We start from the raw sequence: 70,737 nt of genomic DNA on the forward strand, positions 1-70,737 counted from the left end.
AGACTGGGCACACACACTAGGCATGCACACACACTGGACACACACACACACACACACACACACACACACTGGGCACATACATACACAGGCGAAGACATGAGCACACACACACACACACACACACTAGGCACGCACACACAAACTGAGCACACAAATACACTGGGGGAGACACTGGGCACATACATACACAGGCGGAGACAAATGAGCACTAGGGTGACCAGATGTCCCGATTTTATAGGGACAGTCCTGATTTTTGGGTCTTTTAGGCTCCTATTACCCCCTACCCCGTCTCCCGATTTTTCACATTTGCTGTCTGGTCACCCTAATGAGCACACACACACACACACACACACATTAGGCACGCACACAAACTGAGCACACACACACTGGGGGAGACACACGGGGCACACATAGACACACACGGGGAGATACGCTGGGCACGCACACACACTAGGCGCACACACACATGCACACACTGGACACGCACTGACGGTGACAGCTCTCTTTGTTTGGGGTCTGACTCCGGACTGGCCTTGGGCACCGCCTGCGCTGGACACGGCTCTCGCAGCCCTGCGGCAGGGGCCGGGTTAAGCCGGCCCAGGAGGAGGGGGCGGCGGGGCTGGAGCTGCCGCTGTCGGTCGGGTTCCCTGCGCCGCCGGGCCCGGAGCGGATCGCTCCGCCTGCCCGCCGCGGCCCGTGGCACCACCGGCCTCCTGGTGCTTCCAGGGGAGCGGGAGGAGGATGGGGAATGGGGGCCCCCGACCCGCCTGGCCCCTGCTGGCCGTGGTGCTCTTCAGCCTGACCGCTTCTCTGGGTAAGAGCCTGGGCTGGGCATGGGGGGTGAACTCAGAGCTGGGTATGGGGCGGCTGGGGCTGGCTATAGGGGGTGAATTCAGACCTGGCACTGGAGCATGGAGAGCGTGGGGCTGGGTGTGGGGCCGGGGGAGAGCGTGGGGATGGGAGAGGCAGCGTGGAGATGGAAGTGTGGGAGTGGGGCTGTGCAGGATGAAAACTACGGGGGGGGGGGGCAGCAGGAGGGGAGAGCATGGAGTTGGATACAGGTGAAGAATATAGGGGAGAGAGCTGGGGGGCTAGATGCAGGGCAGTAGGAGAGAGAGCTCTGGGCTGTGTGCAGGGAGCGTGGGGAGTGCTGAGGTAACTTGGGGGGCATGAAGCAGGGTGCAGGGGAGAGAGCACGTGGGGGATGCTGCGGTAGAGGGGAGTGTTGGGTTGGGTGCGGTGGGGAGTGTATGATGGGTGCTGAGGTAATGGGGGATCATGGGGATGGGTGTAGGGGGAGCGTGTGGGGAGTGCTGAGATAATGGGGGGAGTGCATGGGGGTGCTGAGATAACGAGGGAGCATGTGAGGGGTGCTGAGTTAACGTGGGAATGTGGGGTTGGTTGCGGGGAGGAGTGAGTAGCAGTGGTGGATTAGCCACTGGACTAACAGGGCCTATGCCCAGGGGTCCTGGCCAATTGGGGGGCCCTGGAAAAATGGGCACCCCTGTGCCCTGAACCAGCTCCCTGGCAGGAGTGCCGGGTGTGGGGGGGTGGGATGGGGCATGCCCCCGTGCCCCGATCCCATTTCCCCAGCAGGAGTGCGAGGGGGGGGAGGGACTGCAGACGGAAGGGGTGGGGAGGGCCTCCACTTGCTCTGGCCCAGGGCCTCACAAAACTGTAATCACCCTGTGGTGTGTGGGGGGTGCTGAGGTAACGGGGGAGCATGGGGCCGGGTGCAGGTGGAAGTATGTTTGGGGTGCTGAGGTAACTGGGGGGGAGAGTGTAGGGTTGGGTGCGGGGGGAGTGTATGGCAGGTAATGAGGTAACTGAGGGGAATGGGAGGAGTGTGTGTGGGTGCTGAGGTAATGGGGGAACATGGGGCTGGATGTGGGGGGGAGCGTGTGGGGGGTGCTGCGGTAATGGGGGAACGTGGGGCTGGATGCGGGGGGGAGTGTGTATGGGGTGCTGAGGTAATGGGGGAACATGGGGCTGGATGTGGGGGGAGCGTGTGGGGGGTGCTGCGGTAATGGGGGAACGTGGGGCTGGATGCGGGGGGGAGTGTGTATGGGGTGCTGAGGTAATGGGGGAACATGGGGCTGGGTGTCGGGGGGAAGCGTGTGTGGAGTGATGAGGTAATGGGGAAATGTGGGGATGGGTGTGTTTGGGAGCGAAGATGACCTGCGGGCAGGATTCAACCTGGGACCTCTGGAGCTAAATGCCTGAGCCTCTACTGCAGGGGTGGGCAAACTACGGCCCGGGGGCTACATCTAGCCCGTCAGACATTTTAATCCAGCCCTCGAGCTCCAGCTGGGGAGTGGGGTTGGGGGCTTGCCCTGCTCTGCGCGTGCCATGGCTCTGCGTGGCTCCCGGAAGCAGCGGCATGTCCCCCCTCTGGCTCCTATGTACAGGGGCAGCCAAGGGGCTCTGCACACTGCCCCCACCCCAAGCGCCATCCCCGCAGTTCCTATTGGCTGGGAACCGCGGCCTATGGGAGCTGCAGGAGCAGCACCTGCGGATGGGGCAGGGCACAGAGCTGCCTGATCTTGCCTCTGCTTAGGAGCCGGAGGGGGGACATGCCCCTGCTTCCGGGAGCACCTTGAGGTAAGCACCACCTGGAGCTTGCACCCCTGAGCCATCCCCCCACGCCCCTGCCCCAGCCCTGATCCCCCTCCCGCTCTCCGAACCCCTCGGTCCCAGCCCGGAGCACTCTCCTGCACCTCCAACCCCTCATCCCCAGCCCCACCCCAGAGCCTGCACCCCCCCACACACACCCCAACCCCCAATTTCGTGAGCATTCATGGCCCACCATCCAATTTTCATACCCAGATGTGGCCCTCGGGCCAAAAAGTTTGCCCACCTCTGCTCTGCTGCATGAGCTGAAAGCCACATGGCTCTTAGCTAAGGCTGTAGCAGACTCATCAATCTCTAAGTGGTCTCAGTTCCACTAGAGCAGTGGTTTTTAAACTGCGGGTCGTGACCCAGTACTGGGTCGCAGAATGTAAAGTACTGGGTCGCGGTGGCTCTGGTCAGCACCACTGACCGGGCTGTTAAAAGTCCCGTCGGCAGTGCTGCCCAGCTAAGGCAGGCTAGTCTCTACCTGTTCCGATACTGCGCTGCGCCCCGGAAGCGGCCAGCAGCAGATCTGGCTCCTAGGCGGGGGGCCATGGGGCTCTGCGCGCTGCCCACGCCACAAGCACCATTTCCACACTCCCATTGGCCGGGAGGTGTGTGGGTTACACTAGCAGTGTCATGCTGCTTACTCTTCGTGTCCGCGTGTATTGTCTAGCTTTAACACATCTCATATTTGTTATCGGTTTAAAGTTCTATTGCAAGACCCTAACTGATGCTTTATTTAGTTGCTCTGCTTTCCGTCTTCCTACCTCTCTCTTAGGGCTGGTCTACACTGGGGGGGGGGGGGGGGAAATCGATCTAAGATCTCGTAGCTGAAGTTGCGTATCTTAGATCGACTTATCTCCCATCCTCACGGCGCGGGATCGATGGCCGCGGCTCCCCCGTCGACTCCGCTTCCGCCTCTCGCCCTGATGGAGTTCCGGAGTCGACGGGGAGCGCATTCGGGGATCGATTTATCACGTCTAGATGAGACGTGATAAATCGATCCTCGATAGATTGATTGCTACCCGCCGATCTGGCGGGTAGTGAAGACATACACTTATTCTGCATTCTTCCAATCTCTTCCTCTTTTATTGGTTTCATTGCTAGAAGTTAGGAGAGACTTGTTTAATCTTCACACATGGTTTTAATATACAGGAATAGGAAAATCAGGTAAGTGAGAATATAGTAATGGATAAATGAACACCAGAAGATAGGCATATGGACAGCAAAAGGACTATGCCAAATCCTGCTAAGAAGTTGAGTGAGGTCAGAGAGAAAACAATTGAGATGTTTTTGTGCTAATGCGAGGAGCCTCGGCCATAGGCGCCAACTTTCCCCGGTGCCGTTGGGTGCTCGCGCCCCCCCGGCCCTGTCCCGACTCCACCCTTTCCCCGCCCTGCCCCACCCCCATTCCAACTCCTTCCCCAAAGTCCCTTCCCCAACTCCGCCCCCTCCCTGCCCCTATTGGACCCCTTCCCCAAATCCCCGCCCCCGCCTCTTCCCCGAGTGCGCCGCATTCCCCTCCTCCTCCCCCCTCCCAGCCACATGAAACAACTGTTTCACGGCGCAAGTGCTGGGAGCTAGGGGGGAAAAGCGGGCACACGGCGCGCTCAGGGGAGGAGGCGGAGCAGAGGCGGAGCTGCCGGTAGGTGCTGAGCACCCACCAATTTTTTCCCCATGGGTGCTCCAGCCCTGGAGCACCCATGGAGTCGGTGCCTATGGTCTTGGCGACAAAATGGAGGAATGAGAACTATTGGTGAAGGGCATTATAGGGATAACAGAAACATGGTGGACTAGCACTAATAGCTGGAAGACAAGTGTTGAAGGTATGTGTTGTTAAGGGGGAAAAAATGGGAAAGGTGGTGGTAGGGCCCACTTATTTCTGGATGTGATAGCTAATAGATTTCTTCACCAAGTAGTCACTGAACCAACCTGAGGGCATGCTATTTTAGACTTGGTTTTGGTGTAAGTAGTGAGGACAGTATAGAAGAGCTGGTTGTAGAAAATAACGCTGGATCAAGTGATCACAAGTTGATTCAGTTTAAATCAAATGGAAGGATAATCAAAAGGATAATCAAAATCAGGTCATAACTAAGGTTTTCAATTGCAAAAGGGAAGAATTTGATAAATTAAGGGAACTAGTTAGTGAAATCAACTGGACTGAAGAGCTCAGGGACTTCAATGTGGAGGAGACTTACTTTTTCTACCTTTGACTTAAAGAAATTCCATCTGGAATTTGCATCCCAAACAAGGGCATAAAATTTGTAGGGAAGGACTCCAGATCTAACTGAATGAATAAACACTTCAAAAAGGATATCAGGAGTAAGCAGAGGCCTACAAAGAATGGAAGGAGGGATTGATCAGCAAAGAAAGCTCTGTTTTGGATATCAGAGAGTGTAGGGATAAAGAGAGTTGCTGGAAGTGAAGCTGAATTAGAAGGAAAATAAAATAAATAGTAAAAGGTTCTTTAGGAAAAGAAGTGGGGCTGCTATGCAGTGAGGATGAGGTAGAGAGTAAGGATAATCTAGGTACAGCTCCAAAACTAAATGAATAATTTTCCTCAGTTGTCAATAATAACGGTGATGTAGAACATGGGTAGAGCCCTGTGCAGATAAACAATTTATATCCATGGATATAAAGTGGATATCCGTGGATTTGCAGGGCTCTAGTGACAATGAGCGAGACCAGCAGGGCCATGCCCGGCAACTGGGCCAGGAACTGCAGCGGCGAAAGCAGCAGCATGTTGGGCCGTTGCTCACAAGAGCCAATGCCCAGCCCAGGCAGCTCCTCCAACGTGGCTGTACCGCCCCAACCCTGCCCACTAGGGTGGGCACCAGTTCCCCGGCAGCTATCCCTCTTCACACTAGTGTGTGCAAGCAGCTTGCACGCTCCTGGACAGGAGTGTGTATCTGCGCAGGGCTCTAAACATGGGGGCAAAGGCAGACAGCTGATGGGAATGAGTATATAGAAATGGAAACTACCAAATCCATGGTGGAAGGAAAACAGAGTTTAATGCATTCAAGTTGGGGGGAATCTCCAGACCAGAATACAGAAAGAACTGACACATTAAAGTGCAAGTCCAGTGGCAAGGATTTGTAATTAATGATCAAATCGGGGTAGTACTATATGATTGGAAAATAGCAAATGTTGTACACCTATATTTAAGAAAGAGGAGAAAAAAGTAATCCAGAAAACTACAGGCCCATTAGTCTGACCCAAATAGCATGCAAGGCTTAGGAACAAATTCTGAAAGAAAAAAATAATTAGACACGGAGGTAAATGGAAAATGGAATAAAATACAACATGGGTTTACCAAAGGTAGATCATGCCATACTAACTTGCTATCTTTCTTTGATAAGATAACTAATTTCTTAGCCAAGGGAAATGCAGTGGATCTGATCTATCGGGATTTCAGTAAAACATTTGATATAGTACAATATGGGAAATTATTAGTTAAGATGGAGAATATGGGGCTTAGTACAAGCATTGTAAGGCGGGTAAGGAACTGGCTAAAGGGAAGAACTATCAGGGTACAGCAAAATTACTAGTGGAGGTCCTCAGGGAGTTAGGACAGATCTTATTTAATAGTTTAATTAATGACCCTGGCACAAAAAGAGGACATGAGCTAATGAAATTTGCTGGTGACACAAAGTTGGGAGACATCACCAATACAGAGGAGGATCGGAATATTGTAAAGGAAGAATTGGATGACTTAGAGGACTGGAGAAATAGAAATGGGATGAAAGTCAATAGTACAAAGTGCAAGGTTATGCACTTAGGGACTAATAACAAGAATTTCTGCTGTAAGCTGGGGCCTCATCAGTTGGATATGACAGAGGAGGAGAGACCTGGGTGTATTAATTGATCACAGGATGACTATGAGCCACAAATGTGATGCGGCCGTGAAAAAGGCAAATGCTATCCTAGGATGTATAAGGTGAGGCATTTCCAGAAGAGACAGAGAAGTATTAATGCCGTTGTAGAAAGCCCTGATAAGACCTCATTTGGAATACTCTGTGCAATTCTGATCACTCATGTTCAAGAAAGATGAATTTAAAGTGGAACAGGTGCAGAGAAGAGCTACGAGGATGATCAGGGGAATGGAAGGCCTATATTATGAGAGGAAGCTGGATGAGCTTGGCTTGTTTAGTTCTGAAACTGGGGGTTGGGACCCCTCAGGGGGTCACGAGGTTATTACATGGGGGGGGGGTCATGAGCTGTCAGCCTCCACCCCAAACCCCGCTTTGCCTCCAGCACTTATAATAGTGTTAACTATATAAAAAAGTGCTTTTAATTTATAAGGGGGGTGTAACGGGGTGACTCACCGGCGCAGCACCTCCTGTTGGTTGTCCAGGGAATTAGCTTTTCCAGCTCCGGAGCGCCCTCTACTGGCCGATGTCCTGCTTGCCGCTGGCCCCTGTGTCCCTCCCAGACCCCGGTTCCCCTTTACATTGGGTGCTGCCCCTTGGCAGTACCCCCACAGATCTCGGTCTCCCCTCCCCAGGGAACCCCCAACCCCCTATCCCCACCTTGCCTCAGTGGCTACTGCCAGTCACCATCTAGCCCCCGGTCACTGGGGCAGACTGCAGTCTGCAAAGGCCACTCATCATTGGCAAGGGATGTTTGGACCTGCTGCCTCTGCCTACCCTGGGCTGCACCTCTGCAACCCCAGTACCTTTCCTGGCCTTTCATCAAAGGCCTGCAGCCTGGGGGTTTTCCAGGCTGGAGCTCCCCCAGCTCCTCTAGCCTTCCCCCAGCCCTGCTCCATTCTAGATGCTCTGCTCCCAAGCAGCCAGGCCCATCTCTCTCTACTGCCAGAGAGAGACTCTGTGTGCTTCTGGCCCACTGCCCTCTTATAAGGGCCAGCTGGGCCCTGATTGGGGTGTGGCCGCATCTGTGGCTGGTTCCCCAATCAGCCGAGGCTTTCTTCACAGACGCATTTCTCTCCAGGGCTGCTTTCAACCCCTGTTCCTCAGGAGTGGGACAGCCGCTCCACTACAGGGGGTCACACTCAGAGGCTTTCTATGTGTAGGGTAACCAGATAGCAAGTGTAAACAATCGGGATGGGGATGGCGGGTAATAGGTGCCGATATAAGAAAAAGCCCCCAAAATCAGGACTGTCCCTATAAAATTGGGACATCTGGTCACCCTAGCTATGTGAGAGGGGTCACCAATACAAAAGTTGGAGAACCACTGGTCTAGCACAACACAGGCTGAGAGGGGATCTAGTTGTTCTCTATAAATACATCGGGGGGGCAAACACCAAGGTGGGTGAAGAGCTATTGAAGCTAAAAGACAATGTTGGCACAAGAAGAAATGGGGATAAACTGGCCATGAGTAAATGAAGACTGGAAATGAGAAGAAAGTTTCTAACCATCAGAGGAGGGATGGGATGGTCTGGAACTGCCTCCCACTAGGAGCAGTGTGGGGGGCAAACAACCTAACTCATTTTAAATTGGAGCCTGATAAATTCATGAAGGGGATTATGTGCTGGGTTTGCCAGCAAGAGCAGGGACTGGACTAGATGACCCAGGAGATCCCTTCCCATTCTATGTCCCTATAATCTGAGCGGACACCAGGACCTGGTTTGTTAAAGGGGAAGAATTCTGGATATGTGGTCACCCTAAACCAGGGGTTGGCAACGTTTCAGGAGTGGTGTGCCAAGTCTTCATTTATTCGCGGTAATTTAAGGTTTCACGTGCCAGTAATACATTTTACATTTACAGGGGCCGGTGGATGGAACCCCAGACTGGCAGCGGACTGAGCGGACCGGTGGCTGGGACCCCATACTGGCAGCTGGCTGAGCGGGGCCGGTGGCCGGGACCCCAGGCCGGCAGCAGGCTGATCCACTCAGCCTGCTGCTGGTCTGGGGTTCCATCCTCCAGACCCTGCCAGCCGAGGTCCCCGCTGCTGGCCCCGCTCAGCCCGCTGCCGGCCTGGGGTTCCGTCCATCCAGGCCAGCAGCGGGCTGAGTGGGGCCGGCGGCCGGGACCCCAGGCCAGCAACAGCATGCCACAGTAAATCAGCTTGCGTGCCACCTTTGGCACACGTCCCATAGGTTGCCGACCCCTGCCCTAAACATTAGTGCAGAACAAAAAATAAGGGAGTACAGTCCCTGGTTTCAGAACCCAGTTTTCTCTAGTACAGTGGTCACCAACCTGTTGATCGTGATTGACTGGTCGATCCTGGGGACTCTCCCAGTCAATCGCGATCTCCGGCTGCGGTGGTGCAGCAGGGCTGCCTGCCACTAAGGTAGGCTCCCTGCCTGCCAGGGCCCCACGCCAGTCTCAGAAGCGGCCAGCATGCCCCCACGGCCTGTGTTGGGGGCAGGAGTCTCCACACGCTGCTCCTGCCTGCAAGCACCGCCCCCACATCTCCCATTGGCCAGGAACGGGGAACTGTGGCCAATGGGGGCTTTGGGGCGGTGCCTGCAGAGAGGGGCAGTGCACAGCGCCACGTGACCCCCTCCACCTCCCCACCCGGGGCTGCAGGGGCACGTTGGCCCCCGGGAGCAGTGTGGGCCTGCGGCAGGCAGGGAGCCTGCCTTAGCCTCGCTGCGCCACTGACCGAGGTAAGTGCCGCCCGGTGGGAGCCAGCACCCCGTACCCCTTCCTGCACCCCTCACCCCCCTCCTGCACCCCAAGTGCCTGCCCCAGCCCTGAGCCTCCTCCCAGTGCCAGCACCCTGTACCCCCACCTGCACCCCAATACTCTGCCCAAGCCCTGCCCCCCTCTCAGAGCCAGCCAGCACCCCACACCCCCTCCTGCACCCCAACACTCTGCCCCAGCCTGGAGCCACCTCCTGCATCCAAACACCCTCCCAGAGCTTGCACCCCTCATCCCCTCCTGCAGCCCAAGCCCCTGCCCCAGCCCTGAGCCCTGTCCCAGAGCCAGCACCCCAAACCCCCTCTTGCACCCCAACCCCCTGCCCCAGCCCTTACCCCCTCTCAGAGCCAGTACCCTGTAACTCATCCTGCACCCCAACTCCCTGCCCCAGGCTCAGCCCAGAGCCCCCTCCCACACTGTGAACCCCTCGGCCCCAGCCCAGAGCCCGCACTCCCTCCCAAACCCCAAACCCCTGCTCCGGCCCAGTGCAAGTGAGTGAGCGTAGGGGTGAGCAAGTCACAGAGAGAGGGGAGGATGGAGTGGGCGGGGCTTTGGGGAAGGGGCAGGGTAGATCTTGGGTTTCCCTTAAATTCAAAAAGTGATCTTGGGCATAAAAAGGTTGGAGACCACTACTCTAGTATATGGTTGTAGTATTGAAACAACCAGAATATGTTCGAAAGTGCTATTCTATTCTACTTAATCTATGTGGCTGGTTTTTTTGTTTTTTCGCTTAAAAGTCTCATCCATTTCCTTTGAGGCTAGAATTTTCATACCAGATATGAATAATGTTGAGAAATTGCAATAAAATTAGTTTGTTCCTTTTTGAATTGTGTGAATAAAAACAACCTTTTTGTGCATTTAAAAATTTGTTCAGTTATGTTTCTGCATTTGGATAGCTAAAAACAGCTTTTTGGGGGGGTCCAAACTACTTCACTAAGTTTGAGAATCTATGCTTTCAAGAGAACAGAGTTCTGAATGTTTGAAAATCTTGGGTCCCAAACCCAACCTCTTTTGAGTGTGTACAAACCCCATGCACATGCAAATTTTGGAATCTAGACCATCACCAGTGTTTTAAACATGTGCACATAGGTGTGTGCATGGGCACCAAACTTTCTCAAAAGCGGGCCTTGATCTTCATATGTACACTATTATATTTTCCATAATAATGATACTCAACAGCTTGCAGCCAAGAAACTCAAAGCATTTCACAAATATTAGTTATGATTTACAACCTCCGGGAGGTAGTTAAGTTTCATTATCTCCATTTTACTGATCAGGAAACAGAAGCACAGAGGACACAAGATTTGCTCAAGTTAAGTGGCAGAGACTATAACCCTGGTCTCCTGACTCCCACAGCTGTGTTCTAGTTACTGAACCAGACTGCCTCTTTCCCAAGGCCTGAGGTCCAAATGATTGCACTGTGATACTGGATTTTTCTGTGGTTCCAGATTTGGGGGAAGTTTTGTCCCCGCAGATCTTTCTGGATAGCAGACAACAAGATTCTTTCTTCTAATGAATGAAGAACCTTGCTCAGTAGTCTTTTCCTGTAGCAAAAATATCACCCCACTTAACTGTTCTGCTTGTCACCTATGCTCAGTGTTATAAGATGTTAATGCTAGTGCTCTAAGAAACTCTCAGTTATTTTGCAAATGTGACAAAGCAATGTGTGTGGGATGAATAAATTATGGGAAGCACAAGACACTGCAATGGAAAAAGTTGTTGGGAAGAGCACACAGCATCTATCCCTTGGCTTCAGGTTGAAGGAACAGGGTTGTGTTGGCTTGAATGTGCAAGACCTCCCTGCTGTTAAAAACTAGGAAGTGCTGGTTGTGGTTAGTGATTGGCTAGGAGTCCTCCTCAGAGACAGACTCCGTGGAGCTGATGCAAGTCTGGGAACACATACTAGTAAGCAGAGACTGAGACTGGGGAAAGTGAGTGGGATGGGCCAAAGTAGTGCCCCGATAAGCGAAACTGCCCGCTGTTGTGCCAGATGTGCCATGTCAGGCGCATTATATAGTTATCTAACTAGCATTTTTCCACATTATTTTGCCTATCTTCCGCTTCAGTTTTAATAACAGTGTGGATATAGTGCTGGTAACTGCCCTCGGGACGAAGCCCTCTGTTTATCTACAGGACAGCAGCAGGGCGAGCTCCCAACCTCCCCACCCAGCCAGGCAGAGACCCGGGAGTCACCTTCACAGCAGGGCCTCCCAGCCTGACCCCACAGCAGCAGTAAGTAGTGCCATTTATGGAAGGAGAAAACCCCTATTAGGGACCCTCCCACCCAGACAGGCCAAGACTCATCTGTGGTGTTTGGGTGTTGAGCCTGTGCGGGGTTTACTTGGTCGTGGCTTGTTGCCTTTCAGCTGGTGCTTGGTGCTTTGCTTACCTGAGCACAAAGTGTTCTCCACACTGAGGTGGCTGAGAGACGTAGCAGGTGGGTGGGTACCTCTCTCTGTCCCGCTCCAGTGGGAGGATACTAGCTGCTGGATACAGTACTTGTGGATATAGTACTGCTGGATACAGTACTACCAGCAGAGCTAGATACAGTATTTGTGGGCCCTGCTCTTCCCTGGTGAGAGGCTGGGTTTTGAAGTGGTGGGTGATGGGGGAGTGTGGGGAGGAGGCTGTGTGGTATGTTTGGTGGGGTTCAGTGCACCTAGAAGGTGTGATAATATGGCATCCCTACTCCCATGCCTCTGTGAGAGGGAATTGGTGGTCACAGACCCTGCCTTGCCTCTCCTGGTGTGTAGGAGACAGGGCCGGTGCAAGGAAGTTTCACGCCCTAGGCGAAACTTCCACCTTGCGCCCCCCCGCAGCCCTGCGGCAGCTCCCCGCCCCCCCCCGCCCTGAGGCGCCCCCCTGCGGCAGCTCCCCCCCCGGGGAGCCGTGCGGCGCCCTCCCCCGTGGCAGCTCCCCCCCCGGGGAGCCGTGCAGCAGCTCCCCACCCCAGCTCACCTCTGCTCTGCCTCCTCCCCGAGCACACCGCCCCCACTCTAATTCTCCTCCCCTCCCAGGCTTGCGGCGCCAAACAGCTGATTGGCGCTGCAAGCCTGGGAGGCGGGAGAAGGGGAGCAGTGACGGCGTGCTCGGGGAGGGGGCGTAGCAGAGGTGAGCTGCGGCAGCTCCCCCCCCACCCTGAGGCACCCCCGCGGCAGCTCCCCATCCCCCTGGCCCGGGGAGCCGTGCGGCAGCTCCCCACCCCAGCTCACCTCTGCTCCGCCTCCTCCCCGAGCACGCCGCCCCCGCTCTAATTCTCCTCCCCTCCCAGGCTTGCAGCGCCAAACAGCTGATTGGTGCTGCAAGCCTGGGAGGCGGGAGAAGTGGAGCGGCAACCGCGCGCTCGGGGAGGGGGCGTAAGAACGCTGTAAAAAAAAATTGGGGGCACCGCTTTTTGGCGCCCCCAAATCTTGGCGCCCTAGGCAACCGCCTAGTTTGCCTAAATGGTAGCACCGGCCCTGGTAGGTAGGGGTTGACTGGCTATTCTGGGGGGAACATGTAGAATGGGGTCTTTTTGTGCCCTTGGGGGGGGGTAGAGTGGGCTCTGCAGAGGGATGTGTTTGTTTGAGAATGGACTTTATGGCTCCCGCTAGAGACTCCTGCTTGGGTGCCCAGCTGTTCACCTTCGATGACCACCTCAGAGTGGAGAAGTGGAGGCCTGTGGCGGGGGGTTTGGCTGAGAGGGAAGCAGGACCCTCAATCCCTGTGGTAGAGGGCAGTGGGAGACAAGGTCACAGGAAACATATGAGAAGGTCTAAGCCAGAGCCTAGATATCTGGTCTCAATTCCTGTGGCTTCTCTTGCAATCTCTCTGCAAGAGGAGGGGTCAGCGGATAGAGATCCAAAGTGGAACAATTATTCCAGAATAAAATCACTTTGGCCTGGTCCCCACTAAGCCCCCACTTCGGACTAAGGTACGTAAATTCAGCTACGTTAATAACGTAGCTGAATTCGAAGTACCTTAGTCCGAACTTACTGCGGGTCCAGACGCGGCAGGCAGGCTCCCCCATAGATGCCGCGTACTCCTCTCGCCGAGCTGGAGTACCGGCGTCGACGGCGAGCACTTCCGGGATCGATCCGGGATCGATTTATCGCGTCTAAACCAGACGCGATAAATCGATCCCAGAACATCGATTGCCTGCCGCCGGACCCTCCGGTAAGTGTAGACGTACCCTTTAATTCCAGAAGGAAGCAACCACACATGGAGTTATATCAGCATAGCTATAGGATATAATTATTCTGCTATAGTTATTGTGACCGGAGTCCCAGGGGGGCCACACTGAGATTGCTCAATCAGGGCAAACTGCGAAAAATGGGGCAGACGATCCCCAAAACTGGAGGTTATTTCTAATAATTAGATTCACCAATCCAGCAACAAAACAGCTTCTGCAATACCTTCCTGGTTACCCAGAAGCCAAAAGCCACAGTTCCCTTAAACTGTCCAGCCTTGGGCTCCCACCCAGACAGCCAAGTCAAATATGATGAGGATTATTGAAAATCTTGTTCATCATATAGAAAGTTCTACCAATCCCAAAGGGTCGGACACTAAACTGGGAGGAGTGGTAGATACGCTGGAGGGTAGGGACCTAGACAAATTAGAGGATTGGGCCAAAAGAAATCTGATGAGGTTTAACAAGGACAAGTGCAGAGTCATGCACCCAGGACAGAAGAATCCCATACACTGCTACAGACTAGGGATTGAGTGGCTAGGTAGCAGTTCTGCAGAAAAGGACCTAGGGGTTACAGTGGACGAGAAGCTGGATATGAGTCAACAGTGTACCCTTGTTGCCAAAAGCTAACGGCATTTTGGGCTGCATTAGTAGAAGCACTGCCAGCAGGTCGAGGGACGTGATCATTCCCCTCTATTCGGCATTGGTGAGGCCTCATCTGGAGTACAGTTTTGGGTCCCACACTACAAGAAGGATGTTGAAAAATTGGAAAGAGTCCAGCGGAGGGCAACAAAAATTATTAGGGGGCTGGAGCACATGATTTATGAGGAGAGGCTGAGGGAACTGGGATTATTTAGTCTGCAGAAAAGAAGAATGGGGGGGATTTGATAGCTGCTTTCAACTACCTGAAAGGGGGTTCTGAAGAGGATGGATCTAGACTGTTCTCAGTGGTACCAGATGACAGAACAAGGAGTAATGGTCTGAAGTTGCAGTGGGGGAGGTTTAGGTTGGATATTAGGAAAAACTTTTTTACTAGGAGGGTGGTGAAGCACTGGAATGGGTTACCTAGGGAGGTGATGGAATCTCCCTCCTTAGAGGTTTTTAAGGCCCAGCTTGACAAAGCCCTGGCTGGAATGATTTAGTTGGTGTTGGTCCTGCTTTGAGCAGGGGGTTGGACTAGATGACCTCCTGAGGTGCCTTCCAACCCTGATATTCTATGACACATTACCCACCAGGTCAGTGAATATTTCAGATCTTACCCAAAGATTCACTTATAGCATATTCTTATTAACTAAACTAAGTTTTATTTAAAAAGAAAAGAGCGAGAGAGTGTATTGATTCAAAGATCATTACACATACAAATATGAATAAAGTTCTTAGGTCAGTTTCATAGGAGAGAGATGGTGAGCTTTAGGGTTGCAAAAAAAAATTTTCAGAATAAATTCCATAGGTTATAGTCCAATGTCCAAAATCACGGTGACCCAGACTGAAGCTGGGGACCTCAGTCTTGCGACTCAGACTTCCCCTGATGAAGCTTAAGCAGATCTGAGATACAGGATCAGGGCCCAGGAGTTATTTTTATAGTTTTCTAGCAGCCTCTTGACAGGAGGTGAATAATAGGTGAATCATTGTGGCTTTGAAGTAGACCTATTTCCTAAACATCACCAGTAATTACACTACATGGATTCACCAAGGACAAGTCATGCCTGACCAACCTGATTGCCTTCTATGATGAGATAACTGGCTCTGTGGATATGGGGAAAGCAGTGGACATGATATATCTTGACTTTAGCAAAGCTTTTGATACGGTCTCCCACAGTATTCTTGTCAGCAAGTTAAAAAAGTATGGATTGGATGAATGGACTATAAAGTGGATAGAAAGCTGGCTAGATTGTTCGGTTCAACAAGTAGTGATCAATGGCTCGATGTCTAGTTGGCAGCCGGTATCCAGTGGAGTGCCCCAGGGGTCAGTCTTGGGGCTGTTTTTGTTCAACATCTTTATTAATGATCTGAGCCCCACCGGCCCGGGTCGGGCGGTCAAAGCCCAAGGGCTTCAGCCCCAGGCAGGGGGCATGTAATCTGAGCCCCGCTGCCCAGGACTGAAGCCCTCGGGTTTTGGTTTCAGCCCTGGGCAGTGGGACTTGGGCTTTGGCTTCAGTCCTGGGCCCCAGCAAGTCTAAGCCAACCCACTTTGGGGTCCTGACTCACAGTTTGAGAACCACTGCTCTAGTCTATCTAACATGGCTTTGCTAGCTATTTATAAGGAATAGCCCTAATTACCATTTACATACTTTCCTAATATGTCTTTGAAGGTAGAATTTGGGTCATTTAGCCTGTGAGTTGCTTAACCCTTTCTGGCTTAACATCCCAGCTGTACTGAACAATCCCCCCATGTAGACAAGCCTTTACAGAGATGTTTCCCTTCGAGTCTCACTGCTGTAGCTGTGGCCCACAGAGGCGCCTGGTCTAGGGTTGCCAACTTTCTACTCGCACAAAAAACTGAACACCCTTGCCTTGCCCATTCTCTGAGGCCCCGCCCCCCACTCACTCCATCTCCCCTCCTTCTGTTGCCTGCTCTCCCCACCCTCACTCACTCGCTCATTTTCACCGGGCTGGCTCAGGGGTTGGGGTATAGGAGGGGGTGAGGGCTCTGGCTGGGAGTGTGGACTCTGCAGTGGGGCCAGAAATGAGTTCAGGGTGCGGGAGGGGGCTTCAGGCTGAGGCAGTGGGTTGGGATGCGGGAGGGGGTGAGGGCTCCGGCTGGGGGCATGGGCTCTGGGGTGGGGCCAGGGATGAGGGGTTTTGGGTGCAGGATGGGGCTCTGGAGTGGGGCTGAGGGGTTCAGAGTGTGGGAGGGGGCTCCTGGCTGGTGCAGGGGGTTGGGGTGCAGGTGTGTGTGCAGGCTCCGGCTGGGGGTGCGGGGTCTGGGCTGGGGATAAGGGGTTTGGGATGCAGGAGGGTGTTCTGCGCTGCAACCGAGGGGTTCAGAGGGCGGGAGCGGGGCTGGGGTGCGGGGGGGAGGACTCTGGCTGGGGGAGAGGGCTCTGTGGTGGGGCTGGGGATGAAGGGTTTGGGGTGCAGGAGGGTGCTCTGGGTTGGAACTGAGGGGTTTGGAGGGCGGGAGAGGGATCAGGGCTGGGGCAGGGGGTTAGGGTGTGGGGGGGTCAGGGGTGCAGGCTCCGGGTGGCGCTTACCTCAGGCGGTTCTTGGAAGCAGCGGCATCTCCCCACTCCAGCTCCTACGTGGAGGTGCGGCCAGGCGGCTCTGCGCACTGCCCCATCAGCAGTAGCTGCGGAGCTGGCGCTTGGGGTGGGGGCAGCATGCGGAGCTCCCTGACTGACCCTATGCCTAGGAGCCGGAGGGAGGACATGCCGTTGGTTCTGGGAGCCGCGCAGACCGTTAGCCCCGCTGTGCCGCCAACTGGACTTTTAACGACCCGGTCAGCAATGTTGACCAGAGCCGCCAGGGTCCCTTTTTGACCGGGCGTTCTGGTTAAAAACCGGACACCTGGCAACCCTAGCCAGCTCTGAAGGCCCTTCAGTGTAAGAGAGAGGGGGCAATGGGCCCTGGGCCATTGTGACTCGCTCCCTTCTTCCCCCAGAAACCCATCACAGCCCAAGTTTATCAGCCTTCATGGAGCTCTGCAAAGCCCACGTTATCTTCAGGCTCATGAAGAAACGGGGGCTGGGTAAGGCTGGGGTGGGATTCTGGGGGTCGACTCACTCCAGTCACATTTCTCTTGCCACTGTGTGTCTGAACTTATCTAGAAAGGAAAGACAGGTCTGTTTATTTTAGTGTATTTTTAAAAAAATCAAGGACACCAAAGCCTGAGCAATAACTCTATTATTACACAGTATACATTTAAATGAATACACACTGCCCTGCCAGCAGGCTCAGCCCTGCTCTGGGGGGGTTCTTCTGTGAGGGGCAGGCAGTTTAGTCTTTATGAGCCATGAGTGAGTATGCCAACAAGGGTTTCTTGTCATGAGGAAAAAGCGTGTTTTGAAAAGGTGATCACTGGCACGTTTCGAAATCCAAGTGTAGGCTTCGCCCCTTGTAGTTTCAAACTAGCTAATACCTTAAAATGACAGTTTGCCCTGTCTGCAGTAGTATTGAAAATGTGTTAGCTATCACGTTCTCCAACAAACACATTTGTCAAGGGTGGACAAGCCCTTAGTGCAGAGTAAGATGGGGAGGTTGTGATATAGGAGCTGGAACTGATACCTCCTTAATCTCATCTCATATAGGGGCTACCATTAGGTGGGAATAATCTCTACTGAGTTGGGCTGGATTCATGCTGGCGACTTCTCGGCCAAGGCTCTGTAGTTCAATCCACTTCCTGTCCCCATCAGTGCTAGTGTGACACCTTCAGGAATGATGCTTGTTTGGGGGAAAGGGTGACTTGCCCTATATAGGTGTACAAGGCCTTAGTTAGTAAAAAGGATTGTGAAGTGCACAGGAATGTTACCACCAGTCAGTGGGAGACCTAGGGCTAGGATTCATGGTCTTCCAGCTTGCAACTCTGTATACTACAGGGCACCTCTGAGCACTCTTACCAAAACAGTGATGTTTTAAAAGTAGGCTTGGCAGAATTTGATTTTTTAAAATAATTTTGATGGATAATATCTGTTTTAAGCATTTTTTTATCTGTATAGAATTAAATTTTCACACTTGTGGGAAGTTATAAGTCAGATAATTAATGACAGCAGATGTTTAATGATGATAGACGTTGATATTCAAAAAAGTTAAAAGTTTTATAACTATTAAAACACAAATTGTCAACATTATATGTCAAAATATACAAAGTAAATATCCTTAAACCAAAAAATTATACCTGTTTTTACGATTCATTCATCAGTCCATATGTAACAATCTTAATTCACAGTCTAAATCACTGGATTTTGACTACTAAGATCTCAGGTGGCATTTTCATAGTTTGCCTATCTGTACATTTATTTTATTATCGTGGAAATATTTGTTCATAGGTTTGTGGGTGTATGGTGAAATTGACATTTACCAATAAACATCTAAGTCTATTTACAAGTTATGTGGGTAGGTGTGATGGCTATTCCAAATGCACAAGGACCATGCCATATGATTTGGCATGTCTGGAGGGGAAGCCCACCTACCCTCAGAGGCTGGAAGCCTTACCAGGGTGCTGCCTGTTGGTGCTGCTTGGGACTGCAACTTCCACATCTGCCTCTAGTGCCACATTGTCTAATAAACTGTAGGAACAGGAACCTTACCTGCATCCCAGAGCCTCCTGACTGATGGTGAGAGGGTCCAGCAGGGATTGACAGCTGGGGGAATCCAGCACAGTTGAGTGGAATTTTTTTGTTTGCAGCAGTCTCTGGCGTACAGGCTGTAATAGTAACTGCTGTATTCGCAGGAGTAACCTGACGCGGAATCAGGAAGTATGAGTTTCTTATCAACACTCAGCGCTTTATATATTAATTATTATTAAGAGCCCTTAAAACGACCTGCACAGGGGAAAAGCTAGGCCCTGGGCTCTTGTTTGCTTCTTTACACATCTGAAGAAGAAAGCCTGGAAGGATTCTTCACCAAAGAGTTTATGTACATTTCATTGGTTTTTTACATTTGAAATTCTGGTCTGGTACCCGGGCAGTCTCTTGTGTGACAAGAGAGCCAGTCAGATTATTACATCACTGCACTGAGAAAGTGAAATCTCTGTGACAGTGAGGTGGTCAGCCTGTTTAAAACTCCCATTTAGTGTCAATGTCCAAGAAACACATGACTAAATAATAGCCGTTAAGATTCAGCCTCTCTGGCCTTTCTGAGAAATCTCACAGCCCATGATTCTGACACCTCCCATAAATCTTCAGCATAACCAGAGAAGTCCAGACTTGATATTGATGATATTTGTAACCTAAAATTAATAATAAAAATCCAAGCAGAAAAAAGTGAAAATGTAAATGCCTTCTAGGTTATCTTTCTGTTGCAGAATGAAGCAAAATAACAAAACAGAATGAGCACAATCTTATCTTTCCATTGTAGGTCATCAGTAGAGACAGGAAAATCAGACTCTCCTTTAGCCTTCTGGGTAGCCCCAGCTACTTTTCAGATATTGCTGTTTTAGATGCTCTGGTTCAATAACTTGCTGCACTGAGTTGTGTACCAAAACAAGGACAATCAGTCAGTGCTGGCTCATTTGCAGCCCTTCAGGCTTTGCAATTATTTGTTGTTTGCTTGCTAGAGTGCAGTTATTCTTGTCATTATGGCTGAGCAGATATTTCAATTCCAACATCCTGTATGCAATGGTTTATAGTCTTCCACGCAAGTGCTTCTGGGGCTGTATTGTCTCGGGCTAGCTCTCCTCTCCGCGATGTGCTGTATGAGCCACGTGTAAGGGTAGTTGTTTGGAAAGTTCTGGGGGGAAAAACCCAAACAAATTCCACTGCTTATTGTGTTAAAATGTACGTGCTTTTTCCTGGCTGAATACGTATTAGATATATTGTGCTTATGTAACCCACACACCTCTGGGGTGTGGTGTTCTGTCCCATCTAGTGGCACCGAGACCACACTAGGCTTTTATGTCGAATTTAGCGCCGTTACATTGAATTAACCCTGCACCCGTCCACACCACGAAGCTATTTAGTTCGACATAGAGCTCTCTTAAATTCGACTTTTGTACTCCTCCAAAACGAGAGGAGTAGCGCTAAATTCGAAATGGCCATATCGAATTAGGCTAGGTGTGGATGGAAATCGACGGTAATAGCTCCGGGAGCTATCCCACAGTGCACCACTCTGTTGACGCTCTGGACAGCAGTCCGAGCTCGGATGCTCTGATCAGCCACACAGGAAAAGCCCCGGGAAAATTTGAATTCCTTTTCCTGTCTGGGCAGTTTGAATCTCATTCCCTGTTTGGACAGCGTGGCGAGCTCAGCAGCAGTGGCAACGATGCAGAGCTCTCCAGCAGAGATGGCCGTGCAATCTAATAGAAGGAGGGCCCCAGCATGGACTGATCGGGAAGTCTTGGATCTCATCGCTGTGTGGGGCGATGAGTCCGTGCTTTCAGAGCTGCGCTCCAAAAGACGGAATGCAAAGATCTACGAGAAGATCTCTAAAGCCATGGCAGAGAGAGGATACAGCCGGGATGCAACGCAGTGCCGCGTGAAAATCAAGGAGCTGAGACAAGGCTACCAAAAAACCAAAGAGGCAAACGGACGCTCCGGATCCCAGCCCCACACATCCCGTTTCTACGAGGCACTGCATTCCATCCTAGGTGCGGCCGCCACCACTACCCCACCACTGACCGTGGACTCTGAGGATGGGATATTGTCCGCGGCAGGTTCCTCGTCGGACATGTTAGCGGACGGGGAAGATGAAGAAGGAGATGAGGAGGACGAGGCAGTCGACAGCGCTGGCACCGCTGATTTCCCCGACAGCCAGGAGCTCTTCATCACCCTTACCGAGATCCCCTACCAACCGTCCCCATCCCTTACCCCGGACACCGAATCAGGGGAAGGATCAAGCAGTAAGTGCTTCAAATATCTAAACATTTATTTTTACAAGAACTGAAATATTTATAATATTAACAATGGCTTTTTCCTAAAGTGCTTAAACATGTAAACAATTATCTGCAAAAAAAGTGGAATATTTACAATAGTAACAAAGGGTTTTTCATGATTTGTCTGCCTTAGGCTCTTCACAATTTAGTCCCAAGTATTTAAAATTTTTTTTACAATGTCCGGTAAGTCATGATTATGCTGTCCAAGACGCTCCACTCTTTAGTCCCAGTGCACCTACGCGAAAATCCGGTCAATATGGCCGGGGATAGAGGCGAAATCCTCATAGGAGAACTCCTCGTAGGTCTCATGAAGGTACATTTCCAGCCTGTTCATCAGGTTCCTGGGTAGGGCGATCTTATTGGGCCCTCCGTGGTAGGACACGTTACCGCGCCACGACACCATCAGGTACTCTGGTATCATTGCCCTGCAGAGCATGGCGGCAAACGGCCCTGGTTTCTGAAGGCTTTCTCGAAGCATCCTTTCCCTCTGGGACTCCGAGATCCTCAGCAGGGTGATGTCGCTCATGACGCCCTGCTTTGAATTAGGGAGGGGAATGTTAGTATTGGGACTGCTTTACAGCCACGCAGTGGAGGGAGAGGGGCAGCATACAGGGATCTTTCCTTGGGACAGCCGCGAGGGGGTGGGACAGGGGCATAGTTCATGCTGTCCTGATTGCTGGCAGCAGAGACTGGCATTGCTTTCAATGTGAAAGGAGGCCAGTGCTACTAGTACAGTGTTAAGCAGCCAGAAGTCTATGGCTTACCATGATTGCACGCTACAGAAGTTCAGGTGTCCGGCCACGCTTCTCAGATAACTGCAAGACCACTGCAAGACCCCAGGCACTGAAGGCGAGGGCCGAAAATTCGACCTTATCCTGAGTGCGCATGTGAGAGGTGCAGTGCATGGTCTTGTTCACAGAGAAAGACTAGGTTCTTTGTACACAACTTCATTTATCTGTCTCCGGAATTCACTCCCTTTTTCCCATTCCCACAGACACATCTGCGACTGTTTCCCAACCCAGCCTGGCATCACACTCCCAGAGGCTAGCGCAGATTAGGAGGAGGAAGAAGAAGAAGCGTGAGGACATGTTCTATGAACTAATGGACTGCTCACGAGCCCAGGCAGCCCAGCAGACACAGTGGAGGGAGAACTTGTCAGAAATGCACCGAGCAGTCATGGAACGGGAGGAGAGGTGGCGTCAGGAAGACCAGCAGGCTACTCAAACCCTGCTTGGACTAATGAGGGAGCAAACGGACACGCTCCGGCGCCTTGTGGATGTTCTGCAAGACCGGAGGCAGGAGGACAGAGCCCCGCTGCAGTCTCTCTCTAACCGCCCTCCCCCGCCACAAAGTCCCACACCCCCCTCACCCAAAGTCCAAAGAAGGAGGGGCGGCAAGGGCCGTTAAAACTTTCAGTCAACCCCTGCAGACTGCTGTAGCACTAGAAGGCTCTCGTTCCCCAAAGTTTGAAAAGTCCTTTCCTGCCCATCTCACACAAGCCCCCGTCCAAGTTTCCCCCCCCCTTTTCATGTGCGGTTCATAATAAAATATTTGTTTCTGTTAAGTACTGTTTCCAAGATTTTCTTTTAGAGGAGATTCTGTCTGAAGGGGGGGAAGGGGTTTGGTAATTGGACAGGACAGTCACCTTTAGCAGGCTACAGAGGCGGGGGCAGGTCCAGCATCAGGACACATACACAGTGCAGTCACCAGTTACCCTGGTCAGTCTGGGAGGTGGTTTTCATGTTCTGGGGGGCGGGGGGGTTCATCTGTCACTTTGTGGCGGGGGAGGGCAGTTAGAGATCTTATGCCGCGGTCCTTATCCTGGATCACAGAGCCACGCAGCAGGGGGTCTGTAACCCTCCGCCCCCTGCCAGAAAGTCACTTGGCCGACACATACACGCAGTCCCGGCCAGGACTGCTGGCTGGCTCCGTTGAAACAACCAATCCACCACTGCGGAGCCTGTCATTCCCGGAGTTTAGAAGCATCATTTGCATCAGAACACTAAACCCGCCCCCTGCCAGTCTGCGTCCCCGGTTTAAAACATTCCCGCGAAAACAGTAATAAAGACAACGTTGTTCATTAACAAAACGGAACAGATTTTATTTGTTGGGAAGGTGGTGAAGGGGGTATGTAACTTGGAAGGATAGTCAACAGTAACTGGGTAAAGAAACGGGGGCAGGTTCAGCATCTGTGTCCACAAACTAAACAGTCACTGGATACCCTGCTCAGTCAGGAACCTAGCTTTCAAAGCCTCCCTGATGCACAGCGCGTCCCGCTGGGATCTTCTAATCGCCCGGCTGTCTGGCTGGGCGTAATCAGCAGCCAGGCTATTTGCCTCAACCTCCCACCCCGCCATAAAGGTCTCCCCCTTGCTCTCACACTGATTGTGGAGCACACAGCAAGCAGCTATCACAATGGGGATATTGGTTTCGCTGAGATCACAGCGAGTGAGTAAGCTTCTCCATCTCCCCTTGAGACGGCCAAAGGCACACTCCATCACCATTCTGCACCTGCTCAAACGGTAGTTGAAAAGTTCTTTTTCTGAGTCCAGGGCGCCAGTATAGGGCTTCATGAGCCAGGGCATTAGCGGGTATGCAGGGTCCCCGAGGATCACTGTAGGCATCTCCACATCCCCAAGACTTATTTTGTGCTCCGGGAAGTAAAGACCTTCCTGCAGCCGTCTAAACAGACCAGAGTTCCTGAAAACGCGAGCGTCATGAACCTTGCCCGGCCATCCGACGTTGATGTTTGTAAAACGTCCCCTGTGGTCCACCAGTGCTTGCAGCACCATTGAAAAGTAGCCCTTTCTGTTAATGTACTGGCTGGCCTGGTGGTCCGGTCCCAGGATAGGGATGTGAGTCCCATCTATAGCCCCACCGCAGTTTGGGAATCCCATCGCGGCAAAGCCATCTATGATGAGCTCCACGTTTCCCAGGGTCACTACCTTTGATAGCAGTACCTTGACGATTGCCTTGGCTACTTGCATGACAACAACCCCCACGGTAGACTTGCCCACACCAAAGTGGTTCGCGACTGACCGGTAGCTGTCTGGCGTTGCAAGCTTCCAGAGGGCTATGGCCACTCGCTTCTGGACAGTCAGGGCTGCTCGCATCCGGGTGTCCTGGCGCTTCAGGGCAGGGGACAGCAACTCACAAAGTTCGAGGAAAGTCCCCTTCCGCATGCGAAAGTTTCGCAGCCACTGGGATTCATCCCAGACCTGCAGCACTATGCGGTCCCACCAGTCCGTGCTTGTTTGCAGGGCCCAGAATCGCCGTTCCACAATATCCACAAGACCCATTGCCACCGTGATGTCCTGGGCGCAGGGTCTCGTGGTTTCTGAGAGCTCTGAGCTACTCTCCGACTTCAGGCCCTCACGGTGGTGCCGTAGCCTCCTCTCCTGATTTCTCTGCATCTGCCTCTGGTAAAGGTGGATGAGAAGCTGCGAGGCGTTGAGAACGGCCACAACTGCAGCGATGGTCGCAGCGGGATCCATGCTCGCACTGCTGATCAGAAAAGTGCGCGAACTGATTTCCCGCCGGCGCTTTCAGGGAGGGAGGGAGGGCGGGAGTGACGGACGGATGACGACAGGTACCCAAAAGCACCCTCGACACATTTTTTTACCCAGAAGGCATTTGGGGCTCGACCCAGAATTCCAATGGGCAGCGGGGACTGCAGGAACTGTGGGATAGCTGCCCACAGTGCACCGCTTCCAATGTCGACGCTTGCCCCGTTAGTGTGGACGCACAAAGTCTCACAAAGTCGAATTACTGTCCTTAGTGTGGACACACACGTTCGACTTTGTAATATCGATTCCACATATTCGATTTAAGTGAAATCGAACTACTCTTGTAGTGTAGACATACCCTTAGAGAGAGATTAATAAGTTCGCTCTACAGCCTTAGCTAACAGCCATGTGGCTTTTAGCTGATGCAGTAGAGGCTCATGCACTAAGCTCCAGAGTCCCAGGTTCGGTCCCGCCCGCTGATGACTGGGGTCTGTCGGTGTTACACTAAGGCTTGGTCTACACTTACCTCCCAAGTCGAAGTAAGGTACGCAAATTCAGCTACGTGAATAACGTAGCTGAATTCGACATACCTTACTTCGAACTTACCGCGGTTCAGACGCGGTCCACACGCGGCAGGCAGGCTCCCCGTCGACTCCGCGGTACTCCTCTCGTCTAGCTGGAGTACCGCAGTCGACGGCGAGCACTTCCTGGTTCGATTTATCGCGTCCACACCAGACGCGATAAATCGAACCCGGAACTTCGATCCCCAGCCGCCGAACTAGCGCGGCAGTGTAGACCAGCCCTTAGTCTGTAAAGCTGGATGTAGGCTCCTTAGCTAAGAACTTCCCAGCCTTTATGGTAACCCCTACCTGCACAGGAATAAGGTTTTATGCAGGGGGATGATGTCATGCTGAAATGCAGTAGGCATCTGTGTGTACAGCAACATGGTCCTTGCAGTGCTCCAGAAAGCTAGCAGGCCCTCCAGTGACTATTCAGAATGGGCTTCACTGTACATTGTATTAGGCAGTATGTGACACTGCTTGGTGTTCTGTCTCCCTGTGGTGCTCCTTCAAATTCCAAGGTCTAGCTGCCTCAGAAATACCTATGGGTTTGTCTCTGTTGCAGCATGAGGATAGATCAATCAATCTCAACCCAAGGCAGTGCAGCCACACTCAGTGCACAAATGTTCAGTGGTGTTCTGCTATGCCTCATGCCCATGTTGGTTTGCAGTTATTCATCTCAGTTGAATAGCCTGTCCAGCTCCTGTGGTCACTGAGCTGGCTGTCATAGAAGTTAAGCCCACAAGGAACCATTATGATCATATAGTCTGACTTCTTGCCAGCCAGAGCTGGATTTAGATTCTTTGTGCTCTGGGCACAAAGAACATTTGGGCCCGACCCCCCACACTCCCTGCCTGGGGCCTGCCCCCTGCTCCTCCCCTTCCCCCATGGTTCCGCCTTCTGGCCTGGACAAAAGCTGGTTGGTGGTAAGAGCTGCCCAGGGAGTCTGAGCCACTGTGGTGAGCCCTGGACCCTCCACCTGCCCTGGGTGGTGCACCCTGGGGGACAGGGATGCTGGCATCCCAGCACCTCACCCAGGGCAGGTGGAGAGCCTGGGGCTCCCCACAGCTGCCCGGGCTACCTGGGTACCTCTTACTACAGCCTAGGGTGACCATACATCCCGTTTTGTCTGGGACAGTCCCCTTTTTAACCCTGCCACAGATGTCCCGACTTTTTTGGCAAAACTGGGCATTTGTGCTGTGTGCTCTTACCAACTGATCATCAGTTGGCAAGAGCACACGGGACAAATGCCCAGTTTTGTGAAAAAGGGGCTGGGGGGTGAGTGGTGGGGTACAGGGGATCGAGCAGTGGGAGGAGGGTTTGGGCCAGGTCTGTGCAGGGCAGGGGCTCAGGAGAGGGGCTCAAGCCAGGTCCACACGGGAGGGGGGGGCAGGACTGGCCTTAAGGGTGGGCCACCCCGGCGACTTCCCAAGGGTGCCATAATCAAGCAGGTGCACTGCTGGTGTGGAGTCAGAAACTGTTCCCAGCTGGCAGAAGAGTGCTGCATCTGGGGGCGCCCAGATTTCTCTGGGCTTCCTCCCAGCAGAGGAATATGGGGGGAGTGAGCAGTGACACACACATACTGCTCGCCCCCAAAGTTTTCTGGCACCCCCCTAGGGGGTTGGGGGGAGTGAAGAGCAACACCAATTCATTCATTCAGGTCACTTTCCCCCACCTGGGCTGTGCTGGGAGGCGAGAATCAGGGGCTGCTGCTTTTTTCTCTCCTCTTACGCAGCCCAGGTCGGGTAAGTGACCTGGATGAAGGGAGCCCAGATGTTGCTCCTCGTTCCCCCCCTCACATCCCCCTAGGGGTCCATGAGGAGAAGCGGCATTTGAGCGGGGAGCAAGCAGCAATGCCAGCTGCTCCATGCATCCAGGTCAGCTTCCCCACGTGGGTGCAGGAGGGTGGTGCAGGGGTTAGGGATGTAAGAGGGGGCAGGGGTTAGGGGTACAGGGATTGGGGTGCAGGGATTAGGGACAAAGGGGGAACAGTGCAGGGGTTAGGGGCACAGAAGGGGGCAGGGTTGAGCTCACAGGGGCCAGGGGCAATGTGGGGGGGGGGGGTGCCCTGCCCACAGGGGCTAGGAGTGCTGTTTTCTTGAAGGCCAGCCCTGGGCGGGGGAGAAGGGCTCAGAACCAAGGGGACTGGGGAAGTGGCTTGGGACAGGGTGGGGAGGGGGAGAGGGGAGAGGGCCACATCCACATGGGGGGCATCGGGGAGAGAGGCTCGGACCAGGTCCATGCGCGGGGGAGAAGAGGGCCTGGGGAGCGGGCTTGGGTGAGCGGCTCATCCAGCTCCATGCGTGGGGAATATACTCACCCCACTACAGCCGGGCTCTGGCTTCTGGCCTGACCAGGAGGGAAGAGGAGAAGCAGGGCAGCGGGGCTCCGGGAGGCTGGGGGGAGAGAAGAAGCAGAGCAGGGGTGGGGGAGAGGAGGATCAGGGCGGAGGGGAGGGATGGAGTTCCAGCAATCCTGCTGGGGCTGCCAAATTGGCCGGGGCCCTTGGGCATGGGTCCCATTGGCCTGTGTGGTAATCCGCTGCTGTTGCCAGTTCTTTAGGAGATTCTCTTCCAAGCTCCATCACTGCTCCCTTCCCAGACCCTTGCTCTCAGCAAGGCTAATGAACCGTGACAGGGCATAGAGGCATCAGGGAGGGAAATCATCCATGTGGCTTCCTGCAGCACAGCACTGTGCTGGGACGTAGCCTCATGCTATAGCCTTCCCAAAGCCCAGCACCTGTCCAGCATAGCAGCAAACTTCCTGGCTCCATTTCCCAGGGAGTACTATTTCCAACCTCTGCTCCCAGATGGCTTCAGAAAGCACTGGTCAGCTGTGCCAGCTGCAGGCCGTAAATAGAGCAGGCTCAGCAGCAGCGGAGTTCCTGAAAGAGGAGCTGGTGCTGGCTCTGTGGGTGTCACTGGACACGCTGCAGCCTCAGCACGATGCAGGCTAAAGGGCACCTCCAGGAGCTCTGGGAAGGCCAAGGGCCGCAGAGTTGCCAGCCCCAAGTGTTCAGCCGTCAGCAGGCAGGCCCCCAAATCATCAGATTTCAGAACATACTAGATGCTGGGGTTCTTTGCCTTGGTTCCTGAGCATTTAGGGCTGCCATCCTCAGGCCCCCGCAACTAGGGGGCTAAAAACACACTTGGGAGATTGTAAGGCTTTAGGGTTGGGATAAAATCCCCTAGGTTAGCAGTGTTGCGTGGGCTTTTTAACAGGATCTGCACTGAGCCATCTCGCTGTGGCTGGGGTCCGTGCTGGCGGACGTGGTCCATCCTGACCAGACCTACACCGTCCCGGGCCGGAGCATCTTTAATAATCTGTACTTGGTTCGGGACCTTTTAGAGCTGGGGCGTAGGGATGGTCTGTCGTTCGCCCTCCTGTCCCTGGACCAGGAGAAGGCGTTCGACAGGATGGACCACGGGTATCTCATGGGCACTCTGCGGGCGTTCGGCTTCGGGCCCCAGTTTGTGGGTTTTCTCCAGGTGCTGTACGCTGAGGCGGAGTGTCTGGTCAGGCTCAACTGGACCCTGACCGAGCCGGTCAGCTTCGGGCGGGGAGTACGGCAGGGGTGCGCCCTCTCGGGTCAGCTGTACGCTCTGGCGATTGAGCCCTTCCTCTGCCTCCTCCGCCGGAGGCTGGCAGGGTTGGTGCTTCGGGAGCCGGAGCTGCGGCTGGTCCTGTCGGCGTACGCCGACGATGTGCTCCTCGTGGTCCAGGACCCGGGCGACCTGGTGCGGGTGGAGGCCTGCCAGGCCGTTTACTCGGCGGCCTCCTCCGCCCGGGTCAACTGGGTCAAGAGCTCTGGCCTGGTGGTCGGGGACGGGTGGCAGGCGAGCTCCCTCCCACCCGCGCTTCGAGCCATTCGGTGGAGCGCGGGTCCGCTGCTCTATCTCGGCGTTTACCTTTCTGCCACGCATCCTTCTCCGCCGGAGAACTGGCAGGATTTAGAGGTCAGGGTGGGTGAGCGGCTGCGGAGATGGACAGGACTGCTCCGGTGTCTCTCCCTGCGAGGGAGGGCGCTGGTGCTGAACCAGCTCGTCCTGTCCATGCTCTGGCACCGGCTCAACACCCTGAGCCCGGCCCCGGGGCTCCTGGCCAGGCTCCAGAGGACGGCCCTGGAGTTTTTCTGGCCGGGACTGCACTGGGTCTCTGCAGGGGTTCTGAGTCTTCCCCTGGAGGAGGGAGGACAGGGCCTGGTCTGCCTTCGTAGCCAGGTCCATGTCTTCCGCCTCCAGGCCCTGCAGAGGCTCCTTTATGGTGCAGGTAGTCCGGCGTGGAGCACGTTAGCGCACGCCTTCCGCCGCCGCCTCCGAGGGCTCCAATACGACCGGCAGCTCCTTTTCCTTCACCCGAGAGGTCTTCCGCGAGACCTCTCGGAGCTGCCGGTCTTCTACCAGGACCTCCTCCAGACCTGGAAGCTTTTTTCGGCGACCAGGTCCATTGTGGCCACCGAGGGCACGGACCTCCTCGCGGAGCCCCTGCTGCACAACCCCGATCTCCGTGTGCAGGTGGCGGAGTCTCCCTCGGTGGGCCGGAGGTTGGTCCTGGCAGAAACCACCAGGGTCGGAGACCTCCTGGACTACGCCAGGGGGGACTGGGTGGATCCCCACGCGCTCGGCCGGCGCATGGGGCTCTCCACCCTTTCGACCCCTCTGCATGTACTCCAGGAGGTGGGCGCTGCCTTGTCGCCCCCTTCTCTCAGCTTCCTGTGGCGGGCCCTGCGAGAGGGCGCTCCCCGCCCACCCCTCACCCCGGGCCCTCCGGATCTTTTTATCGGGCCCCTATTCCGCGAGCCCCCCCGGCTTCCCCGCTCCCATACTCCGAGCCGGCTGCACGCCCTGCAGCCGGTCCGGTTCCGAACCGCGCCCAGAGACCACCTGTACACGCTCGTGCTCCACACGTTGCATCTCCTCACCCTCGCGTCCCGCCCTGACACCAAATGGCGGGATTACTTAATGCCTGTGGAGGGTGAGGAGCCCCGGTGGGCCAGCCTTTATTCCACCTTAGTCCCACGGCCCGCCGGGGACATTGGTTGGCGGCTCCTTCACGGAGCCGTGAGCACGGGCGTGTACCTGGCGCGGTTCACCCCTATTCCCGAGGCCTGCCCATTCTGCAGCGTGAGGGAGACCCTGGCGCACGCCTACCTCGAGTGCGCCAGGTTGCAGCCCCTGTTCCGGCTCCTCCAGAACCTCTTGTTGAGGTTCTGGCTGCACTTTTCCCCACACCTGTTCATTTATGCACACCCTATCCGTGGCCCCACCAAGTCGCGAGACCTCCTCGTCAACCTCCTCCTGCCAGCTCACCATCTACAATACCAGGGAGAGGATGTTGGACGAGGGGGTGCTCTGCGACTGTGGGGCCTATTTCCGTACTTCCCTGGTCTCACGTCTCCGGGCAGAGTTCCACTGGGCAGCGTCCGCTGGCTCCCTTGACACCTTTGAGGAGCAGTGGGTGCTGTCCGGGGTTCTCTGCTCGGTGTCCCCATCCGGCACCCTGCTTTTGAACCTTTGACTGTCATTCCACTCCTGTTTTTTCATTCGTTGTCCCAAGGATTTAGTTGGTTCCTGGGTCCAGTGGTCCCTCCCGCTAGGCTGGGGGAGGGGCCTTTAGAAGTGGGCGGGCACGCCCTCCCACCTCCCAGTTGGTACCAATAAGGCCTCTGGCCAGAAAAGGGCTCATACTTGAAGTGCAATCACAGCCCCACCTTGCTCCACACCCGGTGTGTGGCACCCAGAGCCATAACCCCCAGCCCCCATAGAGTCATAGAAATGTAGGACTGTAAGGGACATTGGACCTTGAGAAGTCAAGTCCTGTCCCCTGTGCTGAGGTAGGACCAAGTAAACCTGGACCACCCCTGACAGATGAGTGTCTAACCTGTTCTTAAAAATCTGCAGTGGGGGGATGCCGTGACCTCCCTTGGGAGCCTGTTCCAGTGCTGCTATCTGTACAGTTCGAAATTTTTTCCTAATATCTAACCTAAATCTCCCTGGCTGCAGGTTAAGGCCATTACTTCTTGTCCTATTTCCAGTGGTCATGCAGAACAATTGATCACCATCCTCTTTATAACAGCCCTTAACATGTTAACTTCCCTCCCCTGCCTTAGTTTTCTTTTCTCAATCGCTGGGTTCAATATCTAGGGGTTTTCTTAACATTACAAAACAGAGGTCAGTGAAGTCTCAGTATTCGGGGGTGCGTGCCACTCACTGCCGTCTCTGCCTCTACCTGAAATACTGTATTCTGAGATTTCACCACTTAGCCCAGTGAGTTCTTAGTGGTTTCACTGGGTAATGGGGAACCTCACTGCTGCTGCAACCTCTCCACTGTCTTTCATTGTAACAGTGACCCCACCCCATGTCTAAGGTTCAGTCCCCTACCCGTGTCATCAGTGATTTCAGCTCTAGTAATCCCTGATCAGAAACAAAGACTCTTACATGAGTGCATAGGTGGTATGTAATGGAGGCCAGGGACTAAGCCTCCCCAAACCTTGCGCCAATGAGCGGAGGCAGTGGCGGATTTGGAGCCCCCTGAAAATCTCCCGGCACAGGCCCAGGGCTGGAGGAGCTCTCACTCCCTGCTGTGGCTCTAGAGCCACGGTGGGGCACAGAGCCTATCTGGTCTCGGGGGGGGAAGGGGAGAAGAGGCGAGCGGGGGCAGAACGGGGGCAGGGCCATGGGTGGAACAGTGTGGGGCTGCGGGAGAAGGGGTGGAACCGGGGAGAGGCTCCAGGCTCAGCGCTCCAGCCAGGACAGAGAGCTCTGCTGCAGTCCCAACCCTGGCCGGGGCTGAGCTCTCAGCACCCCCCTCTGGCTGGGACCACGAATAGGGGGGCCTGAGAGCAGCAAGTGGGGGCAGGTCCTTGGCCGGAAGAGGCAGGCAGGGAACTAGCCTCCTCAAGGGGAAGCTTCACCCGCCACCAGGGCCGGTGCAAGGAAGTTTCGCACCCTAGGCAAAACTTCCACCTTGCGCCCCCCCCCAGCCCTGCAGCAGCTCCCCGCCCCCCCTCCGCCCTGAGGCACCCCCCCGTGGCAGCTCCCCCCCCCCCGGGGAGCCGTGCGGCAGCTCCCCACCCCAGCTCACCTCTGCTCTGCCTCCTCCCCGAGCACGCCGCCACCGCTCTAATTCTCCTCCCCTCCCAGGCTTGCGGCGCCAAACAGCTGATTGGTGCTGCAAGCCTGGGAGGTGGGAGAAGGGGAGCAGCGACGGCGTGCTCGGGGAGGGGGCGTAGCAGAGGTGAGCTGGGGTGGGGAGCCCTGTGGCAGCTCCCCCCCCCCGCCCTGAGGCACCCCCGCGGCAGCTCCCTACCCCCCCGGCCCGGGGAGCCGTGCGGCAGCTCCCCACCCCAGCTCACCTCTGCTCCGCCTCCTCCCCGAGCACGCCGCCCCTGCTCTAATTCTCCTCCCCTCCCAGGCTTGCAGCGCCAAACAGCTGATTGGTGCTGCAAGCCTGGGAGGTGGGAGAAGTGGAGCAGCGACCGCGCGCTCGGGGAGGGGGCGTAAGAACGCTGTAAAAAAAATTGGGGGCACCGCTTTTTGGTGCCCCCAAATCCTGGCGCCCTAGGCAACCGCCTAGTTTGCCTAAATGGTAGCACCGGCCCTGCCCACCACCCATGCATAAGCGAGATCAGCTTTATCATTAACACTGTGGAAAGGAAAGTCAAACAGCTTCAAGGACTCCCCATCACCAGAGAAGAACACCTGTTAGCATCTGTCTGGTTTCTACTTTGATTTGGCAGCACTACCCCCTACTTAGGGAGTGAAGCTACACGTAGGGTGATCCCCTCAATTAGGGCATGGTCAATGAAGTTCTGCTGCCCTTTAGTCATACAATAAGGATAATGGCATTCAAGACTAAAGTGAATTTTAACCCAAAACACCCACACTTGATCACTTTGGCAAAGCAGGTCTGCTGATCACCTACAGAAAGTTGGGGTGCAAATATGGTCTGAAGTCCTGAAGTCTTTTCCTTCAGTGCATCAGTAGATGTCGGGGAGAGCTCATTCAGACCCTGCTCACATAAACAGGGAAATCCTGGAATCCTCATTCCTGTAAAGCCAGGGCCTCCCCATTTAGGAGGGAGGGCTGAGTGCCAATAGCCATGTCCCCAGCTCTCCTCAGTGAGTACCTTGCACTAGGAGCGAGGGTTAGGTTTGAGGTTTTTAACCCCTTCACATATTTTTCAAGGTGACACCACTTCCTTATGCCAGTAGAGTAATGTTGTTATAGTAACATGGTGGCATCACACAGCCACCTCCTAGGCTACCTCCCAGAGTGGGGATGTTTCTGGCACAGCTTGTGTATGGGGAGGTGTGTGTAAGGGAGCATCCTGGCATCAAAACACATTGGTTTGAAATGAACCTCACTGCCTCTCCATTCCACCCCCCTGGTTCAGCCACCAAACTGCAAAATCAGTTGTTCACTGAGTTGGAGTGGCTCTCTCCATGGTGAGTGGGTCGTGAGCACTCCCTGTCTAATGGATCTGTGCCCGTGAGGGGCCCAGTCCGCCCTCCTGATGAGCACGTACTCACAACCCTACTCTCTTTGGAAGGAGGAACCAGGCAGGCCTCTGCTTTTCTTTCCTGTCTGATGTCCTGATAAGTTTTTACCTTGTGCTGTTCTCTGGTATGAGTATGGGTGGGAGGGGGAAGGACGGAGCTTGCCTGGAGTCCCTGTTCCAATCCATATTCTATACACAAGGTGCCTGCTGCCATGTGAGTCTCAGTGGCCATGCTTGCCAGGTGCTTCACCTCAGGAACCCATCCAGGATGGATGCCCCAGCCTGACGCAAGGCAGTGAGAAAGGGACTGCTCCAGAGGCTCTAGTCTTCAGAGAGGGCAGTTCATCCCCTGCCAGGCCTCTGAGCTGTGCCCCAATAACCATGCCATTAGCTGTGAACGTCCTGCTCCTGCCACCTTGGACGGGCAGTGACTCTGCATGCACAGGCCCAGCTTGAGGGACTTGTCCTTGGAAAGCAGCGTGAATGCTTCCCCAGTGGGTAACACTCAGAAAAACCTGAGCAGAGGCCATGGCAGTCTGCTGCAGCAAGAGCCAGTATTGTTCTGGACACCTCTTTGCAACCATCACTGAACTGGGAAAGGGCAGCAGGAACACTGGACCTGGTCTAGAGCTCCCCAGACCCTGCCTGCATTCTAATTCCTGGACTGGAGGGTTGGAGAGGTGGGGCCCCTCCCCGGCTGGGGGCTCTGAAGGGTGCGGGGGGTCTGACAGCTGGCTTCTCTCTCCACAGGCTTGGCGGATGAAGACTGCCTGTGGTACCTGGACAAGAATGGCTCATGGCACCCTGGCTTTGACTGCAACTTCTTCACCTTTTGCTGCGGCAATTGTTATCAGCGCTACTGCTGCATCGACCCCCTGAAGCTCATCACGGAGAGGCAGCAGAAGCACTGCCTTGCTTTCAGGTGAGCGGGGCATGGAGCCTGGCCAGAGCTCCTGCCTGGGGACACTGGTCCCACTGGGAACGACTGTGTCCTGGCACAGGGAGGGAGTGTTGATAGGGTTATGGACAGGTGATTGGAGGTTGAGACTCCTGCCTCCAATTTCAGGAGTTGAAGACACATGCCATCCCCGCCTAGAGTTCGGGTATTGTGGCCTCTGACATCTCTCCTCTCACTGTGACCAACTCTCTGTCTAGCTGCTTGGCTGCTGGCCCCCAGCCCAGGATCTGGACACCTACCTCCCACAGGTTAAAAATAGCAAAAGCAGCAATGTCTCTTCCTCTCCCTTCCTCCAAGTAGGAGCAGGTGCGTGGCCGTGTGTTGATGCATGTGTGTATGAGGAGCTCTGAGAGAAAGGGGTGAGTGCTGCAGCTAGTTCTGGATGTGTTGTTCTGGGAGGTAGCTGCACAGTCTGGGTCGGGCTCCCATGGTAGTTCTGTCTCCTGCACTAATGAATCCCCACTGTTTGTTGACGGTGTTATGGCTGCAGGGGTGTAGCTGTCGTGAGAGGTGGTGATTGCACTGGGGAAGTGACTCTCAAGTGTTGAGGGCTGGTGCTCCGGGGCTTTGTCTCTTCTGACAAAGACCTTGCCCTCGGCTTTGTATTGGGTGGGGAGGCAGCACAGAGAGTGGAACCAGGGTACCGTGCTTACGGTGGTCTGTGCGCTGAACAGGTGGGTTGCTGCATTTTGGAGCTTTTCCAGGTTCTGCATTTTCATTCCCAGGTGCAGCAAGTTGTGATAATCAGGCCTGGGCATCACCTTGGCCAGCTCTGCCATGGGGATGTGGGGAGTGGGGTGCAGGTGGGTGCATTTGCTGCTGTGACTCTTTGGGCACCCAGTGTCTTTGAGGAGCCCAGAAGGACCCCCAGGCCACTGACAGATGTAACAACCTGCAGGAGATGCCTTCAATAGCAGGGGGTCAGAGGAGGTGAGTTGTTCAAAGTGCTTCCCACCAGCATCAGCTCTGCATGGGCTGGCCTCTGCTCCTCAGACAGGTGCTGAACTCAGACAGGTGCCGGAAGAGCCGGGGCTGGCTGTCTCTGATGTGGATGGGTGGGGCTGGCCATGTCTGTGACTGCTGCCCTTCAGCCCATCCTGTATCCCCAGCTCTCTCTGTGGCTCCGTACAGATGCTGAGTAAAGTGGGGGAAGATTGAGCCCCAGAACACTGCAAAGGTGAGGGCCCTGGGGATGGAAGGACTGTTGCCCATAATGACCCTGTGAGTGGATAGAAAAAGGAGGGCATAACAGTTCATCCCAGGGCTTTATGGAGGCAGGACCATGCTTGCTGATCGGGTAGCCAGTGCTACCAAAGGTGGCTGTTCCTCCCTCCAACTCTGGTGGATGGCCTCTTCCTGGCAGAGTGTAGGGTGGTCCCTGTCTCTGCCCTGGTGCCTGACAGACGGAAGCAGAGCACACCAATGCTCTGGCCATGCCCCCTTAGAGCTGTGAGGGGCGGTGCAGAGCCATTACACAGGCCTTGTCTTCTGCAGGGCTTCCCCCCATGCCAGGGGAATTCCACTGTGCCTGGTTCGCTGTGCTGCTGAAGCTGGGATAAATGGGCCACAGTGCAGTGCTGAGTCAGGGACTCTTTGCGGAGTGCCGTTGCCTTGAGTTCCTCCATGTGCAACACAGAGATGAGTATCCAGCGGCGAGTTTGTAACGTGAGCTGCTATTGCAGCGGGTCTCTAATGGGTGTGATTACTGAACGCTTGTGGCTAGTGGTCAGGGCACGACTGGAGCATCACCTGCCCAGCCCCGATGCTTAGACTCTACCCAGAGTAAGGGGGAAAGATGGCTGAAGGCATGGGGTGAGGGCACAAGCACACAGGATAAGCTGATGAGGGTGAGAAGGTTGGTGTGACCAGTAGTGTCGAGTCGACCAACTGGAGGGTGAGGCTGGAGGAGAGGCCACAGGGCTTCTGTCTGTCTCAATACTGTCTCCTCCTTAGCATTGTGCTCACAACATCTAAATCCCCCCGTGCCAGGCTCCTTGGGTTTGATTGTGGGAAGAAGTGGCTGAGATTGGTGCTTGTTCTGATCTCTCCCAGCAGCCAGCCTTGTAGCCAAGTCCTCCCCTCCTCCCCCTGCTCTTGTGAGCTTGGCATTTCTGTTGCTCCCATGCTGTGAGCTGTGGTGACAGTGTAGGATCTGGCAGTGGGAGGGAGCTCTTGGACAGTCCAGTGCAGGACTTTGAAGATAAGGAGTGAGCCTTGCATTTGGCCCCAGTGTTTATCCAGGAGCCTGTGCAGAGCGGAGCGCAGGTGTTGTCCCACAAACTTACACAGGATCGTTTTAGGGGTCAAGACAAAGATGCCACATTTATTATTAATCTGTAACTATTAGCAAATACCTTAATGCTTATACACATACACTCACACACACACACACACACCAAAATGTTCTGCAGCTGCTGGATAGTTACCGGTCCTGATTGTAGTTTGAGTTCGCAGCTTGGGATCGGAGCTCGTGGCAGCTAACTGGCCAGGAAAGCTGAGCACGAGGAGGAGCCGGGTCTCTGTCGGGCGCGCACCGATGCTCCTTGATGTTGATAGCAGAACGTTACCCAAAGTCTCTCATCTCACCCTTCCTTTATTATAGGCTTTTAGTTTGGATCCAAAGTCTCTAGGTCTTGCTGTGTCACGCCGCCTCTGGGTTTGGTGCTTGATCACCCGTCAATTGCAGGTGTGACTGTCAGCCTGGGACCTGGCTTTGATCTTCCTTCTGTTGTTTTTTTTCTTTTTAGGGTGGATGCTTCTTGCTTGAGTTAGGGCTGTTGTCTAGTTCTTCAGCCGTTGGTATTTGAACGTTATCTCATCAGGACGGGCTGGTGCTGGAGGTTGATTCTATCACCCATACATACCTCATTCACACATCTCAACTAGACTAATAAAATTACAGTATGGCTTGCAAAAATGGAGGCTGCAGCACAAGCCTTTTACAAAATGGAGTTAGCATTTTAAAATGGGTTTTGAATTACAATATTGCACAGAAGTTACAATGTTACAATGTAGGCAAAATGGCAAGTGTAATGAAAGTTACAATGTAGGCAAAATGGCAAGTGTAATGAAAGTTACAATGGTACAGTGAATAACTAAAAACAATTTCATTCACATTGGTTCTACACAGGTGTGTTGTGCTGTGCACACCTGTGCTGTCAAGTAGCTTGGCTGCTGTGTCTTCGTCACTCCTGCTGGGTGCATTGCCCTGTGGCCTGGTGGCCAGGAGTGCGTGGATGGCCACAGCCCTGGGGCTCAGGCTGGGGGTCAGGTTGCTCACCAGCCACGGCTGGAAGAGGGCATGGTTTGCAGCCCTCACTGGTTGGCTACCCAGCCATGGTGACAAGCCCAGAAGGTCCCTAAGGCAAGCAAGTGTGTGCGAATCACCACAGTGGACAGGCTAGAGGGGGAAGCGAGAGCAGTGGGAGGAGGCTGCCCATTTGGGGGTTGGGGTGGAGACTCAGGGGAGGATTTGTGTGAGGGGAGAGGCATGTTAAAGGCAGAGCGAAAGGGGAGGGATGACTGGGGATTCAGGTTGGAGATGGAGGGTGGGAAGGAGCTGAAGGAGGGGCTGAGGGAGGAGGGGAGGAGATGGAGGGAGGGAGAGGGGACTTGGCACCTGATAGCACCCAGGACTGAAGATCCCCTGCAGTCTGCTTGGTGTGTGTGTGTGTGTGTGTGTGTGTGTGTGTGTGTGTGCGTGCAGCCAGTGCAGGTGTGTGTGTAGCTGTGTACATGGGGGTGGGTGGGTTGCAGTGTATGGCCATATCGAGGGAAGGGTGGGGCTGTGTTTGGGGAGGCATCTTGGTTAGTGGCTGTAGTGTGGGGGGAGGGGGCAGCAGCATGTGGCCATTTAGGGAAAGGGAGCATTGGGGCAGGGCTCTGCATGGGAGGCCACCGGTGGTGCATGGCCATGTATGTGGAGGGGGCAGCAGTGCCTGGCTGTGTATGAGAGGGAATGTTCTGTGCATGGCCATTTATGTTGGGGGTTGGGGAGCTATGTATGTGTGGGGGGCGGCAGTGCATGGCCGTGTATATGGGGGATGCGGTGGTGCATGGCCATATATGTTTGGGGGTATCACAGTGCATGGCTGTATACATGGGGAGGCATGGCTGTGTATGGGGGGGCGGTGGTGTGTGGCCATGTACATGGTGTGGGGGGGGGGAATGGTCGTGCATGGCTGTGTATGTGGGGGGAGGCAGCGGTGCGTGGAGGGGGTGGCGGGGCATGGCATGCAGTGTGCTCCAGTGCACGGCCCATTCCCATGTGGGTTCCAAACTCCAGTGGCAGTGGGTCTCTCATCCCTGCAGTGGAGCCCTGAGTGGAATGAAGCCCACTGTGCTGAGGTGCAGGACAGAGACATTAGGGGAGCTCTGCAAAGCCTGCCTTTCTCTTCTCCGTTGTAATCTTTTGGGAGGATTTTGACTGCTGCTATGATCCAGGTCTCCAGTGACTCATGGCACAGGCAGCCTCTACTCGATCAAAGCACTGCCCAGAGCATCAGGTGGAGCATTCCCAGGGTTGGGGAAGGGGTCCCAAGTCCCAGCCACAGGGCTGCCCAGAGGTTTCAGGGGGCCTGGGGCAAAGCAGTTTCGGGGGCCCCTTCCATAAAAAAAAGTTGCAATACTATAGAATACTATATTCTCGTGGGGGCCCCTGTGGGGCCCGGGGCCTGGGGCAAATTGCCCCACTTGCCCCCCCCCTCTGGGCGGCCCTGCCCAGCCATGCACAAACCCCAAGACCACCCATTAATCCTTTCATCTCCACAGCCTTGGGGAGGGAGGGCAGGGTCCCAGGGTTCATCCCTTGCAGGGAGCTGGATCCATGCAATGCGCAGGGATCAGGCGCTGCCTGTGAACTGCACATCTCTCTTTGTGCAGCATGTAGCCAGCATGAGTCTGTGAAGGATCCACTTGGTCCAGGGAAGGGCAGCATTGGGCACTCGGGACAGTACTTGAGACTGCCCTGTAACCATGTCTGCTTGTGTCCCACAGCCCAAAGACCATCGCTGGCATTGCCTCAGCCGTCGTCCTCTTCGTGGCCATCGTTGCCACCATCATCTGCTGCTTCATGTGCTCCTGCTGCTACCTGTACCAGAGACGGCAGCACATGCGGACACCCTTCCAAGGTAGGGGCTGGCAGCACAACTACCCTCTGTGCTGCCACGGCCTGGGAAGAGCAGGGTGAGCCCAGGACAGGGGGCAGAGGGGGCACCAGAGGGGGCTCAGGCACAGGAAGTACTTGGTAAATGTTGGTTGGTTTAGTTCTCTTTGACTCTAGGCTGGGGAGAGAGGGGAGGGATGCAGTTAGGGTGACTGTAGTGTGTGTGTCCAGGAGGGAGGGAGGGGAGGAAAATATTGACTAGCTGCTCATTAACTGAGCACTGTCCTTCCTGTGCACTGAATGCGGCATGGGAAAAAATACAACATGATCATGTATCATCATGCATATGCAAAAGGGGGGGGCTGAATTAAGGTTGCACAGGCAACCTTATTTCTGGCATTTCCTAACTTCTGTGTTTTTGACTTTGCAACCTTACCATAGTTTTTTGTGTGTAATGTTCTAGGTTTTTAAAACAGCAAACTGAAAAATCAGAAATTACATAACGTGCCTCATATTGACATCCACATGGGTCATCATCGGGTTTGGAACCTTTTGATCCACTGCACAGATCTCTTATCACTTGAGCTAAGGAAGTAATTGATCACAGTAGGTTGTCATCCTCTATATGGACCAGCACTAGAGAGACATTTTGCTAATGGGTTTCACAGATATTTGCTGACATCAGAGGAATGGTGAAACCCAGGATTTGTGGGTTCCATTCCAGGCTCTGCAGGGGGGTATTCTCTAGTGGTCACAGACACTCTACCTGTCCCGTCCCCCCCAATACACACACATATTTCACCCCTTCTGCCCTGTCTCTTCCAACCTGTCCCTAACCCGTCCTGTCCCCACCTCCAGCTCCTGGTCCCTGTTAAGCTGTCTGCAGTGGCTCAGGAGCATGAGTACCAACCTCAGGGCAGACTGTCAAGAAACAGGGCACACACCCCAAATTGGCTATGAGTTCTATATTTGTATTTCACCAACCAATCAAGTGTGAACTCCTCAGACACTACACCAGCCTCAACATGGAACCACAGACAGTTCCCTTGGGTACTCCGATCCATCTCGTGGGGTTATAGTAAATGAGCCTTGCGGTCTCTTCTATCCCTATGATTCTATGATCTTGCCACCCAGAGAAGCTTGCCTTTGTGGTTGATGGTCCCTTACACCCAACATCACCATAATATTCAGGTTTCTCCAAGTCCCAAAGGACTTACCGCAGGTCACTTGCACCTCAGATCTCACACCAAAGACAACACTTGTAGCCAATACTATAATATATTAACTAAAGAGTTAATAACTAAGGCCTGGTCTACACTAGGAGGTTATGTTGAATTTAGCAGCGTTAACTCGAATTAACCCTGCACCCATCCACACAACGAAGCTATTTATTTTGACATAGAGGTCTCTTTAAATCGATTTCTGTACTCCTCCCCGACGAGGGGAGTAGCGCTAAATTCGACATGGCCATGTCGAATTAGGGTAGGTGTGGATGTAATTCGACGCTAATATCTCCGGGAGCTATCCCACAGTGCACCACTCTGTTGACGCTCTGGACAGCAGTCCGAGCTCGGATGCTCTGACCAGCCACACAGGAAAAGCCCCGGGAAAATTTGAATTCCTTTTCCTGTCTGGCCAGTTTGAATCTCATTTCCTGTTTGGACATCATGGCGAGCTCAGCAGCACTGGCAATGATGCAGAGCTCTCCAGCAGAGGTGACCATGCAATCGCAGAATAGAAAGAGGGCCCCAGCATGGACTGATCGGGAAGTCTTGGATCTGATCGCTGTGTGGGGCGATGAGTCCATGCTTTCGGAGCTGCGATCGAAAAAACGGAATGCGAAGATCTACGAGAAGATCTCCAAAGCCATGACGGAGAGAGGATACAGCCGGGATGCAACGCAGTGCCGCGTGAAAATTAAGGAGCTGAGACAAGGGTACCAGAAGACCAAAGAGTCAAACGGATGCTCCGGATCCCAGCCCCACACATGCCGTTTCTACGAGGCACTGCATTCCATTCTAGGTGCGGCCGCCACCACTACCCCACCACTGTCCGTGAACTCTGACGATGGGGTATTGTCGACGGCCACTTCCTCGGAGATGTTCGCGGACGGGGAAGATGAGGAAGGAGATGAGGAGGATGAGGCAATCGACAGCGCTTTCAACGCTGATTTCCCCGACAGCCAGGATCTCTTCATCACCCTCACGGAGATCCCCTACCAACCCTCCCAAGGCGGTAACCCAGACCGTGAATCAGGGGAAACATCAGTAGGTAAGTGTTTTAAACATTTATTTTGAACAGAATAGGAATGGTATCTTAATAATGGGTTTTTCATGATTAGTTTGCCCTAGGCGCTTTAGTTTCTAGTCCTTGCCAGTGCAGCTACTGGAAAAGTTTGTCAACATGTCCGGTTTTTCATGATTAGTTTGCCCTAGGCGCTTTAGTTTTTAGTCCTTGCCAGTGCAGCTACTGGAAAATTCTGTCAATATGTCCGGGGATAGAGCAGAAATCCTCCTGGGACATCTCCACGAAGGTCTCCTGGAGGTATTGTGAAAGCCTTTGCATCAGGTTCCTGGGGAGAGCGGCCTTATTGCGTCCTCCATGGTAGGAAACTTTTCCGCGCCAGGCTAGCAGCAAGTACTCCGGGATCATTGCCTCACAAAGCCTGGCAGCATACGGCCCTGGTGCTTGCTGGCATTCACGCAGCATGCGGTCTTTCTCTGTCTCCGAAATCCTCATCAGAGTGATATCACTCATGGTGACCTGCTTTGAATAAGGGGAACGTTAGTATTGGGACTGATTGCCTGTTCCTTTACATAACTGTAGCCAGCCGTTTACAGGCACGCGGTGGAGGCGTGACGGGGCAGCATGCAGGGATCTTTCCCGGGGACAGCCGCGAGGGGGTTGGGACAGGGGCAGAGTTCATGCTGGCTGGATTGCCGGCAGCAGGAACTGGCCAACGCTAGGAGCATTGCTTGGAACGTGAAAGGAGGGCACTGCTATAAATTAAGCTTTAAGCAGCCAAAAGTCTATTGCTTACCATGTCCGCCTGCTAGCCGAATTCCATTGTCCGGCCCTGCTTGTGTGATCTGTACAGCAAGACCCCAGGCACTCAATGGGAAGGCCGAAAATTCGACCTTGTACTGAGTGCACATGTGATAGGTGCTGTGCATGGTCTTGTTCACAGAGAAAGACTATATTCATTGTTCGCAAAACTGTATCTTTCTGAGGAATTCACTCCCTTTTTCCCATCCCACAGCTGCGAGTGTCTCCCGAGCTACCCCGGCATCCCCCTCCCAGAGGCTGGCGCAGATCAGGCGACGAAAGAGAAGGACACGGGACGAGATGTTCTCAGAACTTATGGGCTGCTCCCGAGCCGAGGCGGCACAGCAGACCCAGTAGAGGGAGAACATGTCGCAATACCAGCGATCACACAGCGAACGGGAGGACAGGTGGCGGCAGGAAGACCAGCAGGCGACTCAAACGCTGCTTGGACTAATGAGGGAGCAAACGGACACGCTCCGGCGCCTTGTAGATGTTCTGCAGGACCGGAGGCAGGAGGACAGAGCCCCGCTGCAGTCTCTCTCTAACCGCCCTCCCCCGCCACAAAGTCCCATCCCCCCCTCACCCAAAGTCCCAAGAAGGAGGGGCGGCAGGGGCCGTGAAAACAGTCACTCCACCCCTGCAGACTGCTCAAGTAACAGAAGGCTCTCATTCCCAAAGATTTGATAAGTCCTTTCCTTCACTCCAAAAGCACCTCACCCAAGCCCCCGTCCCAGTTTCATCCCCTAACTGTGTAGTTGTTAATAAAAAAATACGTTTCTGTTAATTACTGTTTCCGTCATGTTCTTTTAGAGGAGAGTGTGTTTGAAGGGGGGGAAGGGGTTGGTAATTGGAGAGGACAGTCACCTTTACCAGGGCACAGACACGGGGGCAGGTTCAGCAGAAGGTCACACACACATTGCAGTCACTAGGCACCCTGGTCAGTCTGGGAGGTGGTTTTCATGTTCTGTGTGGGGGGGCTATGTGAGTTTGTGGCGGGGGAGGGCGGTTACAGATCTTATGCAGCGGTCCTTAGCCTGGATGACAGAGCCACGCAGCAGGGGATCTGTAACCGCCCTCCCCCGCCACAAAGTCACATAGCCCCCACACACAGAGTCCCGAAAAGGAGGGGTGGCAGGCTCCGTTGAAACAACCAGTCCACCACTGCGGACCGCTCTAGAAGCAGGAGCCTGTCATTCCTCGAGTTTAGAAGCGTCCTTTCCATCACTACACCCGCTCCGCACCACAGTCTGCATCCCAGTTTCAACACTTTACCACGAAATCCTTAATAAAGAAAACGGTGTTAATGAACAAAGTTTCATTTATTTTATTTCTAAAGGTGTGTTGGAAGGAGGGGAAGGGGGTTGGTAACTGGAGAGGATAGTCAACATTAACTGAGTAAAGAAACAGGGGCAGGTTCAGCTTCTGAATAAACAAACTTAATAGTCACAGGTTACCCTGCTCACTCTGGAACCTAGCTTTCAAAGCATCCTGGATGCACAGCGCGTCCCGCTGGGCTCTTCTAATCGCCCGGCTGTCTGGCTGGGCGTAATCAGCAGCCAGGCGATTTGCCTCAACCTCCCACCCCGCCATAATCGTCTCCCCCTTGCTCTCACAGAGATTGTGGAGCACACAGCAAGCTGCAATAACAATGGGGATATTGGTTTCGCTGAGATCAGAGCGAGTCAGTAAGCTTCTCCATCTCCCCTTCAGACATCCAAAAGCACACTCCACCACCATTCTGCACTTGCTCAGCCGATAGTTGAAGAGTTCTTTTTCACTGTCCAGGGCACCTGTATAGGGCTTCATGAGCCAGGGCATTAGCGGGTAGGCTGGGTCCCTGAGGATGACTATAGGCATCTCCACATCCCCAACAGTTATTTTGTGGTCCGGGAAGTAAATACCTTCCTGCAGCCGTCTAAACAGACCAGAGTTCCTGAAAACGCGAGCATCATGAACCTTGCCCAGCCATCCGACGTTGATGTTGGTAAAACGTCCCCTATGGTCCACCAGTGCTTGCAGCACCATTGAAAAGTAGCCCTTTCGGTTAATGTACTGGCTGGCTTGGTGGGCCGGTCCCAGGATAGGGATGTGAGTTCCATCTATAGCCCCACCGCAGTTTGGGAATCCCATCGCAGCGAAGCCATCTATGATCACCTGCACGTTTCCCAGGGTCACTACCTTTGAGAGCAGTAGCTCAACGATTGCGTTGGCTACTTGCATCACAGCAACTCCCACGGTAGATTTGCCCACTCCAAAGTGATTCGCGACTGACCGGTAGCTGTCTGGCGTTGCAAGCTTCCAGAGGGCTATGGCCACTCGCTTCTGGACAGTCAGGGCTGCTCGCATCCGGGTGTCCTTGCGCTTCAGGGCAGGGGACAGCAACTCACAAAGTTCCAGGAAAGTTCCCTTATGCATCCGAAAGTTTCGCAGCCACTGTGATTCATCCCAGACCTGCAGCACTATGCGGTCCCACCAGTCCGTGCTTGTTTCCCGGGCCCAGAATCGCCATTCCACAGCATCAACATGACCCATTGCCACCATGATGTCCACGGCGCGGGGTCCCGTGCTTTGCGAGAGGTCTGTGCCCCTCTCAGACTTAATGTCCTCACCGCGCTGCCGTAGCCTCCTCGCCTGATTTCTCAGCATCTGCCTCTGAAAAAGGTGGATGATAAGGTGCGAGGTGTTGACAACGGCCATAACTGCAGCGATGATCGCAGCAGGCTCCATGCTCGCAGTGCTGTGGCGTCCGCGCTGTCACTGACCAGAAAAGTGCGCGAACTGATTGCCCGCCGGCGCTTTCATGGAGGGAGGGCGGGAGGGAGGGTTGAATGATGATAGTTACCCAAAACCACCCTCGACACATTTTTTGCCCCAGTAGGCATTGGGGGCTCGACCCAGAATTCCAATGGGCAGCGGGGACTGCGGGAACTGTGGGATAGCTGCCCACAGTGCACCGCTTCCAATGTCGACGCTTGCCCCATTAGTGTGGACTCACAAAGATGAATTACTGTCCTTAGGGTGGATACACATGTTCGACTTTGTAATATCGGTTCCACAAATTTGCTTTAAGTAAAATCGAACTACTCTCGTAGTGTAGACATACCCAAAGAAAAAGAAATGAGAGTTATTTACAAGGTTAAAGCAGGTAAACATACACACACAAATGAGTTACAGTCTTAGGTTCCAAAAGGTAACAGAGGCTGCTGTAATATGTAATATGTAATATGTCCTCTAGGGCTAACCCAGGCTAAGCAGCTGGGGATCCCTTGCTTGTGCTTAGAAATCTTGCCCTCACAAAGTCCAAGCAGCAAAGAGATCCAGTTCTTCCTGTCAGGGATTTTTATTCCCTTCCCGCAGAGCTCAAGCTGATGGGACGAGTCCTCATGCACAGCTCCTCTTCATTGGTATGGGGGGGGCGCAATCAACAAAGTATTTTGTTCTCTGATGTTCCACAACAATTCGTCTGGTGTCTAAATTCCCAACTGTACATATAAAATGATGGGGTCTAAATTAGCTGTTACCATTCAAGAAAGAGATCTTGGAGTCATTGTTGATAGTTCTCTGAAAACATCCACTCAATGTGCAGCGGCAGTCAAAAAAGCGAACAAAATGTTGGGAATCATTAAAAGAACGGGATAGATAATAAGACAGAAGATATCATTTTGCCTCTGTATAAATCCACAGTACACCCACATCTTGAATACTGCGTGCAGATGTGGTCACCCCATCTCAGAAAAGATATATTGGAATTGGAAAAGGTTCAGAAAAGGATAACAAAAATGATTAGGGGTATGGAACGGCTTCCGTATGGGGAGAGATTTATAAGAATGTGACTTTTCAGCTTGGAAAAGAGACGAATAAGGGGGGATATGATAGAGGTCTATAAAATCATGACTGCTGTGGAGAAAGTAAATAAGGAAGTGTTATTTACTCCTCATAACACAAGCACTAGGGGTCACCAAATGAAATTAATAGGCAGCAGATTTAAAACAAACAAAAGGAAGTATTTCTTCACACAAAGCACAGTCAACCTGTGGAACTCTTTGCCAGAGGATGTTATGAAGGCCAAGACTATAACAGGGTTCAAAAATAACTAGATACATTCATGGAGGATAGGTCCATCAATGGCTATTAGCCAGGATGGGCAGGGATGGTGTCCCTAGCCTCTGTTTGCCAGATGCTGGGAATGGGAGGCAGGGAATGGATCACTTGATGATTACCTGTTCTGTTCATTCCCCCTGGGGCACCTGGCATTGGCCAGTCGGAAGACAGGATACTGGGCTAGATGGACCTTTGGTCTAACCCAGTGTGGCCGTTCTTATGTTCCTATGTTCTTTTGTTGGGCAGGAGATAACACCTCCTGTGGTAAACTAGTATTTCACACTTGGTAATGCTTCTGGTGCTTTTACAGGTTCAGAGCAAACACTTAAATACTACCTTGTAACATGGGTAAGAATACGATTTAGTCATGGGGGGACTTTCCAGGACCTCCAGGACTTCTTCTGGGTCAGGGCTGGAGCTGAGGCTCGCGGAACAGCTGGCCAGTGGCCAGCCCCAGGGCCGCTGGAGCGGGGGGGTGGGGCGCGAGGTGGGGTGCAGGGTGGCATGGCGCCGGAGCAGCAGACCAGCAGTCAGCCCTGGGGCTGCCAGAGCAACGGCCACCACAGCCAACCCTGGGGCCACCAGAACAATGGTTGGAGGGGCTGGCCAACAGCTGACTGATGGCCAGCCCCAGGACTGCCGGAACAGCAGCTGCTGGAACAGCTGACCGGCAGCCAGCCCCACAGACACGGAGCAGCTGCCGCCGGAATGGCGGCTGCAGTCAGCCTGGGACTGCTGGAGCAGCGATCAGGCCGGAGCAGCAGCCCCTGGAACCACTGGCCAGTGGCTAGCTGGGGGGCTGCCAGAGCATAACAGCCGGGGGTGCTGCAGGGATAGCTGACCAGCAGTCAACCCCAAGGCTGCCAAACAGCTGACCAGCAGCCAGCCTCCAGCTGCTGGTGCAGTAGTCCCCGGCCTGCTAGAGCAGCAGCTGGGGTTGGGTCAGCCCTCCTGGGGATGGAGCAGCAGCAGTCAGCCCCTGCTGCAGGAGCAGCAGCATGGCTGGAGCAGATGCAAGCCCCAACCGTGCTCTGTTTGTTCCCTCCCCCCCCCCCAAGGTATTTTTAGTAAAAGTCAGGGACAGGTTGCAGGCTTCCATGAATTGTTGTTTATTGCCTGCGACCTGTCTCTGACTTCTACTAAAAATACCTGTGACAGAATCTTAAGGTATTATAAGTGAGATTAATGCCAGCAGCAATTTACAAGCATTCCATAAAGTCTAAACACCAAACGCATTTTCATAAACCTAATTCTTACTTTACAAATACTAACAGTCAGGGGAGCCAGACTGGTTTCTAGCTTTGCATTTGTCAGTGCTAGGGGCCTGGCATGAGCTGGCACCTGGCTTGCCAGCATCACAATCCCGGTCCCATTCTCCACTCATCTATATAATAAGATTCCAGGACTGTTACTCTGACATCTAGAGTGTCTGTTGAGTCCGTGTGAAGCAATGGAAAGAGCTCCAGGCCTGATTGAGGCCGTTTCTTTGTTGAGAATATCACCAGATTTGCAGTCTGTTACCATCCAGTTTTGAAGTTCTCAGCCATATGCCGCATATGATTTTGCGAATTACATCTCAGCAGAGACCAAGGGATGAATGGGCCCATGGGTGGCAGGTGAACCCCAGGTAGGGTGACCAGATGAGAGACATGAAATATCGGGACACAGAGGGGGAGTCGCCAGAGCATAGGAAAAATTGGTGGGGGCTGAGCATCCACCGGCAGCTCCCCGCCCCTTCCCCCACTGCACCAGCTCACCTCCGCTTCCCCTGAGCGGGCTGCGACGTCCTGCTTCTCCCCCCTCCCTCCCAGCACTTGCACCACCATACAGCTGATTCGCGCAAGCCTGGGAGGGAGGGGGGAGGAGGAGGAATGCGGCGTGCTTGGGGAAGAGGCGGGGCCAAGGCGGGGATTTGGGGAGGGATCCAATGGGGCAGGGATGGGGCGGAGTCGGGGCAGGGCCGGGGCTGAGTTGGGGGCAGGGAGGGCACGAGCCCCCTCCGCCTGTGCGCCGGAGTGCAAAATATTGGGACAATTTGCGTCCTGACCAAACATGGGTCGGTACGTGGTACTAACAAGTAAATATCGGGACAGTCCCGATAAAATCGGGACATCTGGTCACCCTAACCCCAGGCTCGGGGAGGCTAGCCCCCGATCCAGTCCAGTCCAGCCCAGCCCAGCCCACCCCTTCTGCCCAAGGCCCCGCCCCTCCTGCTAGAGGCCAGAACCCCCCTACCCCCTGCGTGGTTGCCAGCTACCTCCCACAGTCCCAGGCCACTCACAGCCCCGGAGTGCCGGGTGGTTGGGTGGGCAGCACATTCCCCCTGCCCCCCAGCGTACCAGGCGGGTGGCAGGGCCCTCCTCCCCCAGCCCCAGAGCACTGGGCAGGAGGGCGGGCGGCGTGCCCCCCTTCCCTGCAGCCCCAGAGTGCCCTCCCTCCAGCCCCGGAGCACAGGCTGGCCCCCATTAGCCCCAGCACCAGTCTAGGAGCCCCAGCCATGGGTGGCAGAGCCCCCCGCAGCACAGCACCGGGAAGCAGGAAGGGACCTGGGGGCGGAGCATGGGCGGGGTCACGCAAGGCTGTTTGGGGAGGCTCAGCCTTCCCTGCCCTTCAATACCTACTCCTGAGGGCATTCTGTGCCAAAAAATAAAAATTCTGCACACAATATTTTAAAATTCTGCTAATTTTATTTGTCAAATAAATGTAGAGTCTCCAGCATGGTGTTGGGGAGCACAGGCCACTGGCCGCACAGAGGTGGGAGATCACTGTGCAGCTCCCCCTCCCCCCGGGACACGAACTCAGCAGTGAGGCTGCACCCAACCCTGACACAGTGCAAGGGCCGGGCCTGCCCCAGAAACACCCCAGGGCCCTGTCCCTCCTTGTGGGCAGGCAGTCTCAGCAAGGCATAATCCAAGTGTGGAGGGGCTTAGAGTGGGGGGATCCAGGTGTGGGGTGAAAGAATTCTGTGTTGGGCAATCTGGGTGCTGGCAGCTCAGTGGGGGATCCAGCTGCAGAGGGGATCTGGATGCACAGGGGCTTGTTTGGGGGTGGTGGTTCTGGATGCAATGGTAATGAGACTCTGCACGGGGGTGAAGGTGGTTGGAGCTCAGCAGCGTGGGTCTGGGTATGGCGGGGATAGAGCTTGGCAGGGGGGTCTGGGTATGGGGTGCTCAGTGAGGGGTCCAGATGTGGGGGAAGTGGGTCTCATTGGGATGGAGATCCAGGTGCAGCTGGTTGGGGCTTGGTGGGGTGGGGATCCGGGTGAGGGTGGCTCATTGGAGTGGTTCAGGTGCAGGAGGAGTGGGGCTCATTGGGGGGGTTCTGAGTGTGCGGGGGTGAGGCTTGGCGGGAGGGTCTGGGCATGAGGGGGGCTAGATGCATGGGGGCAGATGGGGGTGCAGCTCCCTGTACAGGGATCCCTCCCTGTGCAACTCAGAAGCGATGGGTGCAGGAAGCAGGCGGCGGGGGGGGGGGGAGTTTGTAGTTTCCTGCAGCCAGGGGAGAAATCTGGGGGTGGGTTTGACCCAGCCCCAGATGCCATGCAGGGAAACAGGAAGTCCCATCCTCCCCATCCCAGCTGGGACTAGCAGCTGAGCCCAGCACAGGTTAGGAACCACCAGCCCGGTCTTCCCCAGTCCTGCCTCCTGCCCTACTGTGACTTACCTCTCTGCTGACTGCCCTGGGCACCCGAAACATACTCCTGGGGAAGGTTGCATGACTACTCTTGTGGCTTCCCTCTGCTTCCCCATCAGAAAGTCATTTTTCTGCGGGGAAGCAAAGAAATCTGCAGGGGACATAAATTCTGTGCATGCGCATTAGCACAGAGTTCCCCCAGGAGTAAATACTTGCCGCCCATGAATGGGCCCTAGAGACTGAGTGACCCTCTCCTACCCCCACGTCTCAATGGAGGGACATTCGCAGGGGGTGGGGGTGCCTACTGTGCTCCTTCTGTACTTGTTCTGTGACTCTATCTCTGGGGCTGCCAGCCCAGCACTACTCCCTGCACTGTGGTCACTGTAAAATGTTGGGCTGGAAGGAGGAACTATCTCTACTGTTTGCAGATAGTGAGTTTTAGGGGGTGTACATGGTCCCTGTAGCAGCTGAAGCAGGTTCCTGGGGCTCTCAGCAGAGAGGTTCACTTAGGATATGGGTGTCCAGCCCAGCAGAGCTTGGGATGTCACAGGGCCCCACTGCTCAGGGTAGAGCACGTCCTTTTGAAAGCCCCATGGGAGGTTTGGAGCAGTCACCTCCTCCGTTGGACGCCTGGCCTTTGCAGCTCCCTTAAACGTTTTGCTGGCCAATCCGGTGGTGAAGCTTGAGTCTGTGGTGCTTGCTAAGGGAGGGTCCAGTCCAGGCAGGAAGCTAGGGCTCTCGGGCCTGGGGATGGCGGCAATTTCCCACCCTGGGCATTCTAGCCCCAGTGCACAATGCTGTTTTAGTGCGCTATGGAGCTGCAGGCGTGGAATCATAGAATCATAGAATATCAGGGTTGGAAGGGACCACAGGAGGTCATCTAGTCCAACTCCCTGCTCAAAGCAGGACCAATCCCCAGACATATTTTTGCCCCAAAATGGAATGGTCCACAGGAGCTTGAGTGTCTCAGGGAGCTGTTTGATGCAGAGTCTCTTACAATGGGGGTGTCTGGGGTGGCCTGGTGGGATCTCTCTGTGGTGGAGTCTTGGGGTGGGGGTCTGCTGGAAGTTTGTCAGAGGGCCTGGAGTATTTCGGAGGCTCTGAGGTGCTTTGGGGGCTGGCTTGGAGAAAGCCTGCTGGAGGCGTCTCAAAAGGGGATGGGGAGGGGGTATTCGCTGCAGAGTGCCCCTGCTCTGTAGCAGGAGAGTGGCACTGCACACTCTGGGGCTTGAAGCGCAAACCTTGTCTTTGTCATGCAGGCCAGGAGATCCCGTTGTCCAGCTACCCAGCTCAGCCACCATTCACTTACCCTGTGGATCCCAAAGCAGGACCTGCACCCCCCCAGCCAGGCTATGCTCCCATGGCCATGTATCCGCCCACTGCCCCAGCTGCACAGTATCCGATGTACCCAGCAGGGCCCCCGCTGTACAACCCAACAGGTAAGAGCAGCAGGAACCACAACACTGCTTGAAGCTCTCTTCTTTACAGAGTTGCGTCCCTCCAAAACTAGGAGCCCTGGGGTCTCCCCCGACACTAATCGCTTAGGGGACAATCTGTATCCTCTGCCCTGAGATCCAGTACTCACAGCCATATTCTCAGAAGGGCTCAGCACCCAGCAGGTTCCATAGGGAGTGGGGGTTCATTGTTCTCTGGGTCGGGAGGGGAGGGGTTGTTTGTATTCATTGAGATGGAATAAAGGGTCCCAAAGTGTCAAAGGCGTTAACATGACCCTGTCACCATCCAACTTTAACCAGTGTTTACCAAGGTCCAGGGTTTGGTACATAGAGACCTCAGCCTGCTCAGTCCCACACACCAACCTACCATTACACATCTTTTAACACTTCAGTAAAGAGACAGAACAGAAGGGAAACCTGTGAAAGGCTTGTGTTGTAACAGCCTCTCTCATTCCCTGTCCCTTTAGCTGGAGAGTCTTGAAAGGAAAAAGCCCTTGTCTGAGTCTGACAGTCTTTTAGATGGTATCAGAGTGGGTAATAACCATCTATTTGGGTTAAAGAGAAGTTACTGGGCTGGAGCTGTTGTTGCTGCTGCTGTTAAAGTCTGATCCCACATCCTAGCAGACGAACCAAGACAAACACAGAGAAGTGGGAAAAGAACAGAACAGCCAGGAGAGGAAACGCAGCTTCTGTCTCTGGGGTCACTTGCTACGAAAGTGCTGGAAAACCCCAGGCCCAGCACACGCTCTGATCAGCCACTCTGGCTACGTCTACACGAACACTGCAATTACACATCTGTGGATGGCCTGTGCCAGCTGACGAAGGCTCGTGGGCCTCGGGTTAAGGGGCCGTTTAATTGTGGCATAGACATTCAGGCTTAGGCTGCAGCCCGAGCCCTGGGACCCTCCCACCTCGCAGGGTCCTAGAGTTCCAGCCTGAGCCCGAATGTCTGTACTGCAGTTACAACCCCTCAGCCTGAGCCCCTTGAGCCTGAGCCAGTACTGGTGTCATCAGGCCCCCCCGCCCGCAGCCTGGTCTGGTCAGGACATTTCTCAGGGTTAGGCAGGAGAAGATCTGGGGTCTGGGGTGGCAGCTGTGACGGTGAAGCTTGCTCCTTCCCCATCTCCTCTTTTTCAGTCCGCCAGTGTTGCAGAAGGCAGCTTCCCCTGAAAATCCCTTTTTGAGGACTCCAAAAGGGGTGATGGGTGGAATAGCCCAGCCCCTCAGTATTTTATTTATGGATTTAGCCTGTTTTCCAACATACCAATTGTGGTTAATTGATTTTCCAGTCACACCCTTCTCTTGTTTATCTGGCATGTTCTTAACACAGTCCTTTTATATTGGAAGCCCCTTTTGTTTGGATTAATTCTGTCTTCGGTCTCGCCGCTGCATCTTTTCCCATCAGCATTTGTTGTTATCAGTTCTTGGAACAGTTTATGAGCCTTCACTCATGTTTTACAGCTGAGCTTACAATTAGGGTAAATGTATAGGCGCAGTTATCACAACAGAGAGGATGGGAATCTCCATTGTTCTCCATTTGGAGAGGGCAGGGGAGGGAGTCTGTGCGGTTCCCCACGTGCAGAGGGACGGTCTGCATTGTTCTCCACGCAGGGAGGGCAGGAGAGGGGCAGTCTGCATAGTTCCCGATGTGGGGAGGAGTGGTCTGCGTAGTTCCCAATGTGGGGAGGGCGGGGGGGTGGTGGTGGTCTGCGTTATTCCCCATGGCACTTGCGTGCTTTGGAAAGCCTTGCCCCATGTGCCCCTGCTCTCGCCAGGGGCTCTCTGGCAGTGCTGTCACTTGCACACTCTTCCCCACTCCTGCTCCCTGGGGCCTGAATTCACCCCTCAGCCTGTGAGCTCCACTCGCCCAAGGCTGTGCTGGAGTCCCACTCTTCAGAGCTCATCTGCTTACCCTTGTGTAGAGGCAGCAGCCCCAGGGGGCTTGTCTGTGGGTACCTGATGGCACCAGGTCCATCCCTAGCGAAGGCAAGGCCCTGGCATGTGTTCCCTGGCTAGGGAAATGGTGAAATGGTGGTGTGGGCACTCCCCAGCCGAGCACACTCTAGGCTAGTATAGATAGGCCCTTGGTGATAGCATGAAGCTTGCAAAATGACCCTGTGGCTGCGGAGAGGGTGGGATTTTGGGTATGGGGCAGGAGAATGGTCCCCTGACCCTGATCTCCTCCACAGAGAGCAGGTGGCAGGTCCTCCGCTCAGTGCCGAAGGGAGAGTGCACTGCGGGCTGGCTTGTAGAACAGTGACAGCCTGTGTGTTCAATAGGCATTCCCTGCAACAGACCCAGAATTGATGGCCCTTGTATACTGAGGGGAGCTGGGCTAGAGCCCAGGCCTTAAGCCCCATAATGCCAGAGCTTGCCCTCAGCTGGCCATAGCAGTAGGTCCCTGAGTGTGTCGGCTGGGTGTGCTGCAGCCTCACCCACTCGCGTTATCCCAAAACCCCCAGGGCTGGGGCATGTGGGAGCCGTCTCATCCTGGCACTCGCTGCACTTGGTTCTGCTGAATGACGCTCTCCATCTCTTTCCTCCACAGCACCCCCGCCCTATCTCCCACCACAGCCCACCTACCCTGGAGCCTGAGGAGACCCCAGAGAGACTGCAAAGTCAGCGCCTTGTGTCCTGGACTGTGAGCTTATGAGCCCCTGCTGCGGGCTTCTCTGCTGCATTGTGACTCCTGTGAACCTCAGACACCCTGTGCCTGGTCCCAGACTAGCCATTGCCACCTTCTCCCTCAGCAAAGCGGTGCAGTACGCCCCCTGCCCTCTCCTGCCTGTTTCACTCAGGGACCATGCCAATTAGGGTCCCCTGGGTATGACAAGTGGGTCCCCCGAGGGTGGGCCAAATGGGTTCCCCCTGCAGTCCCTTGGGCATGATAAGTGGGTCTCTCCAGGGCCTACTGAATGGGGTACCCCCACAGTCACCAGGGTATGCCAAGAGGGGTATCCCAGGATGTGCCAAGTGGGGTACCCCTGCAGTCCCTGGGCCATTTCTGAGTGTCACAGCTCTGTCTGGCCTTAGTGAGGGAGGCTGAGTTCTGAGGGACCAAAATACACAACATGAGCACAAAGGAAGCTCTTGTGCAGCCAGACACTGGCTCCTTTGTGGGATGAGTTCCCTCTGCTGAAGCCGCCTCTGCGAAGGCTCCACCTGAGCTCAGCGCTCACAGGCACCGGGATCTCAATAGCCCAATTGTGAGGGGGAGCAATGCCCTGTTGGTGTGACCATGGTGTGACCATGGGCCCCTTGTCCTCCTGGCAGAGGCCAGCCCTTCCCAAGGGGCAGGTTAGCCTGAGAACGATTGCCATGGAACCAAGGTCTGGGGGGCTCCTAGGCAGCACCTCCTGTGGCATGGTGCAATTTCTCCAAACCTAGCATGAGAGCCCTGTCCATTTGCAGCTGCAGCAGGACAGGTGCAAGCCGCAGGCACCGGGGCAGGGCAGGGTGCCACTTGGCAGGCACCCACAGTCCTGTTGCTCAGTGGGGCCTGATACGGCTCGTTGCTCCCAGTGGGCTCCCTCCCGAAGGAGAAACCTCACATTAGGAGCTGCCATTGCAGCCTGTATGGGGCCGGGCATAGCACACTAACAGCGGATGGCCCCGCACTGCACTTGGGTGTCCAGGATCACTTGCCAAGCCCAGTGGGGCTCCTCTCATGGCCCCTGGATGGCAGGAGGCTCCTGCTTCCATCCAGCGTCTGGCTAGCATCATGCAGCTCAGCCCCACAAAGCAAGTGCGACCATTGCTCTCGCAGGTGAGCTGCAGCCCCCATGCTATTGCATCCTCTGTTCACTGGCCAAGGGGGCCCCCGCTCGCACCATGCTGCCCCCAGGGAGCAGTGGCAAGGTTAGGGGTTCACTGCGTCCAGGTGGCTCATGGGAGTAGCGGCAGGGGAGCTTACACTCAAGCTTCACAGGAGTCCCCCAGAGCTGGAGTGTGAATTTCCCTGGAGAAACACCATCTCCCCACCCCTGATCAGTGCCACCCTTCCTGACCCTCAGACTAGAGATCCCACCCCCACCCCATGCACATGGCAGGGCAGAGGGAAACTCTCCGCCTCCTCCCCTGCAGGCCGGGTTGGCTTCCCAGCCTGTCTCTTCCTCTCCTACTTTCCCTGCTCTACAAGTGGATAAACCTGTGACTGACCGTTCCCCAGGCGCATTGGGGTCCCTGGAAATGGGTAACAGAGATCAGTTCTCACCTTGTCTGTAGTGCCAGGGCACTGACTGTGGTCCCTGCCCAGCTGGCCAGGGTCATTTGGGGTCATTGCTCCTCCTAGTTCACTTCAGTACAGTATTTGAGACTGTTTACTGCCCTTTCCCTGGGGGAGACAGGAGGGCCTCTAGGACAGTTGGGCAGCCTGGGGCCATGGCCAGGTCACTGGGAAGCTAGGTGCGCAAGATTTGATCACTGGTCCGGCCTGTCCTGCCCTAGCTCCTGCTCTATTAAGTCAGACCTGCTGGCCCCTCTGGCCTGTGCCCTGCCACCTCAGACTCAGCCTATCTAGGCTGCTGGCATACCTCTGCCAACAGCTGGTATTTGGTGCTTCAAAGGAAAGCCACCTGGCCAATTGTGCAATACTGCCCAGGGGATTTCCCCTCCCTGACGCCTGCACTGAAGCCCAGATTATGCTTTTCCCCAAGAAGCAGGAGTAAGGCTTGGAGGCAGGAGGTGAGCTGCCTCATCACTCTATGTGTGGTGGCCTCCTGCTCCAGCCATGCACCCGCCTCCTGCTGCCCAGAGCCATGCAGCAGCCACTGCTGCGCTGTCATAGCTGGAATGACAAGTGTGTCCATCAGTGTGCACTAAAAACCTGATTAAACCTGTGCATAGGTAAACGCCTTCTGTGTTCTGGGACTTGAAGAGTGCAGGGTGACGCCTGGCGGGGGCAGGGACCATATTCAGCCTGGCTTCGGGTACCATCAAACATCCCAGCCACTGAGCAAGGAGCAGGGACAGACTCTTGGCCTTCAGGGCCCTCTGGCTGAGGGGAGGAGGCTGCACTATGGGGTGTGACAACAGCTCAGCTAGAAGGGTGAGTTTCCTTTACATAGTCCGTGACAACAAGCCCCCAGGGGGACACAGTCAGTGTCTCTGCCCTCAGCTGCTCAGGAGGCAAATCCCAGCGTGAGCATCCCGAGGAGGCAGAGTGCTCCTACACCTGCCTCCCTGTGCACAGAGCGTCACCCAGGGCCGACAAGAGGGGGGGAAGTCAGTACAAATTACCGGGGCCCGGTGGTCTGGAAGGGGGCCTGGGGCCCGGCTTCCCCCCCCTCTCGTCGGCCCTGTTTAGCCGGTCCGCCCTTGCTGGGGTGGCCCGAAACATTTTTTTCACCGGGGCCCGAACCCACTCTCGGCGGCCCTGGCATCACCCCAGCGGGGCTAGGCATGACACATCAGGGAGTCACCTCTCTTGAACTCTCCTGTGGTGTAAGTGTGTGTGAGGGTGCTGTCAGGCTCTGGCAGTCAGCCAAGCTCCTGTCCTGCTGTCCCTGGGCCTCCGAGCTGGGCAGGAAAGCCTCTTTCCTCCTCCCATAGCAACGGGGCTGATTCGGGCTGATTCAAACACTTCAGGTTAGTCGTCTCAGGGAGCCCATTGTCTTCTTAACACAGTCACCTTGGGGGGCACAGCAGGACCCCACTGATGCAAGACAGCATAGTGTGGTGGACAGGACACCATAGCACACGAGGGTTCTATTTCCAGCTCTGCCATTGCCTTGTTTTATGACCTTGAGCAAATCTCTATGCTTCTTTTTCCCCATCCCCATTTGTCTTGTCTGTTGAGACTGTAAGCTCTTTGGGGCAGGCCCTGCCACTCACTATAAGAACACAAGAAAGGCCATACTGGGTCAGACCAAAGGTCCATCTAGCCCAGTATCCTGTCTTCTGACAGTAGCCAATGCCAGGTGCCCCAGAGGAAATGACCAGAACAGGTAATCATCAAGTGATCCATCCCCTGTCACCCATTCCCTGATTCTGGCAAACAGATGCTAGGGACACCATTCCTGCCCATCCTGGCTAATAGCCATTGATGGATCTATCCTCCATGAACTGTGAACCATGTGTCTGTGCAGCACCTGGCACTCTGCAGGGCTCCAGGGGCTACTGACAGATAATAACCCTAGTAGTCACTTATGTGAAAGCAACAAAACCACTTCATACTGAATTTGGCAGATGTGTGTGGGGCTGATACCTGTCTGCCATGTGCCCCCCATGTATCACACACTCCCAGATGCCAGAAGCAGCAGCATCGAGCTGGCGGTATGTGTGTGTCTGCACAACTACCCTCTGGGGGATGGGCTCACATCTGCACCACTGCCCCCTGCTGGGATAGGACCGACTTGCTCAAGACGCATCCGTACAAGCTGGCCCCCGCAGTTGGATGAAATGTAGGCCAGCAGTGACTGCATGTTGTCTGAGCTCCTGCATATAACGTGGACCATCGAATTTCACCCAGTAAATCCTGCAGTGAGACTTTAACTTGTGGAAGAGCTAGCAGCGGTTCCTCAACTGCACAGATTCTTAAAGATTGTTGTGAAGTGAATGAATGCCACATGGAGCTCACATCCCAGTTAGGGAGCCACTGAGCTAGAGCAGTTCTGTTAGACCAGTGGTTCTCAAACTTTTCTTCTGGTGACCCCTTTCACATAGCAAGCCTCCGAGTGTGACCCCCCCTTATAAATTAAAAACACTTTTAAAATATATTTAACACCATTATAAATGCTGGAGATAGAGCGGGGTTTGGGGTGGAGGCTGACAGCTCATGACCCCCCATGTAATAACGTTGTGACCCCCTGAGGGGTCCCGACCCCCAATTTGAGAACCCCTGTGTTAGAAAGATACCCACACTTGATTTAAAAACACCAAGTGAGGAGAATCCACCACAGCTCTAGGTGAGTTGTTCCAAAGATTAATTGCTCTCACTGGTAAAATGTGTGCCTCCTTTACAGCTTCACCTTCCAGCCACTGGCTCTTGGGTCTTTGTGTGCTGGGTTGACCAGCCCTCCAGTGTCAGAAATCTCCCCATGCTGGCATTTACAGAAAGCAATCAAGTCACCTCTTAAACTTCTCTTCAGTAAACTAAATAGATAGAGCTCTAACTGTGATGTAGGTTTTCCAGACCTGGAATCATCCTTGGAGCTCTTTGCTGATCCCTTTCCAATGTTTCAGCATCCTTTTTGAAGGGTGAATGCAGTAAGGTCTCCCCAGCACTCTACTGAGACACACCTTCCCTCTCCTGATCAGTATGCCCATGGACAAATCCCACGGTCATGTGATTCCTTTTAGCCACAGCATTGCTCTGGTGGGTATGGGTGCTCATGGTCTGCTGGTTTCCACCATGACCCTTAAGCCCTTTGCATTTGTCTAACTTCAGCTTCCAGACACTTAATCTTGTATTGCTTTTGCCTGCTATATTAAAGAGCCCTCTATCATCAGAAATCTACGGCCCGTGTTGGTTCTTATCGACTGGGATCAACAAAGCCATAGATAGGTGTCTAGGCTCCCTATGCAATGAATGGGGAGAGCTAGGTGCCTTATGGTATGTCTACACTGCAGTTAGACACCCCGGGCTGGCCCCTACCAGCTACCTCAGGCTTGCTGGGCTGGGCTAAGGGGCTGTGTAATTGCGGAGCAGATGTTCTGGGACCCCCACCTCGCAGGGTCCTGGAGCCTGGGCCCCAGCCCAAGCCCAAATGCCTACATCACAATGAAACAGCCCCTTTGCCTGAAGCAGCTGGCAGGGGCCAGCTGCGAGTGTCTAACTGTAGTGTAGACATACCCGTAGAATGCCATGCACACAAGCCAGCACACTGGCCACCTATGCTAGCCCCCAGGTGATCTGAGGAGAAGGGGTGTGCTAAGCCCCGCCCCCTCTGGGAGTTTGGCATCTGAGTCCAGGCTGCAGGGAAGCACGTAGCTGTGCCAGCAATTCTCAGCTAGGAACCAAGGGCACCAGAACAGGGGGGCCAGGGCAAGTGACCGGGGGGATGGGGTGGAGAGGAGTGAGCGGTGGGCAGGGCCTCGGGGGGAAGAGGCGGAGTGGGTGTGGGGTCTTGGGTGGGAGAGCCAGAGTAGGGGCGGGAAAAGGCAGAGTGGGAGTGGAGCTTTGGGGGAAGAGGCCAAGCAGGAGCGGGGCCTCAGGGCAGAGCATGAGTGGACCATGGGTGTGGGGCCACGGTCCAGCCACCAGTGGCTCCCCAGTTCTAGGGAGCTTCCAGTGCTCCTGCCAGGAACCTTCTGCTGGAGCCAGGCGTTTCTTGTGGGAATGTGCCAAGTGCCTGCCTCACACCGGAGGAGGAGGCGGCCATCTTAGAACTTTTAGACCAGTGGCTGTAGAAGTCACCTGATAGGTGTGGGAACCCCCCATTCAAATCCTTTCTCCTTAGGTGGAGGGAGGGAGGCAATTGACCTTGGGTTTCCCACATCCCAGATGAGTGCTCTGATCACTGGACTAACAGTGATCAGCACCACCTCCTGCTGCCAGCTTTTGAATGGGGCCCAATCCATTAGGTGGTCTCTGAGCACGCCTCCCTGATCAGGCCCCACAGGAGAGTTAGGTGGAGAAGCAGCTGTCTTCCCGTGGGTCATGGATAGCACGGGGCCTTAGACGGGAGACAGACATCCAGATGCTTAGCCTTAGGCCTGGTCTACACTACAGTTAGGTTGACATAAGGCAACTTTATGTCAACCTAATTATGGCAGTGTACACACTACAGCCTTGCTCCCACCAATGTAAGTGCCCCACTACACCGACATAATGGCATATGGCTTATGTTTGTGTAGTTAGGGCGACACACTGTCCATATAGACACTGCGTTACATCAGCTGTTGGCTGTCATTGCCAATTTCATGGCTCTATGCTGGAGCCATGAAATTGACAAGAAAGCCCAGGCCAGTGGTGGGCTCCAGCTACAGCCCAGCTACCCCCCCCCCCCCCCCCATCCCAGCTCCCCTCTCCCAGCCAGGCTGCTGCCCATGCTCCCTGCTGGGAACCCGGCCCTCGACCTCCCAGCCGGGCTGCTGCCTACTGCCCCAGCTCCTTGCTCAGGGAGCCAAGAAGCCTGGGTGGCTGCCCCCAGTGGGTAGCTGAGAAGCCCAGGTGACTGCCCCCTGTTCCCTGTGAACTCCTGGTGGGGAGCTGTGTGGAGCTGAGAGCCTTGGCTCTCAGCCCCCCACACTGCCCCTCTTCAATCGGGGGAAGCGCTTCTGGTGAGCATGTGCACCACTGACAGAAGGAGGGTAGTGTGGAAATCAGCCACTGCAGTAATTACGTAGGTCGATTAAAGTTTGTAAACATGCCCTGAGGTAGCAGTGCACATGCCCACAGGCAGAAACATAGGTGCCCAGGGAACACTTACCCTGCAAATGTATGTGCCGAGTTAGTTTAGGTGCCTGTAGGGTTAGGTGGCAGCTGAGTGGGAGTTTTGTAAATCACAGTGGCATCTAAATCTGGGGTTTAGGGCCCAAATACAGAAGGGTATTTAGGCTTCAAACTTCCATTGAAATCAAATACTTTTGTGGATCTGGGCTCTCTTCACTTTCTCTTGGCTAAGTTAAATAGAGTGAACTCCTGGAGTCTCACTGTGAGGCAAGTTTTCCATACCTTAAAAAGGGTGAACCAAATGACCTGTGTAATTAGAAGCCTATTAGCCTGAGATTGATCCTGGGTAAAATAATTGTTGATATGGGACTCCATCAGTAAAGAGATGAAAGATAGAAATATTGGAGCCATACAGTTCCATAGAAAATAGGTCTTGTCAAATGAACTTGATATCATTGTTTGACAAGTTAGTCTGGTCGCTAAGGTAATTGGATGGCCTATACTTATAGCTCTGTAAAGCGTATGTCTTAGTACCACACAACAGTCAGCAGCATTCAAAATCAATATGGCCCATACTTAATAGATTCAAAAAGTGGCTACTGAGAAATCTCACAATCCAGTGATTGTTAATGGGGAATCAGCAATTAGTGGGATCCCACAGCCTTTGGGTCTCAGCCCAATGCTAGTCAATACTTGTATCTATGATCTGAAAGAAAATACAAAATCACTGCAGATAAATTTTGCAGAAGACACATTAATGGAGAGGTAAATAGCAATGGAGCCAGATCAGTTCTACAGAGCGAGGTGGATCACATGGTCAGCTGGGCTCATTTGAACAACATATGATTTCATACAGCCAAATGCAAGGCCCTAAATCTAGAAACAGGATGGGAAACGGTATCCTGGAATGCAGTGATTCTGGAAAGACCTTGGGATCCTGGGCCCAACTGACCATGAGCTCCCAGGCCCACGCTGTGGCTAAGAGGGGGTCACATGATTCTTGGCTGGATAAGCAGAGGAATGTAGAGTAGGAGCAGGGAGTGGAATTTGGCATTGGTGAGAGCAGGACTGGATACTATGTCCACATTTCTAAAGGGATGTTGACAAATTGGAACGAGTTCAGAGTAGAGCTACAAGAATGATTTAAGGTCAGAAAACTTGCCTTACTGTGAGAGACAGAAGAGCAGACAGTCTATTTACTGGACTGGAGAAAAGCTTAGGCGTTAACTTGATGGGCTATGAAGGGGCTCCCATAGCTTCACTCCTGCTGTGACCAGGCATTCCCTGTAGATGGCTGCTCACAGGCTGCTGTTAGGTAAGTCTCAGTTCAGTGTCCAGGGAACAGCTGGCCACAGCAAAAAGCTATTGGAGCTCACAGGCCTGGTGCAAAATCAGTCCCAGTTGGCACAGGCCCCCTTGCTGGCAGCCTCAGCAGGGTGAGGGGTAACGTTGCTGTGCCAGATAAGGAGGGGGAGGCTTAGCATGTCTTGTGCAGTGCAGATTTGGGAGTTTCTAGCGCCTTTCAGCTGTGCCATCCAAGCTGTAAATCACCAAGACCACAATTTTGGGGAAGTTTAGATTCATGGATTCCAAGATTCATGGATCATTGTGATCATCTAGTCTGTAACACAGGCTAGAGAACGGCCCCAAAGAATTCCTAGAGAAGAGCTGTTAGAAAAACATCCCTTCTTGATGTAAACATTGTCAGTGATGGAGAAGCCACCATGCCCCTGCAGCAAATTGTTCCACTGGTTAATTATGCTGTTACAAATGTACACCTATTTCTACCCTGAATTTGTCTAGCTTAAACTTCCAGTCACTGGATTGTGTTAGCCCTTCCTCTGCTAGATCAAAGAGCCCATTCGTAAATAACTATGTATTTAGCAATTGTAATCAAGTCACCCCTTATGCTCGTTGTTAAACTAAATAGATTGAGCTCCTTGAATCTATCAAGTTTGCTGGTCTGTGCTATGCAGGAAGTCAGACTAGATGATCACAGTGGCCCCTTCTGGCCTTGGAATCTAGGAAGTAGGCCACTGAGTTAGTGGGGGTGGCTTCTGGGATGCTTGGGGCTTGTGCAGCAGGTTCCCTAGCTGCAAGCACCCACCAGGGCAGTTTCTGCCGGCACAAGGAAAGGGGAGAGCAGGAGGAAGAATAAACCCAGGCCCTGGCTTGGCCAGGCCTATGGAGGGATAGCTCAGTGGTTTGAGCATTGGCCTGCTAAACCCAGGGTTGTCAGTTCAATCCTTGAGGGGGCCATTTAGGGAACTGGGGTAAAAATCTGCCTGGGGATTGGTCCTGCTTTGAGGTTGGACTAGATGACCTCATGAGGTCCCTTCCAACCCTGATATTCTATGATTGTGTCAGACAGGCCTGTGTGTGCCTCATGTCTCTTGGGTAGCCTACAGTCCCTTCCATGACAGCAGGGTCCAGGCCAGGATGTTGAGGGAACCTGCCTGGTGACGGTAGGCAGCTGGGGCTGTAGTGTCAGGCTGAGAGCCAGAGTGAGTCCTGCGGCCTGTCTGTGACCTTGCACAAGAAGCCCCTTTATGTTCATTGCAGCCCAGCCCTGTTCGCTGTGTTGGACAACCCAGCCTTGGAGTCTCCCGGGGGAGGAGGAGTCTCCCGGGGGAGGAGGCAGGGGCCTTTGCTCTCCATTGCACCCAAAGACACCGCAGGGGCAGTGGAGCAGAATCCTGGTCCCGCCCAGGGCTTTGTGCTCCCTCCACTACTTGCTGTTTTCATAGATTCATAGATTCTAGGACTGGAAGGGACCTCGAGAGGTCATCGAGTCCAGTCCCCTGCCCGCATGGCAGGACCAAATACTGTCTAGACCATCCCTGATAGACATTTATCTAACCTACTCTTAAATATCTCCAGAGATGGAGATTCCACAACCTCCCTAGGCAATTTATTCCAGTGTTTAACCACCCTGACAGTTAGGAACTTTTTCCTAATGTCCAACCTAGACCTCCCTTGCTGCAGTTTTAGCCCATTGCTTCGTGTTCTATCCTCAGAGGCTAAGGTGAACAAGTTTTCTCCCTCCTCCTTATGACACCCTTTTAGATACCTGAAAACTGCTATCATGTCCCCTCTCAGTCTTCTCTTTTCCAAACTAAACAAACCCAATTCTTTCAGCCTTCCTTCATAGGTCATGTTCTCAAGACCTTTAATCATTCTTGTTGCTCTTCTCTGGGCCCTTTCCAATTTCTCCACATCTTTCTTGAAATGCGGTGCCCAGAACTGGACACAATACTCCAGCTGAGGCCTAACCAGAGCAGAGTAGAGCGGAAGAATGACTTCTCGTGTCTTGCTCACAACACACCTGTTAATACATCCCAGAATCACGTTTGCTTTTTTTGCAACAGCATCACACTGTTGACTCATATTTAGCTTGTGGTCCACTATAACCCCTAGATCCCTTTCTGCCGTACTCCTTCCTAGACAGTCTCTTCCCATTCTGTATGTGTGAAACTGATTTTTTCTTCCTAAGTGGAGCACTTTGCATTTGTCTTTGTTAAACTTCATCCTGTTTAACTCAGACCATTTCTCCAATTTGTCCAGATCATTTTGAATTATGACCCTGTCCTCCAAAGCAGTTGCAATCCCTCCCAGTTTGGTATCATCCGCAAACTTAATAAGCGTACTTTCTATGCCAATATCTAAGTCGTTAATGAAGATATTGAACAGAGCCGGTCCCAAAACAGACCCCTGCGGAACCCCACTCGTTATGCCTTTCCAGCAGGATTGGGAACCATTAATAACAACTCTCTGAGTACGGTTATCCAGCCAGTTATGCACCCACCTTATAGTAGCCCCATCTAAATTGTATTTGCCTAGTTTGTCGATAAGAATAGCATGCGAGACCGTATCAAATGCCTTACTAAAGTCTAGGTATACCACATCCACAGCTTCTCCCTTATCCACAAGACTCGTTATCCTATCAAAGAAAGCTATCAGATTGGTTTGACATGATTTGTTCTTTACAAATCCATGCTGGCTGTTCCCTATCACCTTACCACCTTCCAAGTGTTTGCAGATGATTTCCTTAATTACTTGCTCCATTATCTTCCCTGGCACAGAAGTTAAACTAACTGGTCTGTAGTTTCCTGGGTTGTTTTTATTTCCCTTTTTATAGATGGGCACTATATTTGCCCTTTTCCAGTCTTCTGGAATCTCTCCCGTCTCCCATGATTTTCCAAAGATAATAGCTAGAGGCTCAGATACCTCCTCGAGTATTCTAGGATGCATTTCATCAGGCCCTGGTGACTTGCAGGCATCTAACTTTTCTAAGTGATTTTTAACTTGTTCTTTTTTTATTTTATCTGCTAAACCTACCCCCTTCCCATTAGCATTCACTATGTTAGGCATTCCTTCAGACTTCTCGGTGAAGACCGAAACAAAGAAGTCATTAAGCATCTCTGCCATTTCCAAGTTTCCTGTTACTGTTTCTCCCTCTTCACTAAGCAGTGGGCCTACCCTGTCTTTGGTCTTCCTCTTGCTTCTAATGTATTGATAAAAAGTCTTCTTGTTCCCCTTTATTCCCGTAGCTAGTTTGAGCTCATTTTGTGCCTTTGCCTTTCTAATCTTGCCCCTGCATTCCTGTGTTGTTTGCCTATATTCATCCTTTGTAATCTGTCCTAGTTTCCATTTTTTGTATGACTCCTTTTTATTTTTTAGATCATGCAAGATCTCGTGGTTAAGCCAAGGTGGTCTTTTGCCACATTTTCTATCTTTCCTAACCAGCGGAATAGCTTGCTTTTGGGCCCTTAATAGTGTCCCTTTGAAAAACTGCCAACTCTCCTCAGTTGTTTTTCCCCTCAGTCTTGATTCCCATGGGACCTTACCTATCAGCTCTCTGAGCTTACCAAAATCCGCCTTCCTGAAATCCATTGTCTCTATTTTGCTGTTCTCCCTTCTACCCTTCCTTAGAATTGCAAACTCTATGATTTCATGATCACTTTCACCCAAGCTGCCTTCTACTTTCAAATTCTCAACGAGTTCCTCCCTATTTGTTAAAATCAAGTCTAGAACAGCTTCCCCCCTAGTAGCTTTTTCAACCTTCTGAAATAAAAAGTTGTCTGCAATGCAATCCAAGAATTTGTTGGATAGTCTGTGCCCCGCTGTGTTATTTTCCCCAACATATATCCGGATAGTTGAAGTCCCCCATCACCACCAAATCTTGGGCTTTGGATGATTTTGTTAGTTGTTTAAAAAAAGCCTCATCCACCTCTTCCACCTGGTTAGGTGGCCTGTAGTAGACTCCTAGCATGACATCACCCTTGTTTTTTACCCCTTTTAGCCTAACCCAGAGACTCTCAACACTTCCATCTCCTATGTCCATCTCTACCTCAGTCCAAGTGTGTACATTTTTAATATATAAGGCAACACCTCCTCCCGTTTTCCCCTGTCTATCCTTCCTGAGCAAGCTGTATCCATCCACACCAACATTCCAATCATGTGTATTATCCCACCAAGTTTCAGTGATGCCAACAATGTCATAGTTGTATTTATTTATTAGCACTTCCAGTTCTTCCTGCTTATTACCCATACTTCTCGCATTTATATATAGGCATCTAAGATACTGGTTTGATCTTTCCTCCCAGTTTTGTCCTGACCCTCCTTTCTCTCTGCCAATATAGCCCACACTCCCTCTCGTTTCCGACCCATCTCCCATGTTCCCCACTTACCTGCGGGCTTTGCTCACCTGTCCCCGTCGAACCTAGTTTAAAGCCCTCCTCACCAGGTTAGCCAGTCTGTGTCCAAATAGGGTCTTTCCCCTCCTCGAAAGGTGAACGCCATCTCTGCCTAGCAGTCCTTCCTCAAATAGCATCCCGTGGTCTAGGAAGCCAAAGCCCTCCTGGCGACACCATCTTCGCAGCCAGGCATTCACCTCCATGATGCATCTGTCTCTGCCCGGGCCCCTACCTTTGACAGGAAGAATCGAAGAGAATACCACCTGCGCTCCAAACTCCTTCACCCGTACTCCCAGAGCCCTGTAGTCACTCTTGATCCGCTCAGTGTCACACCGCGCAGTATCATTTGTGCCCACATGGATGAGTAGCATGGGGCAGTAGTCAGAGGGCTGGATAATCCTCGACAATGCCTCCGTAATGTCTCGGATACGGGCTCCCGGCAGGCAGCATACCTCCCAAGATGAAATGTCAGGGCGACAGATGGGCGCCTCCGTCCCCCTCAGCAGAGAGTCTCCGACCACCACTACCCTACGTTTCCTATTCGCAGTGGTGGCAGCAGACCTCCCAGCCTTAGGGGTACGAGGCTTCTCCTCCTATACTGTAGGGGGTGATGCCTTCTTTCCTGTATCAAGAAGAGCATAACGGTTACCTATTACCACAGTGGGAGGGTTCGGTGCAGGGGTGGAGCACTGCCTGCTGCCAGAAGTAACCAGCTGCCAGTGTCCACCCTGAGCCATCTCCTCCTCCACCAGTGGTGTATCAGCAGTCCTGTGTACTGGGACAGCTACCTCAGCTGTCTCCACATGGACACTGTCCAGGAACTGCTCGTGGATTCGGATGCTTCTCAACCTAGCCACCTCCTCCTGTAGCTCTCCCACCTGCTGCCTGAGAGATTCCACCAGCAGGCACCTTTCACATTGGATGGTCCCCCCCAGCCTGGATATCAGTAAGTGGAAATTGCAGTTCCGTGTGTCCACCTGATGGCAGCACAGCCGCACGTTACAGGCTCCCTGCGGCTGTACCAAAGGATGGGAAGAGGGGATGGCACCAAATAGATGGGCATTGTGCCCCGAGAGAGCAGTGGTGCCTGGGGTTCTCCACTCCCAGCAGGTGAGCAAGCGGGCAAGGGTTGGACCCCAGGAGCAGACAGTGGGGGATTCTTGCTCACACCCAGGGCTGAATACGGGATCAAGACACAATCTGCTCCAATGATCAAGGCCCTTGACTCAGTCTTTGTCCTTTTATGACTCACTGTAGCAAATGGGAATGGTCTGTGAGCACTAATGGGGCAGGCTGCCCTATTGCACGGGGGAGGGGACTGGTCCATAGCCAGTCCCCCTGCACTAGCACTAACCCTAGCACCGACATGCAGAGAACTGTGCTGCCCCAGGCGCATGGTGCTGCAGCCCAGAGTGCGCACTGGCCACCCACAACAGGAGTTTCATTCCCACAGCTCCAATGTTGCAAACGCAGGAATTGCAGAGTTTGGGTGACCCCCCAGCTGCCAGCACAGCCACACATGCAGGGTGCCAGTGCTACAGGCATTGCCAGCACCTCCAGGACTGACAGGCAACCGGTCCCACTATCCAACAATCCCTCCGTGGGCTTGCTGCGTTCTCAGAGCTGCTCGAGAAGGCTTGCCCATTACTGCTTTGCCCAAGTTACCAGCACCCTGCAGTACAAGAGCAGACTGCAGTGGGCCCAGCCAGGGGCTGTGTGTGGTGCAGGCCCACTGCAGACATGCTACTGCACAGGAGACCAAGCTCCTCAGTCACCAGCGCTCTCCACTCCCCACGGGTGGTGGAACCCATGAGCCCAGCTCAGCAGCTCGGCCCCAGCAGGGCTGGAAGGTGTCACCTTCTCTGGTTCCTGCTAGGGGCAGGAGGCCTGGGCCATGCCAAGCGCCAGCCCTGCAACCCCGTGTGAATTCCCGCTAACACCACAATAGAGCTAGTGAGGGACCCTGCCTGCTCCTGGCTGCCCCAGGCCTCTGGAAGGGCTGAAATGGGCACAGCTACCAGCTAGAAGCAGCCCTGGGGGGAAGGGGAGCCTGAGTCTTACAGCCCAGAGATTGGAGAAGGTGGCTCCATGCTGCCCCGGCCCTCAGGAGCAGGAGACGCTGCTCCCCCATCCCACTGCAGCTCCCAGCTGGAGCTAGGTTTGCCAACAGTCCCTTATTACAAGGGACACACCTGATTTTTTCATCGCTGTAGATGAAAACTTTCATCTCGGGAGTTGCTGATTGCTGCCCAAAGCAGCAAGAAATACCCCCAACTAATGCAGGTGAGTCCTGCTTAGTATTAATATGGGGAGGAGAGGTGGGGCAGGGGGGCTCAGAAAACAGTCCTTTAATTTTGAAATACAATGTTGGCATCCCTGGAGCTGGGGTGGGGGCAGCTCTGCGGGCCAGGGCCCGGTCAAAGCAGGCAGAGTTGAGGCCAGGGATGGAGCGCAGCGGTTGCAGGAGCTGAGCTGTTAGCAGTCCTCTGGAGACAGCTCCAGCACCAGCTCCCTGCCCTGCAGGCTCCCTGGTGGGTGTGAAAGGGGAGGTGCTGCTAAGTGGAGCAGCCCCAAGTGGGCCCCTGGGCTGGCACAGCGCCCTTCAGGCTGCTCCAACTGCAGCTGTTTGCAGAGGATTCAGCTTTGAGCAGGAGCCCTGCTGCAGAGTCAGCTGCCCACACGGGACTCCCTGCCAGCTTCCTGCCCCTTCAGCCCTGGTGGGCACAGTACTGCCCCGTGCTCCCTGCAGGTGACCCTGCCACCCCGGGCAGTGGGGGATTGGACTGGGGGGGGGTCACCCCCCTTCCTCTAAAGGCTTCTTGGCACCAAGGCAACCAGCCCTAGCTCCTAGTTAGGGCTGATGGGTAAATTTTCCATCCAGTCTTTTCCCCAGATGGAAAATGGGGCTGTTTTCTTTCCCTCACAAGTTTTCAGTTTTGTTAAAAAAGTGAAAAATCCAAAAAAAAAAAAAAAAAAAATTGGCCAAAAATGAAGTTTTCAGTGTTTGGCTGAAAATGTTTGGTTTGCCAATGAAAATCAAAATTTTCCACTGGGGGCAAGACCTGTTTTCCAACCACTATTCTCCTAACCCTCAATGAGCAAAAAATGGGCCAGTCAGGCCTTTGAAAAGCCCACTCTGCAGCTGGGGAAACTGAGGCACATAATTAAGCAACTTGGGTAAGGTCAGCCAGCAAGTCTCTGCCAGTGCCAGGAGTCTTTCCTAAGTCCATTGCCTTAACCACAAGACCATCCTCCCCCAACATCTCACCGTGTGGGGGGCAGAAGCATTGACCACGAAGAGGGGACAGTTCTGGCCCTAGGCCCAAATTTTAACAGTATTTAGGGGCCTAATACACTGATGTGCCCAGCCCTCAGCTCAGCCTCATCAACCCAGATGCTCACAGGTATTTAGGCTCCTAACTTCCATTGATGTCAGTTGAAGTAGGAGCCTAGATACCTTTGTGATCTGGGCTATAGTCCCATTACCTTAACCACTGCATTGTAACTCCAGCCAGTTCAGCACCATGTCTGTCAGCATAGCTACACCTAGTACTGGCACCTTCATTGCCAAAAGCGTGTGGGTGAGTGACTGAGACTTGGTTCTGCCCTAGTGGAGAGCTGGGTGCCACTGGCTGCTCTGGTACACAGTATTCTTGTCTGCACAGTGGGGTGGGGTGGGGTGGGGTGATAGATGCCTGCTTCTAGAGCAGCGAGAGGAGGGCTTAGCCTCTAGAAAGGATTGTGAAGGTCACAGAAATATTAGCAACCAACAGAAAGTAACACTCCAACTCACAGCTTCCTGGCTCACAGCCCAGAGCACCTCCTCTGGACTACAGGTGGGGTGTGGGGGGTCTCTCCCACTACACACAGTGCTGCCGCTTCAGGCAAGGAGTATGGCAGCTCAGTGAGCCACAGGATCACAAAACAAGCCCA

At 53.8% G+C, this 70,737-nt stretch overlaps 1 protein-coding gene across 1 annotated transcript; it reads left to right on the top strand.

Moving 5' to 3' along the window:
- The first annotated feature begins 741 nt into the window (after positions 1-741).
- SHISA4 (shisa family member 4) lies at positions 742-54,369 on the top strand. The gene is made up of 5 exons (XM_065404284.1): positions 742-814; positions 34,230-34,401; positions 39,433-39,566; positions 51,580-51,759; positions 54,323-54,369. Exons 1-5 carry the CDS (start codon positions 742-744, stop codon positions 54,367-54,369), a joined length of 606 nt encoding a protein of 201 aa, XP_065260356.1.
- Positions 54,370-70,737: the final 16,368 nt, after the last annotated feature.

The sequence above is a fragment of the Emys orbicularis genome, chromosome 4 (assembly GCF_028017835.1).
Source record: "Emys orbicularis isolate rEmyOrb1 chromosome 4, rEmyOrb1.hap1, whole genome shotgun sequence".
Lineage (NCBI taxonomy): Eukaryota > Metazoa > Chordata > Testudines > Emydidae > Emys > Emys orbicularis.

Coding starts and splice junctions, on each gene's coding strand:
- SHISA4 (XM_065404284.1), top strand. CDS start 742: ATGGGGAATGGGGGCCCCCGACCCGCCTGGCCCCTGCTGGCCGTGGTG. Junction 815..34,229: donor CAGCCTGACCGCTTCTCTGG/GTAAGAGCCTGG, acceptor CTCTCTCCACAG/GCTTGGCGGATGAAGACTGC. Junction 51,760..54,322: donor CCCGCTGTACAACCCAACAG/GTAAGAGCAGCA, acceptor TTTCCTCCACAG/CACCCCCGCCCTATCTCCCA.